The sequence below is a fragment of the Neomonachus schauinslandi genome, chromosome 3, assembly GCF_002201575.2.
Source record: "Neomonachus schauinslandi chromosome 3, ASM220157v2, whole genome shotgun sequence".
Classification (NCBI taxonomy): Eukaryota; Metazoa; Chordata; class Mammalia; order Carnivora; family Phocidae; genus Neomonachus; species Neomonachus schauinslandi.
This window is the reverse complement of record NC_058405.1, coordinates 143,120,594-143,192,682: the sequence shown is the minus strand read 5'-3', so window position 1 is coordinate 143,192,682 and position 72,089 is coordinate 143,120,594. Positions and strand designations below refer to the sequence as shown.

The 72,089-nt window shown below is 39.2% G+C and overlaps 1 protein-coding gene across 1 annotated transcript; it reads left to right on the top strand.

Moving 5' to 3' along the window:
• The first annotated feature begins 11,595 nt into the window (after positions 1 to 11,595).
• On the top strand, positions 11,596 to 44,066 carry FRZB (frizzled related protein). The gene is made up of 6 exons (XM_021703362.1): positions 11,596 to 12,469; positions 18,660 to 18,707; positions 34,358 to 34,423; positions 38,699 to 38,903; positions 39,292 to 39,355; positions 42,635 to 44,066. The coding sequence occupies exons 1-6, from the start codon at positions 11,992 to 11,994 to the stop codon at positions 42,749 to 42,751; spliced, it is 978 nt and encodes a 325-aa protein (XP_021559037.1). The 5' UTR covers positions 11,596 to 11,991; the 3' UTR covers positions 42,752 to 44,066.
• The last annotated feature ends 28,023 nt before the right edge of the window (positions 44,067 to 72,089 follow it).

Genomic DNA, 72,089 nt, shown 5'->3' with positions numbered 1-72,089 from the left:
ACACGTATTTTATGTATTTTGAGATCTCTATATGAAATGACACAAATCTTAATTATCTTTATTCAGGAAAGAAAAATTAACTTTTTACTTTGGTTAAAAACATGGAATGTGTGAATGCTTAAGGAACATTACATTTGTTAAAACTATAGAATAAGTTTATTTATATACAGAACCTAGACGTTTGTTTCCCTAGAGGTAGCAATAGCTAGATAGAAGCCATTGATTGGCTATCTATTTGGGTAATTTTTCATTTCTAAATGTGATTGAATTCTGTTCTATGTAAAGTAGTTTCTTGATTGCCTTTGGTTCCTTTGTTATAATCTTACTAGGAATTAAGTGCTACAGTTTTTATGGTTTTCTGTTTGGTTCTTCTTAAATACTTTAGGGAAAAAGCCTTTTGTTGACCACAGTCCTCAGAGAAAAACAAGTTCTAAAACAAAATGCATCAAAGTTGCTGCAAAGTTTCCCACCTAATCTTTTACTATAAATGATATTTGTAACACTAGGCAGCACACACTGACTTATTGATGTGGTGCTGGGTGACTGAGAGTTCCTTGTGGCTTGTGCAAACCTGGCAATTAGGGTCTTACAGATACTTTTGTGAACATTTTTTATATCTAGATGAAGAAATGCAATTTCTTGCAAAAACAAAACAAACAAACAAACAAAAAAACAACCAACCAAAAAAAACCCCCAAACATGTCCACGGATAATGTAGGAAAAGAAACAAAAATAAAAAGAATATATGGACTTTTAATTTGGTGAAATGAAACATTAAATGTCACCTGCAGGACAAATAATCATCTCAAGTGTACACCCTTAGGGTATTATTATATGCAAGATGACTAAATAAATATATACACCAACATGACAGCATGTCAGTGAAATGTAAGCAGTTTTTCAAAAGCTGTTTATATGCACTATCAAAAATGCCTAGTTAATCATTTTCTACCTGCTAGTTCTTTCTAAACCTCACCTCCCAGCCCTTCCGTCTTCCACATTAAGCAAGGGGCCTGTCTGAAGATGAGGAAAATTTGTGGCTTGGTTTGCAGGTGGGGTCATCTACACTCTTGGAAGGGAAAGATATTCTGTCTTTCAATAGTAACAATTTTTAAGGGAACCGTTTCAGGACTTCACCAACCTCTATCTTGAACATTCTTTAGATCTATTGTAACTCTTTCTTGCTGTAACATAATGTTGTAACTTAGTCTTTCCTCAGTTAAGATACAGGGCTGACCATTTACGGTTCCTGCCATTTTGTAGAGAAAAATTTTATCAGAATGCACATTTTATGATGGCCCTGACTTTGCTTTGTTTATTGTGCTCTTTATTCCACCTAAAACTATCTGGAACCTAACAAGCCAGCAGTAAGTGTTTAGTAAATGAATGGATGAATTTTTTTCTTCAGAACAACAATATTCTTTAAACTTTTTCCAGAGATTACATTCCATCCCTGCCCCCCAAAGAAGATGTTTCATATTTCCTCTGTATCTTGTCCAGTTTGGTGCTTTTGGACACAGATTTCTAGACTTTAATAGCTATGTTGTCATTGTGTTAATCACCATCTTCATCACTGTAATAAAAAAGATGAAAACATTTATATTGTTTATAAAATAGTGTAAGTGGATGCCAATGGACATTCCCCTCCAAGGCCCTCTTGAAGATCTATAAACTGTTTTCATTTAAAGGAGATTATATTATGCTTACAAATTAAAATCACTTTAGTTTCAAAATTGGTGAGAAAGAAAATCTGAGAAAAGAGGTACTATGTCTTACTCTTGCAAAATATTTAAAGAATTCAAAATGTTTTTGTTTGGCAGTTACTAGTGAAAAGTCAAAATCTGAACTTCCATCAAGACAGGAGATAGATTTATAGAAATTCTGTACTTAGAAAGTATCTGGATGGCCTTAACTGATCTTCACGTGTGTTGTTGTTTTCATAACTTTGCAGGTTTTTATTTTTGGCAGGCCAAGAGGAAGGATGGCTGATTTTTTTGTCCCCATTTCCCTTTTCACCTCAGATGGAATAATTGAATGGTGTTAACTCCGTATAACATCTTTGCCTAATTCTCACTGGGAAACTTTCCCATGTACCCTGCTGCTTTTCAGAGGACATGTAACTAGGGGAAAAAGATGGTTTCGCAGAAGACCTGTGTGCAAAGTCCTATCAAATCCTAAACCTCATTGGGTCAAGCAAGGAATTGGAGAGACTCTTACTTTTCTGTTCCTTTAATAATGTACATGATCAGACTGACAGCCAATATTGAGGATCAAAATAAGTATTACTTATTATGAATTATAATTATTAAATATATTCTAAATAGGCTTGGAATCTATTTCTTATAAAGGGTATAAGTAAAAACACATTTTTATCTAGATAGAAGGTATAGAAGAGATAGAAAGTATAATTCTCCCCTAGAAGTATTTTGGAGACTGTCATGTATCATAATGTTATAAGTAATGGGCTTAACCAGGTGTTTTTCCTTTGGGTTTGAAAAAATTACTTGCTACTGTGTTCAATTAATAATATTGTATTAATAACATATCAGTCATACATTCAGGGTAGGATCTGAAAATTATAATCTTCCTGTCTTGCCTTATTATTTCTGAGAGATTGCTCAAAGAAGACAAGTTTTACAGGACAAATTTCCTAAGATAAAAAAATCTTGGTATTAAGGTCTTTGCTACTTATCATCAGAATGAATCAGTGTATCAAGAGAATCAGTAGAATAGAATTGAGAATCCAGAAACACCCTTTACATTTATGTTCACTTGATTCTTGACAGAGATATCAAAACAATGAAATGGGGAAGGAATAATCTTTTCTACAAACAGTGCTGAGACAACTAGATAGGCACATGCAAAAGAATGGAGTTGGACCCCTTCCTCACACCATGAACAAAAAGAAGCTAAAAATGGATGATAGCCCTAAATGCAAGAGCTGAAACTATAACATTTTTAGAAGAAAGCAGAAGAGTAAATCTTTGTGATCTTGGGTTACTCAAAGCCTTCTTAGATATAACACTGAAAAGCACAAGAGACAAAAGAAAAGGTAGATAAATTGAACTTCATCAATATTAAAAACTTCTGTGCTTCAAAGAACACTATTAAGCACATGAAAAGACAAACCATAGAGTGAGGAAAGATATTTGTAAATGATATATCTGATAAGGGACTTGTGTCTAGACTATATAAAGAACCCCTACAACTCAAAACAAAACAAAACAAGAACAAATCATCAATGACAACCCAATTAAAAAATGCAAAGTGTCTGAATTGAGATTTCTCTGAAAATGATATATAAGTAGCAAATAGGACTTGAAAAGATGCTCAATATAACTAGTCGTTAAGAAAATACACATCCAAACCACAACGAGATGTCATTTCACACTCACTAGGGTGGCTATAATAAAAAAGACAGACATTTATAGTAAATGATTACGAGGATGTGGAGAAATTGGAACCCTTATACATTGCTGGTAGGAATGCAAAATGGTATGTTAATTGGAAAAGAGTCTGGCAGTCCCTCAAAAGGTTAAACATGAAGTTACTGTGTGATCCAGCAAGTTCACTCCTGAGGATATACCCAATAGAAATGAAAACATATGTCCACACACAAAAAATGTGCACACAAATGTTATAGCAGCATTATTCATTATAGCCCCAAAGTGGAAAAAAACAGGTGCCCATCAGCTGATGGGTATTTGTTTTTTTTCCACTTTTTGGCTACAACATAGGTTAACCTAAAAGCATTATAGGAGGTGAAAGAAGCCAGTCACAAAGAACCCATATTGTATTATTCCATTTATATGAATATGCACATATATTTTTAAAATAGGCAAATCTGTAGAGATAGAATGTAGATTAGTTTTTATCTAGGGCTGAAGGGATTAAGGGGGAAATGAGAAGTGACTGCTAATGGGTTTGGGTTTCTTTTTTGGGGTGATGAAAATGTTCTAAAATTGATAGTGATGATTGTTACATAACTCTGTGAATAAGCTAAGAACCACTGGATTGTATGCTTTAAAAGAGTGAACTTTATAAATTTTATGTAAATTATATCTCAATGCAGCTGTTATTAAAAAAAGATATCTGAGGAATGGCATGCAATTTAGTAGTTTGAGTATCTACATTATATTAAAGCATCCCAAACTGCTCCTTGTGGGCATTGTGCCTAGGGAGGAGTAACTTCTCATGCAGAGGACTGTCTGAATCGGAATCCTGATATGACATTTTGTTAAGTCATGGGATCTTGGGAAAATGATTCATTCTGTGGCGCAGCTTCCTCATTCATAAAATGGGAATAATAATGCTACTATGGTATAGAGTAGTTGTGATGCTTAAATGAGTGAGATGCTTTCATAGTGCCGGGCATGTAGTAAATCAGTCAATGCTGTGTAAGTATTTGTTATTAGGATAGAGTCTACAAAATTCAAAATTTCATCCTCTGGTGCTGACTGAATTCTAGCTCGTCCTGTTTCCAACTTAGGGAATAAATACATTAAAAAAGGAGCCCAACTTTGAGTAAGGAAAATAGATTTCCTGGGACAAATTTCAGACAGATAGCAAAACAAGATACAGAGGAAGAATAAAATAACATCTGCATTTGCCTCCTCAGGATCCAGTTCTTTATGATGGAAAAATGGAGAGAATGATTGAAAAAGTATCAGCCAGAGGTAGAGTTATTAGCTAGTGATGGGACGAATAAAGTAGCTGAGGGCCACCTTGAGGGTCAAGGGCATCAATTAGAAAGGATCGGGGGGAAAAATTGAATAGGATGATTAATATTCTTGGGGTAGCAAGAAGGTCAGCAGGCCAGGATCCCGACATGGGGTAATTTAGTTGATTGGTGAAATAAGGGTAATAAACCTAGTCCCAGGAACGGTTCTGTTAACACTAGGAGGATCCATGTTAAGATTTAGGCCTTAACATTGGCTAAATTATTTTTGAAATACCTCATTTTGACCCTAGAAATTTTCCAGTAGCCATTTCTGATATTCTGATGAACATTTACTCTTCAGGACCGAGGGAACAAAAATTGACTTAAAAAAAAATTCATTGGCTTTGGTAATTGATATATTTGCCAAGTTGGCAGATTCATGTTCTCCTTATTTATATCCATGGAAGAGAACAATTCATCTTCCAGGTTAAACATGAGATGGACGACTCACATTTAACAATTCACAGATGACTGAGGACTAGCTGGGTTATTGCTTCTTATTGATTGCTTTGCAGGATTTCTAATTTTTTTTTTAAGATTTTATTTATTTATTTGAGAGAGACAATGAGATAGAGCATGAGAGGGGATAGGGTCAGAGGGAGAAGCAGACTCCCCGCTGAGCAGGGAGCCCGATGCGGGACTCGATCCCAGGACTCCAGGATCATGACCTGAGCCGAAGGCAGTCGCTTAACCAACTGAGCCACCCAGGTGCCCGCAGGATTTCTAATATTGTGGGGATTATTTTAGGGCTTTTCTGACTTGGCCTTGATGGTCACAGTCAGTTGCTCAGTTGTTCAGCCATAAGCCTAAAGCCCACATTGGAATGACCTGTGTGCCTTTTGATGTCCCTTCACCAACAGAGGGGGAACTAGGGAGGAAATCAAAGACTTTTAAAGGTATAAGATGTAAGATGTAGCAAAACACGTAGGTCTATTCTAGAGTAAGATGGCAAAAGGGTATTCTAGAAATCATCTGTAATTAAATATTGTCAAAGGGAGATTAGAAAGAAATTCAGGATCACCTGAGTTTCAAGTGACGTTAGATGGGGGGTCACTACAGTCTGGGGTCCACTCGGATGTGTCCCATACCTCTCCTTCTGGAGTCCCAAATCCATTTGGGCTGTTTGGAAGGTTTGGATGACTTTATGCGATTGTGAAAACAATACCGTTATGTTTAATTATCATATGTATTTTATATAGGCATTGGTGCTTCCAAATGAAAGAAAAACACACACTTCCAACAAAGAAGGATGGTGTAAATAGAAAGACCATTGAATTGAGCACCCATTAACTGCCATTAGCTGACTCCATGATTTTGCAGAAGTGATTTTTATCTCGGAGTTTTTTTCAAAATTAGGTAGGGAAGACTGGGAGATTAGACGGGGAGGAACAGGTGGGTGGGCTAGACTGTTGAGGTTCATTCCATTACTAAGATACTCTGGTTACTCCTGGAACTTCTTTGAAGCTGGATCTATTGTTCTTTTATTGTAAGTGGGGGTGGAGTGGTGCTGTTTTCCTTTAGGAAAGTACGTGAGGGTCAGAGAGCCAGCTGATTTTATTGTCAAGTCTCACTGGGGCTCTGAGGTTTGCCTTTGAGTAACTAGTAGAGAAATCTAGTCCTCTTTTCCTCCCTAGCCACCCCCCTTCAGAGTGTCATTTAGCTGGTAGACTGCTTTATTGAAATTTTGTTTCTAAATTCCTCCTAAGAAAAGATCACCCAGAGATAAAATAATGGAATCTTTATAATATGCAAAGTTTACTAAGGGTAAATCAGGGCTTCATCATTAAGGGTAAATCAGGGCTTCATCTCTTGTTCAAAAGGGTGATTCTCAAAGTGTTGTCCCTGGACAGCAATACCAGATCACCTGGGAACATACGAGAAATGCAAAATCTCAGGCCCCACCCCAGACCTACTCTACCAGAAACTGGATGGGGCCCAGCAATCCACATTTCCCCAAGCCCTGCAGGGGATTTTGCTGCACGCCACAGTTTGAGAGCCCCTGCCCTGAGGCTGATGTAGCTCACCTGCCGGAAGCTTTTATTGGATTGTTTGCAGACCGGAAAGGTAATACCCTCCTAAAGTGGAACTTGAGGAATTATAAGGTCCACAGAACAGTTTGAATGAGGCCACGAAGCAATAAGATCTCCCCATTCGAAGAGCAAGGCTTCACATTCTGTTCCTGGGAAGGCAAAGCCAGTGTCTGACAACCAGTGTGGGCAGGGTTCAGGCCAAAACCTAGGTCCACAGAGAGCCCTGGTCCATCCTGTTCCCAGATCCTCTCTGCCTAGGAAGAAATGTGATTGTTGGAGTTGGGAAAGGAACATGGATTCAAGTCCCACCTCCGACAGGTCCTGTTCTAGTCGTGAGAACTTTGGGAAATTCCTCCATTCCTCTGAGCCTCGGTTTCTTTGTCTTTGCAACTAATACCTCCTGCAAAGCATCTAATGGCTTAGGTGGCTCACAGATAGTAGGTACTCAATAAACACTAGTTCGCTTGCTCCCTGGGTATGTAAGGCTGATCCCCAGTTGGTACATTCATTCAGACTGATCCATGTCCATGCTGTACTAGTTGACAATTATTTCACAGATCAGCCCTGACTGTAGAAATATAAGCACATTTTCTTAAGGGACAGATGTCGATCCTCTTTTAAACGCAAACCCGGGGTAAGTTTAAAGTGTGCTTAAACAGATGAAAAAGAATGTTGATACTTAAATTATTGTCAAAAACAAGACACTACAAATTCTTTTTTTTTTAAATTGGTCAAATTTAAATTTTGGAAAGACGGCTATTTCACAGTGAAAACCTCTAGGAAGATCTTTCTTTTTTTTTCTGTTTAGTATTTTATTTTTTATTTCATTTTATTTTTAAAAAAGATTATTTATTTATTTATTTGAGAGAGAGAGAGTCAGAGATAGCAAGAAAGAGGAGAGGGAGAACCAGGCTCCCCACTGAGCAGGGAGTCTGACTTGGGGCCATGACCTGAGCCTAAGGCAGATGCTTAACTGGCTGAGCCACCCAGGCATCCCTGGTATTTTATTTTTATCTTTTTAAATTTTTTTTTAAAAGATTTTATTTATTTATTTGACAGAGAGAGACACAGTGAGAGAGGGAACACAAGCAGGGGGGAGTGGGAGAGGGAGAAGCAGGCTCCCAGCTGAGCAGGGAGCCCGATGCAGGGCTCGATCCCAGGACCCTGAGATCATGACCTGAGCCGAAGGCAGACACTTAACGACTGAGCCACCCAGGTGCCCCATCTTTTTAAATTTTAATTCCAGTGTAGTTAACAGCCAATGTTATATAGTTTCAGGTGTACAATATAGTGATTCAGCAATTCTATATAGGAAGATCTTTTCTTGAAGTCACTACTGGAACCCTTGTTAGGAAATTAGATGAAATGCCAATGACCATAGTGCCATGATGCATTCTGAGAAGGCTTATTGGCCATGCATAGGTCTGGGGGCACTTCCTAAGCAGCTGAGAGCCCAGAATTGACTCACAGCCCCAAGTAGGTGCTGGGGGCAGGTGCTATGCTGCTCTCAGAGAGTCAGGGGCCACGCACACGAGGTTACTTTGAAGTGCCCTCACCCCCTGAAGAGGCATTGGATGTGCTTTGGAGCGGGGGAGGCTTTTAAGGTCTTGGAGTCTGGTCTTCATAGATGTTTTTCAGTACGGTCTTGGTTCATTAATAATTTGCATTTGCCACCTTGACAACTTTCTCAAATATAAAATCCACTGCAAAAATCTTTGATTTTCCTCCTTAGTTCTAAAAAGTGAGTTTTAAAAGATTCCTATTGCTGTGCCCATCAGAATATCATTTAAAAAGCTTCAATTCTCCAGCCACTTATGTGTTGCCTGCAAATTCTTTAAGGTTTCTTCGGCAGATCTGGGGAGATGTCTAAAGCAGTCCGCTGCTTTCACGCAGCCCAGTCCCGCTGTTACAGAAGGATTCTGTCAGCTCAACACTGGTTAAATAAAACCGTGCAAAAATAACATCAGAGAAACAAATTACCTATGACCTATTTCCTCTGAGGAACCAGGTTTCAACCTTCCCTTAATTTTCTCTAACTGTGGGGCTGTTGGAAGGCACTCATTCTTAGGGGTATGGCTCATCCGCTAGTGGAGACTGTTTGTCATATCTAATTGGTGTTTCCTTCAGGATCATATGGCCTATTGTTCAAACTTCGCTATCACTATTTGTTCAAATTGTATTTTATTTCTCTTTAGATGTTTATTATTTTTTACTTTTTTAGACATTTATATTTTAATATTTAAAATATTGCATTCTAAGTATGCCAGTTCACATTTCTCAAATGTCTGTTTAAAAGAAGATGAATTCTCTTCTTGAAAAAAATCACACGTGCCATTTAGGAAGGCAGAGCACACCCAGATGAAATAATAAAAGAAAAAAATTTTTTTTAAGATTTTATTTATTTATTTGAGAGAGAGAGACACAGTGAGAGAGGGAATACAAGCAGGGGGAGTGGGAGAGGGAGAAGCAGGCTTCCTGTGGAGCAGGGAGCCCGATGCTGGGCTAGATCCCAGGACCTTGGGATCATGACCTGAGCTGAAGGCAGACGTTTAACTACTGAGCCACCCAGGTGCCCCAAAGAAAAAATTGTAAAGCAGTAAACTGACAGGTGCTAAAGAATAATTTGCAAAAATGAGCAAAGTTCAAGGGCAACTAGTTAGAAAAATGAACAGACCCAGGCAGTGTACTCAAAAAGGCTTCTGGAAGGCAGTGAAATTTATTTTGGGTTTTGATAAAGACACATTTGGATTAGAGAAAACTTGTGAGGGGACATGTTAGACAAAGTGGATAATTAACTTCTGTGAAGGGTAAGGAAAGCAGCTTTTATTTCAGATAATTGTGGAACCATAAAAACAATTAGCTTGTTTTTTCTTACATTGTAAGATTTAGGATGAATAGGAGAACATATATAGCAAACAATCTATTATAGCTACTCTTCGTTTCTTCCAATTTATTGAAAATCCCAGCTACATTTTTAGTTGCAGATTAGCCCACAAATGCTCTAATATTGACTGTTTTCAATTTTGTTCCGCCAAATTGTACTTGCTATATCATTTTTCATCTAATGCATGTCTATAATTTTTGGCTTTGTTCTCTTACATGACATTAAATGATTGTAGACCAGGCAAAGTTTGTATACTAACTCAATGACTCCCTATCTACCAGCTGTTGTGTTCTTTTTTCCCCCTCCTAAGTGGAACAAACTTTCTTCTGCAAAAATTTACTTTAGTCACAAACTGGTGTTTATGGTCATTTTAGAGAGAAAATTCCATAAACCCAAGTGAGCACTGCTGTTTTGTTATGCCATCAGGTCAATGCTGGCGAATGGAAACCAGCATCTCCCAGTGCTCTGGAGTGGGGGCATCTCTTTTTCGGCTTCTTACTGACTGTGAGAAATGGCTGGATTAAAGCAGCAAAATATTTCAATGATGCAGAGCAAAGGTGACTTCCTGTTTTGTTTTAGGGTTTGTTTCCTTCTCTTCTCAATGAAGGCTGTGTTTTCTGACAGTCTGCAATCCTTTTGCTGGGTGAAAGGGCAGGGTGCAGGGCCTCTGTAGGTCATTCCATTTACAATATGCCCTGAGAAGGCAGAGGGGGAGAGGAAGGAAAAGGGGCGGCTCATTAGTGGAAAGAGCAGACCAGGAGGGGATCTGTTTTCTATTTTCTTCTCTAGATTGAGCTAATTTGGATGGGAAGGGTTTTATTGTTGTCATCATCATCATGATTATTATTACCTGTGTGGTGTAATTTTCCTGCGCGGTTCTCTCAAGTGTTAGGTGAAATTGTTGGTGACAAGAGATAAATAATTAGTGTCATGTTATTGTAGTGAGTAAAATCAGAATAAAAAATATCCAAATACTTCAAAGCAGGTAGTTTTTTACTCTTAACCTTAAGAAGCAAAATTCAAAAATTCTAATTCTGCAGGGCAAAGAAAAAAAAAATTTTAACCTGTTTCTTGCTTCTGGTAGCCTGCTTGTAATTATGTACAGCATTTCTTCTTTTCTTTTTTGGAAAGGCAGTCTTCTCCCCCCCGCCCCCACTTCGTTATTCATAACGCAGACTCGCGTAGACCTGACCTCTGGGTTGATAAGCCTCCACTGCTGCATGCAGGGGGCTGTGTTTTCTGTGACTTGGACATGTAAAGCGACATTGCTGCGGTCCATCCTCCTCAGGTCTGACTTTGTGCAGAGCTGGTGATCCGCAGAGGTAAAGCTGTAGTTTGCTTAAAGACCCACCTCCAGGGAGCGAGGGTGCTTGGGCGGGCTCCCAAGTGGGGAACTTGGGGTACTCCTCCGTGAGGGATTGTGGTTGGCTTCCAGCGAGGGGCTGGGGCCTCTTCTTTGGAGCCAGTGTGGGGATGGGGAAGGAATGCACGTCTGAAGTCAGCGCCCTGTGGGGTTGTAGCATCCGGGCTGCTTCTCCAGGCTGCCCTCCCCTCTGCCTCCAACCCGCAGACCTTCTCTCCCCCATACCCGCTCCCTTCCCGGGAAGAGGAGCCGGCGTTGGAGGGCTGGGACTGCACCCGGCGGGGGGCGCGGGCGGAGCTGCCTCTCTGGCCAGGAGGTGCGAAAGTGAAGAGCAGCAGGTCCGAGGCACAGACCTCGCGTCGGGGCTCCTGCGGCCGGCGGGTCCTTCCAGCCTGCGGCGGTCGCTGCAGCCGCGGCAGCTCACACCAAGAGCTGGATCTTTTTGCTCAGCCTACAAGACTTGAAAACTCTTAACTGCACCCTCCTCCCCCCTTAAGAGTCTTTTCCCTCTGGTTTCCCCTCCATCCCCCGCACCCCTCCCCCCGCCCCCTACCTCCCCCCTTGGAGAATTTCATGCTTCTGTTAGCACCTTTTCGTAATCCAGGGGACGTGACAGTCCAGAGCTCCAAGTGCCTCAGCTGAATTCTACTTTTGTTTTTATTTCTCCCTCGCTTCCTCTTGTTTTCCTCTAATCTGATTCATCTGCGAGGTCTGACGCTTCTGCCAGAGGGAGCAAGGAATAAAGAGATGCTGCTGCCCCAGAAGGCTTAGACGTCGGGAAAGAAGAGCCAGAGCGGCAGGGGCGGCGGCGGCAGGAGGTCGGCGGAGCTCGTGGGACCCCATTGGGGGAATTTGATCCAAGGAAACTGAGATCGTCGGGGGAGGAGAAGCTCCCAGATCATTGTGTCCACTTGCAGGAGGGGAAGAGGGGACCGCGGAGCGGGCCTCTCGGCGTGCTCGGCACTACTCCACCCTGCCCCGTCCTGCCGGGATCATGGTCTGCGGCAGTCCAGGAGGGATGCTGCTGCTGCGGGCTGGGCTGCTCGCCCTGGCTGCGCTTTGCCTGCCCTCGGTGCCCGGAGCTTGGGCTGCAGCCTGTGAGCCCGTCCGCATCCCCCTGTGCAAGTCCCTGCCCTGGAACATGACCAAGATGCCCAACCACCTGCACCACAGCACCCAGGCCAACGCCATCCTGGCCATCGAGCAGTTCGAAGGTCTGCTGGGCACCCACTGCAGCCCCGATCTGCTCTTCTTCCTCTGTGCCATGTACGCGCCCATCTGCACCATTGACTTCCAGCACGAGCCCATCAAGCCCTGCAAGTCTGTGTGCGAGCGGGCCCGGCAGGGCTGCGAGCCCATCCTCATCAAGTACCGCCACTCGTGGCCCGAGAGTCTGGCCTGCGAGGAGCTGCCTGTTTATGACCGTGGCGTGTGCATCTCTCCCGAGGCTATCGTCACCGCGGACGGAGCCGGTGAGTCCTGACCTGGCCCAGCCTCTCTGCTGACCTCCAGCCACCCCGCTTCTCGCTTCTGGGAGTTTTTGCTACTCGCCTTTTACTTTCTAATTCTGCCTTTTTTTTCTTGGGATCGCTTCTCTTAATCACCCCTCTGTCGGGCACCGCTTCTTTCTTCTGTCTTCCAGACTGATGCACTCCGTGCCAGTAGGTAATCTGTCTTTCTACAACATGCACTTCATTCCACTCCGGTTACACTTGTCAACACTGACCCTGCACTTTCCAAACTTTACATGTCCACGTAGCCTCATCTTGTATGAGTGATGCTCCCTTCTTACTGTCTTAATTTGTTTACAGTCACTGCACTTTCTTCCCGGATTCTCTTGCATCCTCAAGCATCCATTTTCCATAGCTTTGCTGTTTTAGCCGCTTGTCAAGATTGTGTGGTGAAAACATAAAACCGAAGCACCCTTTTCTTCGAATCATTAGAAATGCCTAGATAATTTCAGTAACCTTACTCCAACCCACAGATGTTAGTGGTATGTGTTTGCTGAAAGTCCAATTTGAGCAATTACCTTCACCTTAAATTTCCTCCTCCTTTCAATGAGATAAATTGTTCTTCCATTCCGGACTGAAACAGCTGTGAAACATTGCTATGCACTGCTAATTGGCTTCTGTGACTTGTTCCCAGCCACAGAGCTGGCGAAGTGAAATTGCCGGGCTCTTTTCACATTCCCACATGCCTTCAAGTCCTTTTGTAAGTGACATATGGATGAAAGGAGTTATATTTAAGGCGTGCTATCATCATTCACTCATGTAATGTTATTTTTAATCTCAGCCCTTATCCCATTGTTAGGCTCTGCAAGTATGTCTTTAATACCTTATTTCATGCCCTTTGTTCTGTGTGTGCATCAACCACACATTCATCTTAATTTTTCCTTACCGGAAAGCTGGATTGCAGTTCTACATTTAATGGAATCAATCACAAGTTGTTTTCTCACTAGTGTTTGGTCTAATTTTGACACTCATAACTCTGAAGACCTCAGCTAGACCTAGTTCATTATGGTTCATTTAATTCTCACTCAATGTCACTCTTACCAGTTACCCCTGAACTCAAATTTCACCCTCATAGAATTTAATATTTTATGGTTGGTCCTTTTTCATACCCCCCCCCCCCCACCGAGGAACTCTGTTATTAGATGTGATGACTTGATTGCCTCTTCTGTTCATTTCCTGGGCATCAGTTTTTTCCTTCTTCTGCCTCTCAACTTGCTCAGCCTATGCTCATGCCCTTAGTCCATTTCTAGGTAATAGTTCTTGGTTGTCAGAAAAATGACGTGGGAAAATTGCTTTCTGTGCACATTGACCTGCTTAACGGGAAGTGAGTGAAGAGGTAAAAAGTACAAATAGCTGCAAAACCAACACTGAACAGAAAGATTCCAGAAGCTTTTCCATCGTCCTCTCACTTAGCGAATCGGTCTTATATAGACCTATTGTCCTCTTGATTTTAATCAAGAGCTAAGAACTGGTTGTATGCTATAAGTAGAAAGGAATGTATTTCTTATTAATCTTTGGGCTAGAAGCGCACTCTTGAGCCTTTGTACTCACTAATGTCACAGGCTGCGCAGAATCTGGAAGAGCTTGGTCAGTTGCTGCCCTGGTTTGCCAGGCACTTAGAATCAGTTAAATGCTGGCGCTTCACTCAGGCCAAGGACTAGGAATGAGGTGGCTGTGGTTCACTCTGAAATGCTTTCCTCCCCTTAAAGGAAAAGACTTGCTCTGAAACCTCTCTTAGACATGGACCTCAAATGAGAGACGTTTGGCAAGGGTAACAGCTTTCAAAAACCATGGTCAATATGGATGGGAAGCAGTTTCCTTAAGTGTCCCTGAATTACCTATCATTGGGGACCAAATGCAGAACAATTGCCTCATTGAAGCACTCAAATAGGCCATGCATGGAAACAATTTGTCAGTATGTGGGACTTGGTTTCTGAGCTGCTTTAAAATGCCATAATATCTGCTTTGTTGACAGCATCCTTGCTAGAAAAATAGGGTTAGGTGGCAGTGGGAACCGTATTTTTGTGACAGTCTCCCTTTACCACAACCTTCAGTGTAAGTCCAAGACACCAGCGGCAGGAGGCAGCTACAGGGGAGGTGGGGATGGGGAACGGAGAGGTGGAGTCTACCCCCAAGGGTCTCCTGGCTTCCCAGGCCAGCTTGCTGAAAATTGCATTCCCTATCCTGGGTCAAACTGTCAGGCACCTGGAATTACTTAGTAACTACCATATGTGGCCAGTTTAATTTACGATGCAATATACTCTTTGGTTCAGTGGGATATGATAGTTCACGAAGCCCTTTTTTCCCCTTCCTTTAGGTATAAACAGAATTGCTTATGTTTTATGATTAGAAACCAGTCGAATACAAAAATGAGGTCTCCCTGAATAAAAGGGGCCACCCTTCACATTCCTTCAATGCCAAGAGGATTTTTAAATCCTACCATTCACAGGGGTCTGTTCCCTCCACAAACAAGTTTAGGCCCATTTACAAAGCAAAGTCTTATTGAAATGGAGTAGTGCTTCAAACTATGTTTTGCTTTCAAAATACTAAGGGCCAGCATACATTAAAAAAAAAAAAAAAAAACCTCCTATCCTGACCATTACCAACAAATTCCTATGACATTTGTTCTTTTTCCACATTGTCTGTTTACTATGGAGCTGTGGCTTCATGCACAACTGCTTCATCTGAGAATTCATTTTGGCCAGTTCAGACCTCGAGTCCAGGCTTCAGGATCGTGTGGCAAGTCAGGAGTGCAGGCCGGGAGCCCGGCAGACCAGGCGCTGAATCTGGACTCTGCCTCCTCTCGAGTGTTATTATGGGAAAATTCTGTAAACTCTCTGATTGAAAGTTTCTGATCTGTACCATGGAGACAGCCCGCCTCTACATCCCCCCGGGGCCTGGCGAAGATGAAATGAAGCAGCATCGTACCTGGGACGTAGTCCCTGGCAGATTGTGCGGCTGCTTTGCTCTTTCGCCACGATGATCGTCGTTTTAGCAAAGTGAGGGGTTCTTTTTTGAAGTGGTATGCTGGTCAACGCAGATACAGCTTAGAAGTTTGATCACTTCAGCTCTGGAAACCAAGCTCTACGCCAGGACCCAACTGGAAAAGCAGATCTTCCTTCTGAACACATAAGCTTAATATTGCATTTTCCACAAATGGACCTGGACCTCAGGCTCAAGAATAAATCCCTTTTGGGAGCACCAGGAAGAAGGAATGAGTCTGAGGGATGTTGGTCAATTACAAGTAGTTTATCTTGGAAATGTAACGATCAAGAATTTAAGAAAACTGTGGTATGATATTTACCAGCTATTTATTCAACACCCATGGTTCGCCATGCCAAGGGCTTTATAATCAGTCCTCAGTCACTGCTGCTTTCCATGGCGGTGTTAGCTCGTCAGCCCAGCGAACACACGTCTCCACATCTCTCTCGCCTGCCTGTGCTGCACCAGCTTTCAGGTGCAGGCACCGCTGTGCACTCATTTCTCCGTGCTCTGAGGAACAGGCAGCCTTTTCTTTAGCTCTGGTCTGCAAATATTTGAGGGGCCGAATACCAAGAAGGAAGAATTATTTAGTGTGATAGGAAGGCAAATGGAGTGGAAAGGAGAAATGGAAATTTTAGATTAAGGCCGGAGAGAACCTGGTTCTAAGGATCCCTCATTCCATAAAATATTGAAAGGCACTCTGGACGGGGTAGGGAAGAGGGTATCTCCATGAGTTCTGGTATTTCATTATAGCTAACCTAATTAGTGGTAATAGAATCTTGCGTAGTCCCCAAATCTTATTTTAATAACTCCTTTTCTCTTTCATTCCTACTACCAAACTTCCAAATCATTGTTGCTATAAATAGCAAAATCAACTCCGTTCTGTCTGGCCTTTGTCTTTCCACGAGGTGTATAGAAAGAAGAGCTACAGTTTTGAATAATTAAGAATTCTGTTTCTGCAGTTGCACAGTTTTAGAGGTTGGAATTCCAGTTTTGCCATTAATGTTAGACCTTGAGCAAGTCATTTGAGATTGACATTGGGAATAGAGAAGAACAAAAGAACTCTTCATATGAAGTGACTGACAAATGGCCAAGCAGAGTGTGAGTGTTTAGCAACCACAGCTAAACAACAATATGTCCTCTCAGGAGAGGGATCTTGGGCAGCAACAGAATGTACCAACATATTCTGTCTGCTGTTTTAAGTGTGTTATGCATATCGACTTATTATAATAACTCCGTGGTAGGTATTTTGAAGAAAAGGAAGCGGAGGCGTACAAGTGATTTGTGCAAGTTCATAAAGCTATTCAGAGAAAAGATTCAAGCCAGAAGCCATTCTCCACTACACTTCCTGTCTCATGAAGAAAGAGGTGATTCATAACTTTAGAAAGAATCGGCGTCTTTTGACTATCAGATTGCAGTTAAAGGATCAAATTTTGTCTATTGTATTTTGAAAGCCCACTTATATGTAGCTTAAGAGAATAGAAGACAGCCCTGGACAGGGATTCCAAGAGATTAGAGATAACTACCTCACTGCCCTTTTGAGATAAGAGTGCATTCCAGACTCTCACATCTAACCCAGAGCCCCTCAGTCTCATCATGCCACAAAGTGAACTCCTCATTTCCTTATCCTCATCTGCCTATACTTTTCTAGTATCTTTTATATGGTTATGAGGCCCCAGCATACCCATGCTCCAGGCCTGGGAGTCAGCTTTGATTTTTACCTTATTTTTTTTTAAAGATTTTATTTATTTATTTGAGAGAGAGAGAGAACATGAGCAGGGGGGAGGGGCGGAGGGAGAAGGAGAAGCAGACTCCCTGTTGAGCAGGGAGCCCAACGCGCAGCTCAATCCCAGGACCTGAGATCATGACCTGAGCCCAAATCAAGAGTTGGATGCTTAACAGACTGAGCCACCCAGGCACCCCCAGAGAGATAATTTTTGTATAGATCACTTGTGTGTTATGATTATTGGACTTGTTCAGGAATAAAACCATTGGCATGTTACTTTAACACTTGGATACATTTATCATGAATAAAGTCTTTGAATAGGGTAAAAGTCATTAAATTAATAGTATATGACTGAGTTGAACTAATGTTTTAGAATCAAGTATTTGTTGCCTATTTGTTTATTTGGTGGTTACTATCTTTCCTTGTATATAGCTTTTTAAATACCAGATGAATAAAAATGAATAAAAATGAAAGATAAAAAAAATCCCAGATGATCATTACTAAGCCCGTGAAAGTAATTCATTAATTGTAATTTTGAGTGCTATTGTCCTAAAATGGTATTTAGCCAGTCCTTTTTAATTTATTCATGATACATCCTATAAGGAAAAAGGACAGGGGAAGAATGTTATTTTCTGTTAGGATAAACAGATATTAAACTTATTTAACATAAAGTGTTAATACAAAATTAAAACTTATATAAAAGTTTGGAGGTGAAGTATCAATAAGAATAGATAGCGAGGTGCAGCAAGTCTCAGCATGCTGTTTTGCTGAGGCACTCTTATTCACTAGAGGCTATGTTCTTAAATAGAACACAGAAGAACTTTATATAAGTACTATTTACTGTGTTTCACTACCATTTTCTGGGATTATGGTAGAGTCATTGGCAATTTCCAGTTATTACCATGTCTATTTATCGCATTGGCTTGAGTGGTCCTTGCATGGTATGCTTGCTTTCTGCTGAAGAACTGTTTAGTTTACAGGTAACAAAGGGCATGAGAATGTGTTCTGACTGCTTTCCTGACGCACTAAGAATTTAAATATATGCTAGTCACGTGTGATACATCTATTTATTGAAGAGATGTGTTTGCTTCTTTTAGTTAAGACGCAAGTGTTAGGTGAATGCTTAATATGTACGTGGACTTTATTGTGTCAGAAATTTCATGAGATTCAAAAACTTACTAAATCCTGAAATTTTATGCGCAGTTGATGAGGATTCAAGAAAGTGTATCATCTCTCAATCACACAAAAGAAAAGATCTTGTTCTTATTTGACCTAAAAGTAATAGAGTGCCAAGCTCATGGCACTCATAATAAGAATCCACTTCCTTGAGACTTCTGGGTTCTTGCCCAAATTAAATTCACAACTGAATTGGATTTTTATATGGGAACTTTTGAAATAATAATGAATAAAGTATAATTCTTTCTTTATTCTATCACCTTTCAGATTTTCCTATGGATTCTAGTAATGGAAACTGTAGAGGGGCCAGCAGTGGTGAGTATATCACTATCTTCCTAATTTTCGTTTGTTTTCAAATTAGTCTTTGTAACCTAGATACTCAACTCTTATATGGGTACATTTGTGCCCTATGTTTTAAAAGTAAACTTTAAAAATTATATTTTAAAAATTAGCATATAATAAAATTGACCTTTTCTCTTGGTCTTTAAAAATTGTGTGGATTTCATGAGTTCTGTGGATTGTAATGCATGGGTAGACTTGTGTAACCCCTACCACGATAAAGATACAGAATAGTTGTTAACACCTCAGAAGAAACTTCCTCATGCTATCTCTCCATAATTACAAGCTTCTCTCACCCTTAACCACTGGTCATCACTGATGTATTCCCCACTCCAGCTTTGTCTTTTTGAGATGATCTTATAAATGGAATGGTAGAGTATGTAACCTTTGGAGATTGGCTTGTTTCACTTACCATAATGTCTTTGAGCTTTGTCCAAGTTGTTGCTGCATGTAGCAGTATCGATTCGTTTTAATTGCCAAATATTTTATGACTTGAGTCTATTACCATTTGTTTAGCCATTCATGTCTTGAAGGATTATTGGGCTGTTTCTAGTTTTTGTCAGTCATGGGTAGATCTACTATAAATATTTGTGTAAAGGTTTTTGTATAAACATAATTCTTCATTTCTCTAGGGTAGATATCTAGGAATGGAGTTACTGGGGTTATATGGTAAGGGTATGTTTAACTTTGTAAAAAGCTGCCAAACTGTTTCCAAAATGGCTGTTCAGTTTTACACTAGCAATGTGTTAGAGTTCCAGTTGTTGTGCATCCTTTCTGGCATGTGGTATTTTCAGGTTTTTATTTTTTTAATCCTAGCTATTTTAATAGGTTTGGAGTGATAGCTTACGTCTATGAAAGTAGTGCTGTATTCTGGATATAAAGAACCATGTTTTGGTTCCATTGATTTTTCTCTATCGTTTCTCTGTTTTCAATTTTATTGATTTCTGCTCAGTATTGCTTTCCTCTGCTTGCGTAGGATTTATTTTGCTGTCTTTTTCCCCCCCCCTTAAGCTGGAAGCTTAGATTATGATTTGAGACTTTTCTTCCTTTCTAGTATAGTAATTTAATGCTATAAGTATCCATCTAAGGATGGCTTTGTTTGCTTCTCACAGAGTTTGATAGGTTTTATTTTAATTTTTCTTCTGTTTAAAATATTTTATAATTTCCCTTGAGACTACCTCTTTGACTCATGAATTACTTGTGCTGTTATATTTGCTGCTATTTGGGGATTTTTCTCTTGCTTTATGTTGTTATATTTCATTCTAATTCCCTTATGATTAGAGAACATACTTTGTATAATCTTGATTCTTTTAAATTTGTTAAGGTTTATTCTGTGACCCAGGATATGATTTATCTTGGTGAAAGTTTTATTTGAACTTGGGGAAAAATATGTATATTCTGCAGTTGTTGGGTAGAATGTTCTTTATTTATTTACTTGAGAGAGAGAGAGACGGAGATAGAGAGAGCACAGGCAGGGAGGAGAGGGAGAAGCAGGCTCCCCGCTGAGCAAGGAGCCCAATGCGGGGCTTGATCCCAGAACCCTGGGATCATGACCTGAGCCAAAGGCAGACACTTAAATGACTGAGCCACCCAGGTGTCCCGGGTGGAATGTTCTTTAAATGTCAATTAGATTAGTTAATACTGTTGTTTAGTACTTTTATATTCTTGCCCATTATCTGTGTGCTACATCTATTGATCACTTTGAGATTAATATTTAAGTCTCCAAATATTGTAGACTTTTCTATTTCTCTTTTCAGGGCTATCAGTTTTCTTTCATGTATTCTGAAACTCTGTTATTTGGTGCATTCACAGTATTTTTATGTCTAATTGGGGAATTGACCATCATGTAATGTCCCTCTTTATCTCGTAATTTTCTCTGCTCTAAAGTCTATTTTCAGGGGCGCCTGGGTGGCTCAGTTGTTAAGCGTCTGCCTTCAGCTCAGGTCATGATCCCAGGGTCCTGAGATCGAGCCCCGCATCGGGCTCCCTGCTCGGCAGGAAGCCTGCTTCTCCCTCTTCCCGCTCCCCCTACTTGTGTTCACTCTCTCCCTATGTCTCTCTATGTCAAATAAATAAAATCTTAAAAAAAAAAAAAAAGTCTGTTTTCTTTGATATTAATATATAGCTTCTTCAATTTTCTTTTGATTGGTATTTGCAAGGTAATCTTTATCCTTTTATTTTTAACATATATTATTATGTTTTAAATAAATTTCTTGTAGACCTGGTATAATTGGGTCATTTTTTTGTTGGTATTGTTTTTTTGTCCATTTTACCAATCTTTGTCTTTTGATTGGTGTGTTGAGACCATTTACATCTAACGTGATTATTGATATGTTTGTATTTAGATCTACCATTTTATTATTTGTTTTCTGTTTGTTCCTTATCTTTTTCATTCCTGTTTTCCATTTCCTAATTTATTTTAGATTATGTGAATGTCTCTCGCTCTCTCATACACACACACGTATATATCTGTGTTATATATATATTTTTTTCACATGATACATGTATCATGAGAATATATATACCTATATTTTTTCTTTCAGACATAAAAATGTTTCTTTTAAAGATTTATTTATTTTGGGGGGGAGGGGGAGAGGGAGAGTGAGAGACAGAATCTCAAGCAGACTCTGTGCTGAGTGTGGAGCCTGATAGGGGGTTTGATCTCATGACCCTGAGATCATGACCTGACCTGAAACCAAGAGTCAGATGCTTAACTGATTGAGTCACCCAGGCACCCTGACATTAAAAATGTTTTAAACAACTCAATAGGAGAATAGCCTACTATGATTACACAGATATTTTTAATTTCTATCATTTTTCCCAATTTCTAGTATTCCTTCTACTTGAAGAGCATCCTTCAACAATTCTTTTAGAGCAGTTCTGGTGGCAACAAATTCTTTTAGTTTTCCTTTATCTGAAAATGTCTACCTTTCACCTTTATTCTTAAAGGACATTTTCATTGGATAAAGAATTTTGGGTTGGCAGTTCATTCAGGCTTAAAAAAGTTATTCCACTTACTTCTGTCCTCAGTGTTTCTCATGGGACATTGGTAGTTATTCAAATCATTGTTCCCCTATATAATTCATCAGTTTTCTCTAGTTGATTTCAAGAATTTTTTTTGGTGTTTAGTTTTTAGGAGTTGGATTATGCTATGTCTGGAATTTGATTTCTTTGGGCTTACCCTGTTTAAGGTTAAGTGAGTTTCTTGAGTCTATAAGTTTTTGCATTTGTCAAATTTAGGAGGCTTTCAGCAACCATTTCTTCAAATATTTATTTTTACAGCACATTCTCTTCTACTTCCAAGTCTATGATGATGTGAATGTCAGAGCTTTTGTTATTGTCCCACAGGTCTCAGAGGCTCTGTTCATTCCCCTCCCGATCTCTTCTGTTTCTTCAGATTAGATAATTTCTTTTGGTCTGTCTTCAAGTTCATTGACTCTTTCCTTGATCATGTCTGTTCTGCTATTGAGCCCATCCAGTGAATTTTTAAATTTCAGTTATTACAATTTTCCATGTTCAAAATTTCCACTTGGTTCTCCATTGTATCTTCTATTTCTTTCTTGAGACTTTCTATCTTTCCATTCATTTCAAGGGTGTTCACTATTACTTTTTGGGGAATTTTTATAAAAGCTGCCTTGAAATTATTATTGGATAACTTTAACATTTGTGTCATCTGATTTTTTTTTTCCTGTACATATTGAGATTTTTCTGGTTCTTCATCTGTGGAGTAATTTATTGCATCCTGGTCATTTTGATTATTATGTTCTAAGAATTTGGGTCTTATTTAAAGTTCTATGAAAAATGTTGATATTTTTATTTTAGCAGGAGTCAATCTTGCTGGGTTAAAGTAGCAAATTCTGACTTGTCTTCTGTGGGTTGTGCTTTCAGTATCCGTTTCATTGTCAGTCTTTGCAATGCCTTTCAGACCCATTCCACGTGCATCCTACCCAGTGGCCAGTGTGAGATCAGGGCAATATCTGTCCCATAATTTAGTTTTCAAAGTCTATGGTATACTGCTTAGTGTCAGATTCATATATACCACAGGTGAACCGACCAGTTCATAAACAATTTTATGGAATTTTTTCTAAGTTCCTCCCTCTCTGTGGTCGTCTCAGTACTTTTCAGTTTGTTGGGGGCTCCCCAGCTTTGGGCTTTTGGCCAGAAAGCTGGAGCTTTATTTATCCCACTCTCTGATGTACTTCCTGTGACTGACTCTGCATCGAGGCCAGATGGTGGGAGGACAAAGCAATGGGACTTTACCCCAATCTCTTGACACTACATGTTCAATCAGAAAAAAGCGTTCTCTAACATCAGCAGTTTAGGCTTCTGAGGGCCTCCCTTGGTGCAGCTATTGTCAGTACTGCCCCAGGATTTCTTGAGGGATACAAGAGAATGGAGTGTTAGAAGACCCTTTCCGACTTCTTGAGTCAGAACTAGAGGGCTTCTCCTGAAGAATTCTGTCTGCATAATGCCCACTTACAGGCTCTGGGCTGTGTTGAAACTAGGCTGGAGGGTACCAGAGGGGAAAAATTGATGATCCACTACCAGTTTGATAGTATTGGTCGTCTTTCCCAATCTTCCTGCTACTATTTACTTTTTGGAGTCCTTAAGTAGTTGCTTCATACATTCTGTAACTGTGTTCAGTGGGAGAGACAGGGTGGAGTCTAGTTACTCCATCTTACTGTAAAATAAGCTTTCAAATGAAGTATGATGTATGTGAAAAAAAACCCCACAAATCATAAGCATGCAGCTCAGTGACTTGTCACAAAGTAAACACTCTTGTGTAACCATTGCACAGATTAGGATATATACATTACCAGCGCTTCAGAAGCCTCCTTGTGCCTCTTCCAAATTGCTCCTTCCACCCTTCTTTCCAAAGGTAACTACTAGCAGAAATTCCAATAGCATATATTAATTTTGCCTAATTTTGATCTTTTATGAATATATAGTGTGTGTGTGTGTGTGTGTGGCTTCCTCTGCTCCTTATTATGCTGTGTATAGTAGTACTTCTGAATTTTCATTGCTGTGTAGTATTTTATCATATGAATATACCACACATTATTCTAATGTTCTTGGATATTTGGGTTGTTTCTAGTTTTTATTTCTATGATTAATGCTGTATTTGCTCTTACAAGAACATTATAACTACAATTAGTTACTGTATACCTTTTCTATTTCACTTTCCTCTAGGAATTTGCACTGATTTGGGTCTGTGTGTCCTGCCTTGTAAGGTGTCTTTTCTTTATTTTTAAAAGATTTTTTATTTTTTTATTTGAGAGAGAGAGCGAGAGGTGTCATTCCCCTCCACAGCCTTGAGATTAGTGGGAAGTTCTTTTATATTTGCTTTCATTTCTGATTTAGCCTCCACAGTCGACACATTCTTTCCTTTTTTTTTTTTTTTTTAAAGATTTATTTATTTGACAGAGAGAGAGAGAGCGAGAGCAGGAACACAAGCAGCGGGAGTGGGAGAGGGAGAAGCAGGCCTCCCGCGGAGCAGGGAGCCCGATGCGGGGCTCGATCCCAGGACCCCGGGATCATGACCTGAGCCGAAGGCAGATGCCTAACGACTGAGCCACCCAGGCGCCCCCGACACATTCTTTCCTTTTGGACTGGACAAGCTTCCCTGAGCACATCCTTTCCTTCTTTATAGCTCCTTGAGTTCTCAACACCCACCATTCAAAGTAGAAACAACAGGTTGCACTTCACCGCCCCCCCCCCCCGAAAAAAACCCAGCTTTAGTTGTCTTTCAATGTGTTGAATCCCTGTCATAATAAAAATATTTAATGAAAAAAAAGCAGGAGGAATTAGGTTTTCTTTCTTGGCTGTGGAGGATGCTGGTGGTGGGAAGGCTTAAGGGAAGATCTAAGAATGGGAAACGGGACTTCCCAGTAGAAAGTAGCCAATCTGGTTTTATTTGTGATAATCAGTCAACATTCAACTTTGAATTTCAACTTTCTTCCTGACTTTGTTAAATACTATTAACTCTATACTTCTCTCCAAATTCAAGGGAAAATGGAAACTTAAAGGGAAAATACCATTCCTTTTCTATTGAGAATCCTGTAACTTTAAACTATTAATGTCAGAACAAAACAAACTATTAATACCAAAAGAATTACTTTAGTTGTTAATTTACCTGCTCATCCTCTATAAGAATTATTCCACTGAAACGACCTGAGATCATGACCTGAGCCAAAATCAAGAGTCGGATGCTTAACCGACTGAGCCACCCAGGTGCCTCTGCCTTGTAAGGTGACTTATATGTGGAAGTGGAATATTTATTTTATTGAGTTGTAAATAAGTTCAAGATATGAATTTTCATTAGACTGCAGCAGTTTTCACTGTTGATTTCCACTGAATCTTGTCAGAGTGACAAGGGCTTGGCCAGAGGCAATGTCTGCCAAAGGTGCCCAACAAACATTTATCTTGTGAAAAAACGTAAGTGAATGAAAATGACTTATTTAGAATTATTTCATTACCTTCTTGATGCAATTGAGAATGTTTTGGCAGTGTCATAAAATCAGCTGGAAATTACCGGTGTCTAGCCTTGGTTCTATTTTAATGATCACTCCTACTTTATATTTGATCAAAACAAACCACAAGGCTCATTTGTATAGTATAATTGGTAAGTCAACATTTTTGGCCAAGTGCAGGCATGTGCTATCAAATTGTCCAGAAGTTATGGTTAGAATAATATAGCACTTCAATGTGTCAACAAAAGAAGATGGCATAAACAATACTATAAATAATATACGAAAACAGTTCAATGTGTAAAACTACCTGGAATGAATGTCATTTCCTGGGTTTAGTGTTTACTGTTCCTCTTTTACAAATGTTTCCCTGTTTCCTGGTATAATGGGAACGATGAAAACCAACCAACAAACAGGCAAAACCAAGATCATTCTGCTTGCAAAAAAATGCACTGACGTAGTCACATGTTCTGTAAAAAAAATATAAATTATTCACACTCAAAATTTTATGCTTTGGAAAAATGGAGCAGCTGAGGTTGATAAAACAGGGAATGAGGAAGGTACAAAAACACTGTAACCCACATAACCTCACTTTCAAAAGTGTCAAGCTATTTCTGCCTGGAATTTGGAAAAGAAACTCCAGTTAATTTATCCTTTGTCTGGAAGTTTAACAATTCTTTTCCTTTTTCTCTCTTTTCTCTGTTCTCTTATAGAAGCATAACCAAATTACTTTTCTGATTTGTTTCTAAATACAAAATCAGGCTGTATTGACCTCTGAGTTTCCATCGGATGTATTTTCGAATCACGGAAACATTAGCAGTATCCCCAGTGTAAGTTGGGTGCTCTACAAAGTTTTCGCTAACATCTTCCTGCCCCTATCTCAAAGGTGCTTCAGAGAAACTCTTCTGGGGGGCTGAGGGGCAGCTGCTGAGTAACTGGATTCCTGATTGCTGCACCTGCCAGGTCTGCCCCAGCTACCCCTCTTCTGGGGATGGCCTAGGCCTGGCTTGGGTAGTATAGATTCATTCTCTCCCTCTCTCCTTCTCCAAACTTCTTTCCTCCCCTTTGACTTTCTCCTAATTTAGAGAAGGAATTTGTTTTTTTTCCTTTGGTGCAAATGTTTATTGACAATAGCAGCTGAATTAACTTGGGGGCAACTTCTGCCCTTTGCTGGAAAAAAATTAGGGTAGATAGAAAGTAGTATATTTACAATTTTACAATAGCCTATAAGTATATGCGTCCTTTATTACTTTGCAATATTTGACACTTTTGACTCATTTTTATTCATAAGCATTCTTCTCCTCGAGCTGTTACCCAAATCTGCTGGTGCTTCTCCTACCCTCCCCCAGCAGTGGGCATTCCCTGAGGCTCTGTGCTTGGTCTCTGCCCCTATCTCTCTGCAGTGGTTTCTTCCCACTGGAGTGCAGCCAGCTCCATGGGCTTAGTTATCACTCTTGTGACTCCAGGTCTTATCACTGCCACGGGGAGAGCACCACATTTCTCCTTCAGTAAACACTTCTACCCGGGCCACCTAGTTGTACTTCAAATACAACCTAGTTAATAATTAAAGTTATCTTTGTGTCACAGATTTTTTCCTTGCAACTTTCTTTTTTAGTATGTGGCACCGTTGTTTTCTCAGGTCCTCAGTATCGAAACTTCATAGTCCGCTAATTGGTCCATCCACCCCACTGTTCCTTAGAAATGTCATGGCCGCCTCCTCTTGCCAGGCATACTGTATACCCGGGACATGGGGTGAGGGAGTGAGCAGTGACCGCACCTCCCTTTTCTGCCCTGTTTTCTATGTGCTTGAGAGGGCTAGATAGATCCTGATGTTCCTTTTTTTTTTAAGATTTTATTTATTCAAGAGAGAGTGAGTGTGCCAGAGAGCCCAGGTGGGGGAGGGGCAGGGAGAGGTGCCAGGGAGAAGCAGGCTCCCCACTGAGCAGGGAGCCCAGACGCAGGCCTCCATCCCAAGACCGGCTGAGCCACCCAGGCACCCTGATATATGATGTTCTAAAAGACTGTGAAACCCACTTTATGTTTTTGTTAATTGAGCTCTTTAGAGTATATCACTGAACATAATACTTCAGCTCTCACAGGAGAAAATGAGCAAATCTCATTGATTATATTTTGTATATCCTGAATGACCCTTGGATCCAGAAATGTTGTGAAGGACAGTTTATTTAAAAATTTCCAAAGACCTAAATCCTAAAGGAATAAACTAAATTTCCTTTTCTTATTAATACAGTGTTAGCCCTCTCAATCTTAAACAGTTCCCTTTTACAAAGTACAAATTACCATGAATAGAGACCTTTATTACAATATTTGAGGTTTGTTTTTTAAGCTAAACTGAGCAAATGTTATTTTTGCTTTTTAAAGCCTTATTACCTATGTTCACCAATCAACTGCATTGCATTTTCCACATACTGCTCTTATCCAAAATAAAATCTAATAGATTCTTTGTCTTATGTTTATGATTGGGAAATGAATATTATTTTAAACATATAATGAACAGCTGCTAAGTCATGGCACAGTTCAGTTTATGGAAAAATGAAAGGAATGTCTCATGAATTTTTATGTTAATGGTACTTTATCGATATATAATTCACTCACAGTAAAATGCATAATTAAGTGTATGCCCCACTGAATTTTGGCAAATGTATACATCTATGTAGCTATCACCCTGATCAAAATAAAGACATTTCCATCACCCCTAAGAATTCCCTTGGGCCCAATCACCCACCCCACTGTGAGGCAAGCACAGATGTTATTTTTATCACCATAGATTAATGTCTGTTTTTCAGATTCATGTAAATGGAATCATATAGTACAATATTCTTTTGTGACTGGCTACTTTTGTTTTTGTGTAACGTTTTTGAGATTTATCCACTTCTGTGTATCATTTCATTCTTTTTTGTGGAATAGTAAACCCTTGTGGGAGCATAATACCAATGTGATTTCTCAATTCTATTTTTTTATATAGTTCCCCCCCAAACTAAATGTAATACATATAAAAGTTTCTATCTCTAGGAAAAAATTGAGTAAATTTTTATCTTTAAACTTAAACTTTTAAAGTTTTTTTTTTTTAAAGATTATTTATTTATTTATTTGACAGAGAGAGACACAGCTAGAGAGGGACCACAAGCAGGAGGAGTGGGAGAGGGAGAAGCAGGCTTCCCACTGAGCAGGGAGCCCGACACGGGGCTCGATCCCAGAACCCTGAGATCATGACCTGAGCCGAAGGCAGATGCTCAATGACTGAGCCACCCGGGCACGCCTTTAAACTTAAACTTTTAAGTATAAACTTTAAACTTTAATTTTTAAATCAACTTGCAGGTGATTTTGGTTAGAAAATCATCTCTTCTGTTTCATTGTCTGCTCTTGAATTTGCATAAAATATCTTCAGATCTTTTTGTTTATATATTACTACTACTGCTAAGAGCTAACATTCAGTGGATGATTTACTAAGTAATAGGCTTTGTGCCCAATTCTTTAAGTGAATTATTCTTTAAATTCTTAACAATAACCCTATGAGGTAGACAGTATTAGTTTAGAAATAGGTTTTGCCAAAGGTAACTTGCCCAAGGTCACACAACTGGGAAGGAATGGAGCTGGGATTCAAACCCATGTGCCCTTAATCATTTTGTCATATTCTCTTGCATTCTAATACTTATTAGAATGGTTACATATGTGATCATTTTGGCTTGCTAAGTTTGATCCTTCCAATTTTGAATATGTACATGACAATTCAAATGGACTCCTTACATCAGGACAGAAATTAGCTTGGTCTACCTGAATCAAAATAGCAGAATCTGGTACTGTTGAAAAGCCTGATTGCTTAATTTTGGTGGGCACCACAGTTCTGTAGGTGGCAAGGAACCTTGGACAAATAGTCCTTCTCTTATTCATTAGGTGGTCTTTATATATAATGGATTAAAAATCCCAGTGAATCTTGATTAAATCTGACATTTATGAGGCAGGTATACCAGGTACTGTGATAAGTATTTTATGTGTATTCCCTCATTTATTTCTCCCAGTAATTCTGTAAAAGATAAGTCCGAAATTACCTAAGGGCGTACTTATTGACACCTCTTATAGGTGAGAGCTGGATCTCAGTAAAGAAGTCATAGTTAAGAATATAGAGATTCAAATTGTAAAAATTTATTTTTTATGCCTGTTTTAAAATTTGTGGTTTGCTCCTGTTTCTTAAAATGGAGGGAAGAGGGCAAGTGGGCTTGTAGGGTCAAATGCCAAGATCTAAAACATATAATACATTTGGTACAAACTAAAATTACTTAAACTCTAATCTGATTAGAATGAGTCAATCTTGAAAGAATTACAGTAGAAATTGTAAAACAAATAGAATTATATTTTCTTTAATCCCCACGTACTTTTTGACAATAGATCCTGCACACAGATATAAGATGTCTTCTAGAAAACGCAGAAAAATACTAATTCATAGATAGTAGTATTCCAAAGTCATGGTGCCTGAAAAGCTATAGGGGTTTTAGAATCCAGCAGAGGAAGTCAGTTATAGTCTTATGGCTCTAGATGGGGCCCAGCAGTAGTGAATCTCAAGCAAAGGTCAAGAATAGAAAATTGTATCACCCTTAAGCATGAACTTGAACAGATTGCATTAAGTAGTGAAGGTCCACTGAGAATCAAATTTCATAGTTTTATCAGGTACTTATAATTCTTTAGATCTTATGAAACCATATGACTCTAAAAATACTATTATCACTGTTTTCAATAAATGAGCCCATTTTTATGAACAAAAATTCAAATAAAGGAGGATGTGATTACTTTCCTCTCTGAACTATCTTTATAAGAAGCCTTGTTGTTGAGACAGTGCATGGTGGGTGTGGGGAACAGGGGGTATCTCCTCTGAGTTGCAAACCAGGTTCTGTGGAGCTCAGGCATGTTAATTTTGCAAACTAATGTTTGCATGAGGGTGATAAACTCATGTTTGTATGAGGATGATAAACGGTCTTTAGTTTCATTAGCAGAGAAGTAGGAAATCATTGATTCTAGAAGAGTGCCTGAGAGAACCAAGTAAAAACGTGAGGGAGAGCTGCCAGAGGTGGTTTCATGATGGAGGCCCATGAATGCTTGTGGGATATAGGACGCCATGCTGTTCTGCAATTCAAGATGTTATATTCGATCCTAGATGTTGAGGCGAATGAATTATTAATATAAAACCTTCCCCACATTTGAAGAATTTTTTTGTCACTTATTTTTGTTGCAGCCAGCTCCTTTAACTTGTTCATGTATTTTTTTTCCTGAGATGAAAACACCAAGGCAGTTCCTTTACAACCTTTTCTTCTCAACCAAATCAATATCTAATGGTTTTTGGAATGCAACCAAATCAATATCTAATGGTTTTTGTGCAAAGCTCAGTAAATAATAGATTTTATTTTGCCACTGTAGAAACCAAAATTTAAGAACCTTGTGCAGTTGGGAAGCTGGGAGAGGGACACTACTAGCAACATTATTAGCAAATTAAAGTAGAAATGATGATAATATTACTGGCTCCATAAAAAGTCTGAGAAATCAACTATTTATAGTAAAAGAAGAAAAAAAAGGAGGCTGTTACTCTGATTTAGGGTGGCAGGTAAAAAAAACATAATGAATAATGCATGTACTATATCCCTCCATGATTCTTTGCAATTTCTCAGTTCCTGGGCTTTCAGGGATATATATGTAGATGTGAGTAAAAGTACTTTAGAGGAAGAAGAATTGATCTAAGATATATTTTTCATGAATACACTCTCATATGAATATGTTTGGTTTGAGTTAGCATAAATAAGTGAAAGGAAGTCCTTCCATATTTGAGACTTATAGATACAAATTTCCACTTCTCCTTTTATTCTGTTATTTTATTGAGTTATTAGTTCAACTAGGCAGATGTTTGTTTGTAGCAAGAGCTACAAACTGAAGCATGACAAGGGCCTCATTTATGGCATGGCCTTGCCAACTCTGAGGCTAGCAGAGATAAGTGCACTCTAGATGAATCAAATCTAGTCCCAAGAATAAACTGCTTTGCTCCTTAGCTATTAGGAAATGGTCTAGCTATGTATATGTAGTTGTGTATATATAGGTATGTAAATACCTACTTGAAATCTTCCTAAATCACTTTATGACTTAATTTTTGAAAAATCTCTGCTTGGGAAGGTTATGGGATCTATTTGTTTATGCTTCAAGCAAAGTTGTATGGTAACAACATCCTATTAGACTCAATTCAGTGATGGTTGGTATAGTTTTGCCGAGAATTATTATTAGAGTATGAGCAAATTTCTAAAGAATTACAAATATGTAGATAATTTATGTACATGCATTATGTTTGAGAAATATCTATTTTTAAATGCTAGAAAAGCACAAATCCCTATGTGTATATCAGTGAGGATAATTTGTAAATCAGACCATAGCAGTTATTTCTTCAGAAACGGTCTCATCTCGAGAGTATCTCTCCTTGGGGCGCCTGGGTGGCTAAGTCGTTAAGCGTCTGCCTTCGGCTTAGGTCATGGTCCCAGGGTCTGGGATCGAGCCCCACATCAGGCTCCCTGCTTGGCGGGAAGCCTGATTCTCCCACTCCCTCTGCTTGTGTTCCCTCTTTCTCTGTGTCTCTCTCTGTCAAATAAATAAATAAAATCTTTTAAAAAAAAAAATCTCTCTCCTTAAAAAGGAACCCTTGTGGACTGTTCATGGGAAAGTAAATTGGCGTAACCACTGTGGAAAATAGTATGGAGGCTCCTCAAAAAATTAAAAATAGAGGGGAGCCTGACTGGCTCGGTCAATATAACATGCAACTCCTAATCTCAAGGTAGTGAGTTCAAGCCCCACATTGGGTGTAGAGCTTACTTAAAAAAAAAATTAAAAATAGAAACCCCATATGATCCAGTAATTCCATTACTGGGTATTTACCCAAAGAAAACAAATACACTAATTCAAAAAGATATATGCACCCCTTTGTTTATTGCAGCATTATTCATAACAGCCAAATAAGGAGGCAACCTAAGTGTCCATTGATAGAGGAATGGATAAAGATGTGTGTACAGACACACACACACACACTCACACACACACACACACACACACACACACACACACACTGGAATATTACTGGGTCAAAAGAAGAATGCAATCTTGCCATTTGTGACAACATGAATGGACCTAGAGGGTATTATGCTAAGTGAAATAAGTCAAACTGAGAAAGACAAATACCATACGATTTCACTTATATGTGGAATCTAAAAAACAAAACAAAAATGAACAAACAAAGCAGAAATGGATCCATAAATACAGATAACAAACTGGTTATTGCCAGAGGGGATGGGGTGGGCAGGATGGGCAAAAGGAATGAAGGGGAGTAGGAGGTATAGGCTTCCAGTTATGGGATGAGTAAGTCACAGGGATACAAGGCACAACATAGGGAATATGGTCAACATATCCCAACATAATACAGGGATAAAAGGCATAACATAGGGAATATGGTATTCTAATAGTGATGTATGGTGACAGATGGTAGCCACAATTTTGGTGAGCATGGCATAATGTGTAGACTTGTTGAATTACTGTGTTGTACTCCTGCAATTAATGTAACATTCTGTGTCAACTATATTTCAGCAAAAAAATATCTCCTTAAAAAAATTTGTAACATTTCAGTACAAAATAAAGCAACTATACAATAGAACTAGATAACTTTCCTTTTTTGACAAATAGGAATATAAATGTTTTGCGAATAAGAAAGTTATTATTGGAGTGGACTTCTTTAGAATAGCAACCAACACTGAAATTACCCATAATGTATTGATTTGAGATCTTTATTCCACGGAAATTGTGTGTTAAAAATTATCTGCAGAACAAGGGAAGTGCTGTGTGTAGTGTGAGAAAATCCTCACCTCTCTCATGGATGAGAATGATGTTGCCACTACTGCTTTGTAGAGTAGCACCGATCCCCAGTAATGGTGATTTCTGGAACTTAAATGCTGCTAGGAAGGGTGCTTGCTACTCTTCTTGGGACTGCTACTTTAAAGCATGTTATCCATAAGTTCAACTGGAAGTAAAATTTATTTTGATTAGAAAACATCAGCTGGTCATCAAAAGCTTCTGCCTTTTATTGGTCTATGCTAACATAAAACATTTCTTAAAATACTTCTATTGGCTTTCTTTGATTCATGTGTTCTTTTTTCCTTTTTCTGTGTCAAAGCATAAACAGATGCCGTTTATCCTTAATGAAGCTTTCTCAGGGACACTAGGTTAAAGAAATCTTTACATGAACTAAAATGCCTCCTGAGATAATTGTGTATTATTTTCTATTTTTATATTGGCTTTAATGACTAACAACTTACAGTTATGATGCATATATGACCTATATTTGTTAGCTAAGTAATCTATGAGCAGTACAGTAATCCACTTTCCAAGATGTTAAGTGATTTATCCTATATATGAAACATTTTGAGACAATTCAAATTTTAATTACATATACCTGTCTTATATGTAAAAATGTATTCTTGTCACTACTCACCAGATTTGAAAAGCATGGAACTTCTCATTTCAAATTATGTATTAGTAATTTCTTCCAATAAACTTAAAAATACCATTGAGTTAAATAACGGTTATTCGGCCTCTAGGTGGGATTTGTGGCTGCTCTTAAGAACTTCATTAAGTTCACTGGGTTGTAATCATACCTGCTTACCTCATTGAGTTGCTTCTTTTAGATCAGGAACTAGGATTTGGAAAAGTGTCATGTGATCTGTAAGGCATATATGAATGCAGGTGGTACCCCACAGAGGTAAATCAGTTACCTGAGCATCAGCAGGAAATTGCCTTTCAGTAGGCATTGATTCTACTTCCATGGGCACTAAACATGCCTCTTTCAGGATTCGGGGTTGATGCCCTCTTCATGCGTGGTGGTGAACAGGGTTTCCTCAGGATTCGGGTGGTTTGTTGAAGACTAGGAGCTTATGAGCATATTGACATTAAATAAGAGGCTGGGTAAATAGAATAAACATGAATGTATCCCAGGAGAAAGAGATCAGACACAATTATGAAGAGCCACCTCACCACCAAATTTGGATCGAATCTTATCAACAAATGTGAATGAATAAAAGAAAGCTCATGTTGAATTTTTGCTTATAGCTAAAATGTTGTATTTTTCAGAACGCTGCAAATGTAAGCCTATTAGAGCTACACAGAAGACCTATTTCCGAAACAATTACAACTATGGTAAGGATAACTTCATGGTTGACCTATAAACTGCTGTGCTAAGAAAGGGGTGTGTGTGTGTGTGTGTGTGTGTGTATGTGCGCGCACGCGCCCACGCACATGTGAATTCGTAGAGCAGTTTAAAAATAAGGCTTAAAACCAAACAAGGACAACTTTTAAGCACAAGTGCCCTGTTCCTCCTGAACAATTAAAATGTCTCATGGGCAAAATTCTTTTTTTCTTTTTTCTCATGGGCAGAACTCTTAACAAATGCTTGGTTTTGCAGCATCTCGGGCAGCACTCCTGCTGTCTTAGCACTGTGTAATTAAGTACCCAGAACTGCGTTTCAAACGAGATGGCAGGGACTCTTCCTTCCCTGACGTGCTAAAGAGGGTTTGAGCTTGAGTGTTTGGAGCTGCATGGGTTTTCAGTCGTGCTTCAAAGTCCCCTTCACTGGGGTAAACGGAGGAGTGCTTTGATGCATCAGGCAGGGATGGGTAATAGAGTACAGCTTGGTTTCTCCAATCAGTCCATCTCATGGAACACAATGGCAGAGTTGGAAGATAACACTGACATAAGTTGTTAGTAATTCAATTAAGGAAATGTTTTTTGTCTAGCTTGACCAAGAAAAGTGACATTCTGTTAAAGTATTAATTGAAGAACCACCACTCCAAATGTAGCTGGCAGACTTAACTGCAGGAGGAAAAGCCTCCTGTCTGTACCAGGTACTGTGCTGGGTGGTTTGCTCACCTGCCCCAGGAGATGCATTGTTGTGCTATTTTTATCAGCGGTTATTGAACCCAGATTGTCCTTTCTTAAATTATTTAAAATGTATTTTTGGGTACTGGCATGCTTGAGAGTCACAGGTATCAATTATTATTATATTTGGAAGGCTCAGTTAGAATTTTCGAGCCGATAAAATAAGGGACAAATCAACATCTGTTGTAATCCATAGGCATTTTATTGTGATTTTTTTTTTCCTAACATCTATGAGATTAATAAAGGTTGTGTGACTATCTCTGAAGAAGATTGTTGATGCTGAGTCAATGAATAAAAACATGACAAATAGATTTTTAAAGGAAACTTTATTATTAAAATGAGAATTTTATTATTGAATTTTTGTGCCATATTTTAGAGGACAGAGGACATATAGCACAGATTTATTTTTATTTCTATACTGTTGGGAATTGGAAGGAGAGAAATTGGTAAGACTCTGTAAGAGTAATCTTTGATATCTATGAAAATACTGTGTATTAGAAAGAATAAAGTAGAAAATTCTCAGTGTAAATAAATCTTTTTGAAATAAATATACTAGTTTCCCAAGTTTTTCTTCAATGGAATCAATTTTTATTTTTTTGCTTAAAACTCATCTTAAGAGGAATCTAATTTCTCTTAGCCAGTGGTAGATGCACTTTCCAAGGTTGAAAGGTCATGTTTTTCTGAGAAGTCAAATGCCTGGCTGCTCATCTGAGAACCCATTCCTCTAAAAACTGATGTGAAAAATCACAGGGAAATGGAGGTCTTGATTTTGAGGAGATTAGGTTTCTCAAGAGTGAAAAATGTTATGTGAACTTTTAAGTATAGGTATACTAAAAACAAAATCATAATAAAAATTGTTATTTCAAGGAATTTGGTTGACTTCATATTTATTTTACTTCTCTTATAATCAATTTTTACTTTATCTCACTTTTTTAGTGCTGTGACGGTTGGTGCTGCTATTTTGGTTAAGAGTTAAAATACAAGTGGTTACAAGTCCGAGTGAATATTATAACATAAAATAGAATACAGGTCACAATTAGTGGGAAGGAGATCATTTCTTCCTCATAGCCAAACAATAACCAGGTTGCCCATAGTTGAAGGATTTTCATGTATCTGTAGTCTACTTAGAGCTTCTTTGGGGAGAAAGCAGGCACTCAAATAATTAAATAGAAGGAAGAACTCTGAAAGGAAAATGCAATTTAAATTCTAAAATATGTTGATTTTTATCACTAGTCTCTGCCTGTGTCTCATGAGAAAACAAAGTGGGAGTGGGGGTGAGAGTAAATGATAATTCAGACAACCTCTGCTTCATTCAGATTAATTCAGTAAAAGCTCTTGAGCTTTAACAAAATTACTTGAATAATAAAGTAAGTCTTGTAGAGAGATATTTATTTTGGAGTGGGTACATGTGCTAAAATTTCTAATGAAAGTAGTAGACACACTGGATAAATAAATCATTAATTTGAGAACATTTGCACAGTTTGCTAATCTCTAAGAGTTGATGGATGCTCTGAGGCACATTTACATAAACCAGGACACAAAAAAATGTCTGCTAGCCGGGCTTGTCAATTTATCATCTGAATCTCCCAAACGACATTTCAAAAAGGCAATCTTATTTTTTGTTAAAATACAGACTTGAGAGAACACGAAGAAGGGATTCCTTTGCTCACAAGTTGCACCAAGCAGGGACAGCTGGGTAGTTCTCTTTCATTCATGGTAGTCCTCACACTTTCCTTGGAAATTGAAATACCCGTGGAGCAAAAATGAGGTTTTGTCCTAAAGTTTTTAGAACAAGCAACTTAATTTCTATCATCCATATGTCCTACTGGTGGAATTTTTTTTTTTTTTTTAAGATTTTATTTATTTGACACAGAGGGAGAGATAGAGAGCACGAGCAGGGGGAGCGGCAGGCAGGCAGGCAGAGGGAGAGGGAGAAGCAGGCTCTCCGCTGAGCAAGAAGCCCGATGCAGGGCTCAATCCCAGGACCCTGGGATCATGACCTGAGCCGAAGGCAGCTGCTTAACCGACTGAGCCACCCAGGCGCCCCAACCTACTGGTGGAATGTTAACGTTTCTCGTTTCTATATGAAGTTGGCGCATTGATAGGAGGAATGGTTTATTAGCTGGCTTTATGTTTTCATGGATTACTTTTTTCTATTCCTTTGTAGTCCAAAAAACCCTAAAATCCATGGAAGGAACTCAGACCAAAGTGGTTTGCAGATATGTGCCTAAGAGGCTTTGAAAAAGTGGATTCATTTGGATACGTTGTGTCTTCCTCTCTAACATCCCTGGATATTGGACTAGGGAGCTGGGCCAAAAGCCACTGGCTTCTTGCTAATTGACATTTTTACTTCTTTGCAGGCTTTTTCAAACCCCTCCTTAAAAGAAAGAAAGGAAAAAAAAAAAAAAGACAAGCTCATTTATCAGAAGGAGGAATCTAAAACATTTGGCTCTTCCAGAGGACAGAATATACAGATTAGAAGCAGAACTGTACTTTGTAGATTCTGAGTCAAATACTTTGACTTTGCAGCTGAATTGGTTACTTTAAGGCAGTTCATCTTCATACTGAGAAGTGAAGCTGGCTTTTGTGAGCTACATTGCATGCCAGTATTTCCATTGAGAGAGGTACATCATGCAACAAACATAGTAGACCATGTTTCATAGCACATGAGCGGAGGGAATGTTGGAGGGTCTGACTTCAAAGCACATGGAGGAAACAAGGTCTCATGGTAGCAGTTTTTTTTTTTTTTAAGATTTTATTTATTTATTTGACAGAGAGAGACACAGCGAGAGAGAGAGCACAAGCAGGGGGAGTGGGAGAGGGAGAAGCAGGCTTCCCACTGAGCAGGGAGCCCGATGTGGGGCTCTAACCCAGGACCCTGGGACCACGACCTGAGCCGAAGGCAGACACTTAATGACTGAGCTGGAGCCACCCAGGTGCCCCAGCAGTTCTTATTCAAGAAGAAAATGTAGTATACCTATAGGAGAGTATAAAAGATAATTTGTACTGAAATGAAGGAAGAAAGGAGCTGTTGTCTGAACAGTCCCTAAGATGAGCAAGGTGGAAAGATCGCAGAAGCAGCTGGGGAACTGTAGAAGAGACTTTAAAACACTGAAGAGGCCCCGACTCTTTAGAAAATCCATTAATACATCTGATAGGAAGAAACAAAGCATATTAAATACCAGGTCTTTACATAGAGTGAAATTAATAACTGAAACCACATATGTACACATTCAAAATAAAATTTTGGAGGAAAATCACATCAGATTCACTCAGCCTTTGATTAAGTGGATTTCTCACATGCACACATGTGTACATACACATACACAAATATGTATGTATACACGAATTGGAAGGGGATCAGGCTGAAGAGTAAAGGGGCAGGTGTGTTGTGTAGTGTGTCATTCACTACCATCTAAGGCAAAAGTATCTGGTTGACTTTTATGAATTGACTAGAAAGGAGCCTACTTGTCTTTTTTGAATGGGGCATCTATTGTGTTTCATATTACCACATCAACTTTATTTTCTTTTATCCAGTCATTCGGGCTAAAGTTAAAGAAGTAAAGACCAAGTGCCATGATGTGACTGTAGTAGTTGAGGTGAAGGAGATTTTAAAGTCTTCTCTGGTAAACATTCCACGGGACACCATTAACCTTTATACCAGCTCTGGCTGCCTGTGTCCTCCACTTAATGTTAACGAGGAGTATATCATCATGGGCTATGAAGATGAGGAACGTTCCAGGTAATTCACTCCCTAAGGATTCAGAATAATTGCTGTGTCTATCCTTTCTTTATTGCATTTCTCTAGACCTCTCACTCTGGGTTTCTTACCTGGGGCTCTGTCTACCTTCTATGGGCTTATAGCTAGGTTTTTTTGGGTCCCTCAATATCGTGTATTGGATAGAAAAGTGTCTGTGTGCAATTTGTGGGCATGCATTTTTCTGGGGAGAGGGATCATAACATCATTTCTTCTTAAATGAGTCCATGACTCCCCAGTTATTAAGAATTACTGTTCTAAAACTTGGCTGTGCTAGTCTAGAGTAAATAGTAAATCTTTCTTGACGATTCCTTGTGTTTTTCAGTAATGTATTTTAATTTTTCAAAAATGGTTGCTTCTTTAAAAAATACAGATTACTGTTGGTGGAAGGTTCTATTGCTGAGAAATGGAAGGACCGACTTGGTAAAAAAGTTAAGGTAAGCCTGTATTTTATGTTCAAAGTGATACATAAAAATAAAAGTAGGAAACCAGCCATTTGTCATTTAAACAAAGAGTTGCCCTTAAGAGCATGAGAAATACTGAAACCTGAGATGTGTCTGTCTGACTGTCTGTCTGTGTCTCAAATTCTAAGGACGGAGATTGTTTTTAATGTCAATTTAATTTAAGGAGTGAATTCTCTGTAAGTGCATCAGAGATTTCGCCAGAGTTGCCTCACTTCGCACAATGAGAAATCTGGCTGTGGTTAGTCCAGTCCTGGTTGGGTGGCTCCACATTATCATTAGGGCTCCAGGATCCTCCTAGCTTCCTGTTCTGCCATTTAAAGGGTACTGCTTCAGTGCAGTTCCGTGTTCACCTGGAGGTCACAAGATGGCTGCCTACCTCCAGCATCACACCTATATTTCAGGGAGAAAGAAAGGGAGGTAAAAAGGGCTTTCCAAGGGGCTCCTGGGTGGCTTAGATGGTTAAGCGTCTGCCTTCGGCTCAGGTCATGATCCCAGGGTCCTGGGATCGATCCCCAGGGAGCCCACTTCTCCCTCTCCCCCTGCCTACTGCTTCCCCTGTTTGTGCGTGCTCTCTGTCAAAAATAAATAAAAATCTTTAAAAAGAAAAGGGCTTTCCAAGTGCCCCATCTGGCAATTTACATGTAGGTTTTAGTCTCCCATCCATCCCTAGCTGTAAGAGAAGCTGACAAATATAGTTTTTTAGCTGGACATGTTGCTTCCTTGAACTAATTGTAGTTCTGTGAGTCAAAGAAGAAGGGGAGAATAAATGATGGGCAGAAAACTACCAATGTTGTCCCAATTCAGAGACACCAATTCCTCTGTACAAAGTGAAGCCACATTCATCTGTATGTAAGAGATCTGACCGAATCAGGTCCTTTAGAGCAGTAATGGAGCTTTATTTTTAAGCCAATGATTCTTAGATTCTGGAAATGTTGCATTTTCAAAAAGCACAGTAAATGACCTTATTATAGAAAGTTAGAAGGTTTCATTTCTTCTTACTATACTAAACAAATCTGTTTCAAAGAAAGGAATGTATGCATGGAATTGAAAAAGGTGTGTGTGTGTAGTGGGCAGGGAGGGAGAAAGAAAGAGTGGGAATTGTACCAAACATAATACATCCCCTTCCTTCTGTGAGTTTGAAGGCTTGGGAAACATTTACAGGGTAAGTTAAATACCCCTGGGCAGTTTATCTTCTACATCTGGCACTTGACAGAGCAGACACATTTGAGTTGAAGTGACCTACAAAAATGTAAAGGGCATTATTTTGCAGGGAGAAACTACCCTTTGGTAAGTTCTTTTTTCCCCCAGTATATTTGTCAAAAGTGAGATGTATTTCAAGTTCAGACTTGTGGGAATTCTCCATTTGTATCTCTTTTCAATTACTTTGGTGTTTATTAAAGAGTGTCTCTTCTTCAGGAAATTGGAATCTCTTACTGTCCTTTTAATTTGGTTTTCTGCTTGCTAATGCAGAACAGGAATTTGTCCTAAATTCCTGTACCAGTTGGAAGAGCTTTCAACATCCCTGCTGCAAAGCATGTAACGAGGCTTGCTGCTTCTCTTTTGGTACCAAAACAATGACCATCATGTAAAGACCCAGGACACACGGCTTGTTTATCCTATTTCTTAGGCAAACATATTTTCCATTGCTTTCTACAGGAGACTCACAGAGTTACTGTGAAATCTTTTATATTCTCAGTCTGGATTTAAACATGCTAAAGGGAAGAATTAAACCAATAACGTGAACAATTTTTAATTCATATGCAGATACTCATGGCTAAAGATCTTGGATAGAAAATCTCTTTAGGCTAGAATTATTGAGGTTCTTACTTTAGTTTTCCAGTCAATTTGAGGATGTAAAAAAGAGTTTTATGGAGGATACCAATTTTGTTTTGTTTTGTTTTTCAAATAAGAATTGCCCTTTTCAGCTGATTTTTTTTCTTTTTGCTCAGTGAATAGAATAAGAATTAAATAAAGACCTTCTTATGCTTTTGCCATACAAATGGTTGCTTACCTAAGTCTCTTGATACAGCAGGTTGTTCAAATCAAAATATTTGGTCTGCCTTGGGCAGCTGAGAATCAGACTATTTTTTAATAGGAAAAACAGTAAGATTGTGGAGTAAAGTATGCTAAAATGAAGAATTATTTGCAGTAATAGAAAAATGATAATTTATTATGTACTAAGCCCTTTATGTATTTTTATTTATCTTCAGAACAGTCTTGTAAGTATGTTCTATTATTAATTCCAATGTGTTAATGATGAAAATGAGGTTTAATAAGTTCAAGAAACTTTGCACAGTAACTGATGGAATTAGAATTTGAACTTGGGCCATCTGACCTTAGTTCCTTGCTGCTCGAAGTGTGGTCTCCGGACCAGCAACACTGGCATCACAGGGGAGCTTACTAAGTATGAAAATCTTGGGCCCCATCCCAGACCTACTGAATGAGAATCTGCAATTTTAACAGTATCTCCAGGTTATTTCTATCTTTATTGAAATTTGAGAAGTACTGCTGTAGTCCTTATTCACTACCTATAATACCTGAAATAGAACTTCCTTTTAATTTATTATTTTACATGTAGACACTCTTGGCATTGTTAATATGAAATATTAGTGAACTTGATTGTGGTTATTAGAAACATTGGTAATGTCTGCTTTGTCCAACTTTGAGTGCAGAACCTTGTCTGTTGTGATTGTTGCACTTGGTAGAGATTACTTGGAAATATATTTTTAAGAGATCCCATTTGCCCCCCAAATTTCCATTTTTTTCACTGCTTAAATCACATATGTTTTAAAAGGCTGTGTTCTGATGTGTCGTCAGAGAAGAAGACGAAAAATAGCCCTTTGAATTCTGTGTGTAAAACTTCCATTTGTTGATCACCAGGGGCGTGCCAGACTGTGTATGTTACCTCCAGAAATACCCGCAGATTTGGATAGATATTTGTGTCACCATTAGACATGGAAATTTTAAGTTTAAGGTTTGTTATGAAAACATGACAGACATATTCTAGGTGGCCACTGTTGTGCTTTTTATGATCAGAGAATTATGTCCATATAAACATCATCTGATGACAAAATTTTATACTTTTTTTATGATCAGAGAATTATGTCCATATAGCATCACAGGATAAAATGTTAGACTTTTGGAAAATGCTTTTGAGATCTGACTTTGCGGTCTCACTAAGTTGTTAGAATAATAGAAATGATGACCCTGGCAATATGCGCATGCGACCATTTTCTGTTTTAAATTTCACAGCGCTGGGATATGAAGCTCCGTCATCTTGGACTGAATAAAAGTGATTCTAGCCATAGCGATTCCACTCAGAGTCAGAAGTCTGGCCGGAACTCCAGCCCCCGGCAAGCACGCAACTAAATCCTGAAATGCAGAAAGAACATCAGTGGACTTCCTATTAAGACTTGCGTTGCTGGACCAGCAAAGGAAAATTGCACTATTGCACGCCATATTCTATTTTTTTACCACAAAAATCATGTGGTAACTGATATTACTTCTATTTTCTCTCTTGTTTTCTGTTTTTCTCTTCCCTCCCCCCACCTCCTTTTTTTGTGGTCTGAGTGCAGATCCTTAAATATATGCATTCTGTTTCACTAATCCTGGGAAAACTGTTCTTTGCAATAATAATAAATTAAACATGTTGATACCAGGGCCTCTTTGCTGGAGTAAATGTTAATTTGCTGTTCTGCACCCAGATTGGAAATGCAATATTGGATGCAAAGAGAGTTTTCTGGTATCCACAGAAAGCTAGATATGCCGTAAAACATAGTCTGCTCATCTAATTACCATTGCCTCATTTTCACATGCCTTTTGGGCATTCTCTTCATGCTTAAAAGTTCTGAATGTTTATAAAGGTAAAATGGCAGTTTGAAATCAAATGCCACACAGGCAAAGCAATCAAGCACCAGGAAGCATTTATGAGGAAACGACACACAAGATTAATTATTTGCAAGATTGGCAGGAAGCAAAATAAATAGTGGTAGGAGCTGGGGAAAGAACATTTCGCCTGATTGAGAAGCACCACTGAAACCAGTGGCTGTTGGGGTGTAAACAGTAGCATTTTTCTTTGGGCAATACATTTGATTTGTTTATGAATATATTAATCAGCATTAGGGAAGTAAATTATAACTAGACATCTGCTGTTATCAGTGTGGCTCTGTTAAATTTGCTTCCCTTTAAATAAACCCATTGGTGTAAGTCTTTTTTTCCCCATCTTTTAAAATAAATCTTGACTTGCTGCATTGACCAGGGAAAGAAAGTATGTATGCATGTGCACCGGGGTGTTATTTTTAAAAGATACATAGCTCTATAAATTGCTATAGTTTGCAGGATGGTAAAATGTGTGAGGGTGTGCGTGTGTGTGTGTGTGTGTGCACTCACACCCAAGCTGTACTGAATTACAGGCCTGTACTTTATCATTTGGATTTATGCTGTTTAATGCTCAGTAAAATATGCCTAATAAAAGGAATTCTGGTTGTCAGGAGAGAGGTTTTTCTGACTTTTGAACCAAATGCACAATCTCACTAGCCAAGCTGCAGTATCCCCAGGGACCTTGGGGAAAAACGGATACTTTTCCTTCCTTCTTTCCTCCAGAGGGGTTCTTCCCTTCAATTTACATATTTGATATGAGCAGAATCAAATTTCTAAGCTATGGTATGCTGAAAATAAAACATTTATGAAGGAAAATGGTGCTGTGCTTCCTTCTACAAGGGCAATCGTGCCAGAATGAAATTCATTCTGGAACAAACATTTCCCCAGTAGTAAATAATTCCTCTAAATTCTCCCTTCTGAAGGTAAAAGAACATCCTGACTTTCCAGCTGATGCCCAAGCCCTTACAGTTTCTGGAATTCCAGAAGAGTTCCCACCTTTGCCTCCGTGAAGACTGCATGCTCTTTTGAGCTGCCCGATGGTTGTTATTGGATAATTTGGCCACATGCCCTTTGGGCTTTATTCTCAAATGGCTAGAGCAGGTGCATCTCTTTCTAGATGCTGCTGTCATAGCCTTAAAAAGGTGAGTTTGGGTGTCACAGGGTAGTTGTGAAGTGGTACAAGGGAAGAACTGCACCTTGGGATCTCTCATCATGATGTTGATGCCTCAACTTGAGCTTCAAGGATTGAAGACTGGAAAGTTGTGCTTCTTCATTGTCCTGTTTCTCTCATGCGTTTTTCATGTTCACTATGGGCAGAAGGGCAAGAATGGACTGTAGGAGATTGAAAAGAATCGGTTTCTCAAATCCACAAAATGTCATCATCTCTTCCAAAGCATAGTAAAGAAGACATTTTTTGAGAGAGCGAGAGAGTGAGAATGGGGGAGGGGCAAAGGGAGCGGGAGAGAGAGAATCTTAAGCAGGCTCCAGGCCCAGTGCGGACCTGGACACGGGGATCGATCTCACGCCCCTGAGATCACGACCTGAGCCAAAATCAAGAGTCGGTCGCTTAACCAACTGAGCCTCCCGGGTGCCCCACCCCCAATAGTAAGAGGAGTCTTATGAAATATTTTGATGTACAATGAAAGACCCAGATGGGTCCAGCCCATGCACTATTTTTTCAGGGCTGGGAGGTAGCGGTGGTCAGGTGGTAGCATTTAGTTTCTGTGTAGAGATGTGACACAGTTTATGCTCAGAACATATACAGTTGTAAACAAAAGAGCGCTCCATTTTTGGATTCAGCTGTGATCTTTGCCACCTTCCCTTTAGTGGTCTCTACAGGCAAGGCTTAATTTTGCTTATCTGTGGGGTTCTGTCAGTTAAAATTTCCAATGGCACAATGTCCATGAATAAAATGCTTTTGGTATTTCAGTTTGATAGTTGCAATATCTTCATTAATAAATTATGTGCAGGCCTCTTTTGGGAGATAACATGATTTTCATCATGATGGTCGTGTTTCTAATCAGACTGCAAAATCACTTCTACTCTGCAGTTGCCATAATACAAATGCATCTTATTAGTGCCTCTGTCCAGGCTTTTCTGACAGGTAGTAACTTTCAAAGCCACTAAAAATTTAATATATATGCACCCTTGTTGGGTAACCTTGAGACATACAGAGTTAATTTAAAATTTCTTTGAAAAATTTTGTTCACCTTCAGGATTTTAATTTCCCCAGCCAAGTAACACCACCAAAATATTAGGTGTGTGCTGAATAGACTAGCACAAATTAAAATAACAGCAAATTTGGATTTTCTTCACAGATATGTGAGTATTTACTGTGTCACACATAGAGTGTAATCTGATTCGGTTCCATATGTTGCACTGAGCATTTGGGGCTGGGGTGGGACAAATCCGTGGCTTTCCACATCTGTTCTGTATTAAGAAGGCAAATACAAAAATTACAGTCACTGTGAGTAAATACCACTACTTATTGCCTTCTGTAAGAAATTACTTGCTATTATTTTTTCAACAAGTAAAATGACAAGTATTTCAAGATTGGTGTTTATTCAGACTGTAAGCTTTAATATTTAAAAAATATAAGCATTCAAGAAGATGGTAAAAATGAGATAGAGCAGAGATTTCTAATACTGTTCCGGAAATCCAACTGATAGAATTTTTGAACATGGTTCCCAGCTGTATTAATAAGAAAAAATGGTATAGTCAGACCTTTCTTTAGTTATCTCTTCGGGTGATAATATCTAACGGTGGCTAGAGCTTTATAGAAAACACCTGTATTGTATTACCTCATGTAATCCTTGAAAGTCTGTGAAGTAAGGATTATTTCCATTTTACAAATGCAGAAATCAAGGCCTTAGAACTCAGAGTTTTGTAAGTAGCAGAGCTGGGCCTCAGACTCTCTTATTTTTATTTCCCAAGTTATATGTTTTCCACTATTGCAAATGCTGATAAAAAGATCAGTGCATCCTGACATTGTAAAAAAGCATAAGGTCAGGCATGGAGTAGGCTACTAATGTTTTTTCTTAAACTGAGGTCTCCCGACTGCATGCCAGAAATCATATATAATATAGTTCCAATTCTGATCCCAAGTACTGTCGTTTTTGCTTTTCAGTTTTCCTTGCCTACAAAATTAAAGTTTCAATGGAATGATTCTTATAGAGGATGAGCAGGTAAATGAACAATTAAAGTGATTCTTTTGGTATTAATAGTTTGGCTTGTTTTGGCATTAATAGTTTAGAGATACGTGATTCTCAGTAGAAAAAAAAATGGTATTTTCCCTCTAAGTTTCTGTTTTCCCTTGAATTTGGAGAGAAGTGTGGAGTTAATGGTATTTAACAAGGTCGGGAAGAAAGTTGAAATTCAAAGTTGATTGTTGACTGGTTACCACAAATAAAACCAGATTGGCTACTTCCCACTGGAAAGTCTTGTTTCTCATTCTCAGATCTTCCTACCACCAGCGTCTTCCACAGCCAAGAAAGAAAACCTAATTCTTCCTGCTTTTCTTTCATTAAACATTTTTATTATGACAGGGATTCAACAGTTGAAAGACAACTAAAGCTGGGTTTTTTTTTGGGGGGGTGGATAAAGTGCAACCGTTATTTGTTGTTTCTACTTTGAATGGCGGGTGTTGAGAACACGAGGAGCTATAAAGAAGGAAAAGACGTGCTCAGGGAAGCTTGTCCAGTCCAAAAGGAAAGGATATGTGGACTGTGGAGGCTAAATCATAAATGAAAGCAAATGTAGAAAAGAACTTCCCACTAATCTCAAGGCTGTGGAGGGGAATGACAGCTCTTGGTAGCATAGCGGTGCTGGGGCTGCCCTTCCAAACAGCACCCCTCCGCACACACTTAACATCATGAAATGGGATTGAATGGGCTTGTAGTGTTGGGTCTTAGGAAAATTGGGGGTATCAGCAAGGGTAGGTTGGGGTGACACATGAAGCTTAGGATAGCTCTGAGATGGTAAATAGTCTGTGAAGCAGAGAACAAAGTATTTCTTGTCTATACTGGATGGCAAATAAAGCTAATAACGTTGATGTGGTTCAGTCTAATTTTATTCCTACATTATTTTGGTGACTCTGGTGTGTGGGGGGGGAATCAGGGCTTCTCTGAGATAGGATCCCTATATAGTATTAAGAAGAGAATTTGAGGTAAATACTTATGACTTAACTGGACAAAAGAATAGATGGATATAAACAAAATCTCTACTGCAGAACTCTTTCCCTGTGACTTATAATTCAAGTATATATCAAAGCTTTAAAAAGAAGCATGGAGCTCAGAAATATTATACCCACAGAGATTGCATTGTCCTGTCTGTGCACATTTATCTCTTTCCTCTTGTTAATTCTCCCCTATTCTGCTTCTCGTATTGCTCTGCTCATTAAATTAAATACAGGCCTGTAGGAAGTATATGCAGAATTGCTAGAAAATCAAGCACGAAATAAACAGAAGAGATTGACATTCTTTAAGCCCATTGATCAATATCCATGAAGCTCATCTGAATTTCTTTCAAGTGACTAGTTCAGGCAGTCTTGTCTTTAGCTTCTCTTATATACCCAATACCAATGGTCTGAAACTAGAGGTGCCAGCACTCCTTCCTTAGAAACATTCGATCATTCAAAATGGCCCCCTTATCACACCTTGAAAAGAGCTTTGAAGTTAGGGCACCTGGATCCAAATTCTTGCTTTGCAACTTACTGGCTATTTAGCCTGCTCTCCAAGTTCTAAGATCAGGTGAGTGGAGCTGGGCAGAGCCTGTTGACCAGTGCCTGGAGCATGGTAAGTGTTTAATAAATATCAGAATTATTCCACATTTTACTCTTGAATTCTCTCTGTAAGGTCCACAGTTCTCAAACAGGGCTCTACTGAGTGCTTAACCAGCTGAGAAGAAAAAGTGGCTTCCAAGAGATCTTACACCCTGCCCTGCTCTCGCTCCACCACCTTTAAGATGCCAAACTCAAAAAATTCCCTTCATTCATTTGCAAATTGAAGAATGAAATCCTCTTTCTTTTCTTCTTCTTCCTAAGCAGATGTGCTTAGACAGTAGCATGGTCAGGAGACAAGATGAACACTCATTCAATTAAGAAAGATACGATTCTGGAAAAACCACATAATACTCAATTCTACAAATACTTCTATAACTGATAAATATTTGTTTTCTTCCAAATAGGATTTATTTTAGAAATAAAAAAAACCAAGATGCTTCTCTAATCACTTTTAAATACAGAGGATGGTAAACTAATGGGAAGCTTAACATCTTTATGTTGGTTATCTCTATGGAGATGCCAACTTCCAGATTGATTCACTTAATCTTCCAGCTTTGGAAGTTGGTTTTTATGCTTTGCTGTTATTCATTGTAAATAATAGATTATTTCACATAGAGGAACAAAACAAGTAAACCAATGTTTTTCTTAATGTTATTGGTAAAATCTTGGTCCCCAAGAACGGTTATTGTTCATTGTTTAGGTGAGCAAGAAGACATCTCTTGCAAAGATATGTGTTCTCAATGTGAGCTGAATTTTGTCAGAGGAGCTTCTTGGTGTTTTTCATTTCCTAGAAAGTTCCAGAAGTACTAAAATTATATCGAGACGAAGTGTTTATGTTTCAAAAGAGCAGGTTCTGCATTCCAGACTACACACTGAGGGTTCTCAAAACAGAGGTGGCTTTAACTGAAATTTGGGAAATAAGGATAACTCCTAAGGACTTGGACCAGTACATATTGGAAAAATAGAAGAGAACCTATCAGCCAGCTGAAAAAGGAAACAACCTGATTCCGGGGATTGGCACGCCTTTCTGTACAGGGTTGCATAGTAAATACTTAAGGCTTTGTGGGCCATAGAGCCTCTGCTGCAAGCTCTGCCCTTGAGGCTTACCAGCAGGCGTTGACAATACATACATGAATGAACATGGCGGTGTTCCAATAAAACTTTATTTACAAAAACAGGAGGTAGGCTGGATTTGGTCTTTGGGCTGTAGTTTGCCTACTTTGTGGGTCATCTAATCAAATGTTCACTAACTAGTTTGAATGATTTTATTATTTTTTAGACTTAATGAAATAGTTTTAGTGGCATAGAGAATTAACTACTGAGAAAGGTTAGGCTTGTGCTTAAATAGGACTTTGCCTAGCATTTTGCCATTAGAGCATGAATCTATCGGGTAGAACATTGTTCTCTTCAGGAATAAAATGCAATATAAATAAAATGATATATTGGGAAATATATCAAATATATCAGTTAAGTAACTAGGGCTGAAAGAGGCCTTAGAAGTTGCAGGAGAATACGTGGTACCTGGCCTAGGGAATAAGGGAGTGAAAGAAGCCAGGAAAGGGAGATGTAAGTCGCCCCCTTTAAGCAATTATTCACAGGACTCATTTGACCACCCAGTAATATTTTGTTGTTTTCCTGCAAAGGCGCATTCTTTAGGATGATCCAGCAGGGAAAATCCACACATAATACAAGATGGTAGAACCTACAAAAGAAATAAGAACAAAAGTAATTCTTTTAAAAGTCCCTCAAACTGCTGGTCTCATTTCTCTCTCACCTCCCCTCCCATTCATTCTAGTTTGGTGTATTGAAATGTGTTCCTACTGCTAATTATCCCCTCTTTTTAAAGCTGGCATGCCTATAGTAATGAAAAACTATAAATATGGTTTGTAGTTGTCATTTTAAAAAATGTTATTTACTCTTTGCTGTTTCCTTAACGTTTCCATTTAAGTTGCTAAAAATAAAAAAAGAAAGAAAGGAAAGGAAAGGAAAAAGAAAAAGGAAAAAAAAAGATACTAGGAAGTGTTGCCCATGCATTAAAAACTCTGTTGTGTGTTTAACCCATTCACCATAAGCTTGATTTACAACTGCTTTCCCTGCCTGATGAATCCCACATGCCCCATAATTTAAACATCTTAATGTGCCTCTCACTGGAGTCTCTTTTTATTTGAATGTAAATTGATTCTGAAACTGCTCCCAGTCAGAAGTTTGTGTTTGAAATACTGTAGCTTAGAGTCGAATATGTTCAATCTGCAAGGTATAGGAATGAATTTCAATTGCCGGCATAATTAACCTACCTTGGGTTAATTTAACCATAAAATATACACTCCAGCTGACTGTTGAACCTGCCATAAATAAATAAATGACAGAGATCCTGAGCCATTCAACAAATGGACTGCTGTTTGTTCGTATAAATACAAAAGAAACTTGAGTTCCTTTCTGGATTTGTGCAGTTTCTTCTTTTTTTTTTTTGAGGACTTTTGGGGATTTTCAGTAGAAGGCAGACATGATTCTTGTAGCATTCTAGACCTGAGAGCAAGCCCACTAATTCTTATCTAGTCCAGGTAAAACCCAAATATAATCTATGTAAGACAGTGGCTTATCTATCATCTATCTCATTCAAAAAGAGTATTCTGGAAGGCATTTAATGATCTCCTTTTGTAGATAATTCTGGAATTTAATAATAATTCCTGCTATTGGCAAGTTCCACCACAGGTTTTAGCACAAGAAAATGTCAAATTACATGAAATATTTAGTGACAATTATAAATGTTATACTTTTTTAAAAGTACTTGTTCAATACCTTACATTTACATAGCCAGATCTGTAAGTATTTTGGACTTAGACTGGATATTCTCTTAATAAGTCTTGGTAACATTTCAAGTCCTACTGTTCTCCTTCAAGCTCAGGAAGGAATGTGTTCGCTTCAAATATGCCTGGGTTCAGCTGTTAGCCGTCTTTGGAGACAAACCACAGACCCTTGACCTGATCCCCTTCTCAGAGCCATAGCCTGGAGAGTGGGAAAACGTCTTGTGTGATGAGGCCAACAACTAAACAACAACAACAACAACAACAACAAAACACGGATAAATGAGGCAGTGGGCGCACAAATGTATCCAAAGATAGGCTTGAGCCTAGAAAATGTCTGGAGTTCCACCGAGAAGGCTAATACCCTGGCCCTAGTCTAGTGTCAAACAGTCAGAAGCCGTGTTGAAGCAGAGATCTGCCTCCAAAACACAGAGGACGGTGATTTTGACCCAGGGAACCAACCTCTTGGACAACTGCTTTTTTTTTTGTCTCAGGAAATTAATTAGGTTGTGGTCTTAAAAATTCCTGAGGCTTGGAGCAGATAGAAGGGACATAACAATTGTTTTCTCTGCACCAGGAATTGTGCTATACTGTAAATTTCTTCTTTCCTTAGAAAGGGAAGGAAAACAAGCCTGCTTTAATAACATGCAAACGTAAGTTGTAAAATAGTTCTTTGCATTGCTCTGGCGTTGTTTATCTCAAGGACACTTGGACACTCCTCATTCAAGGGCAAGTTTTTACTGAGTGCTACTGTGCGTTCTTGCATGGTGCCTGCCCTGCTGTAACTTACAGTGTGATGCGGGAAGCAGACAAGGCAAGTGACATACTGTGAGAAGTGCTAAGAAGGATAAATATGATGCAATGATATTGGGGGTGGAGGTAGAGAGGGAGCTGGCAGGGAGCAGGTGACTACCTGCTGAACAAGGGGAGTCATCGAAGTAGAATCTCTGTGAAGCTGATGAGACTAAGCTTTGGTGTCCTTCACTTGTTCCGGCCTCTTCCAAGTTCCTGAGGCATCCCATGATCATGTGTTTTGTGATGTTTGCAAATTTAAGATTTTAAAAAATTATTTTTCCATAAAAAAGATTCCCCCAAATTGTGTAAATTTTAGGGCTCAAAAAGTCTGAGTTCTGGCTTGGTGGTTGGGGAAGATTTCTCTGTGGAAGAAATATTTTAATTGATTCCAACAGGATAAGAAGGACCCTGCCATGATTGATGTGGGGATAGTGGTCCAGGTAGGTTGCAGGACCATTTGAAAATTCTGAAGCTGGAAATTGTCTTGCCAGCTGGAGGACCTGTGGAAGGAGGAGAATGGGGAATGGAGAGAGGTGGGAGATAAGGTTGGAGATGTTAGCAGGGGCAAACATGGAGGGCCATGGTGGCCATATTATGTAGTTTGGTTTATGTCAATGTGATATGTAAAACCACTAGCATGTTTGAAGCAGGAAAATAACATTATCAGATTTATGTTTTTTAAAAAGATGATTCAGGGGCACCTGAGTGGCTAAGTCGGTTAAGCTCCAACTCTTGGTTTCAGCTCAGGTCATGATCTCAGGGTTGTGAGATCGAGCCCTGTGTGGGGCTCTGTGCGTAGCACAGAGTCTGCTTGAGATTCTTTCTCCTCCTCTCCCCCTGCCCCTGCTATCCTTCTGCTCCTTCCCCCGCTCGCACACATGCTCTCGCTCTGTCTAAAATAAATAAATAAACAAATAAATTCTTTTTTGTTTTAAGATTTTATTTATTTATTTGAGACAGAGAGAATGAGAGACAGAGAGCATGAGCGGGAGGAGGGTCAGAGGGAGAAGCAGACTCCCTGCCGAGCGGGGAGCCCGATGCGGGACTCGATCCCGGGACTCCAGGATCACGACCTGAGCCGAAGGCAGTCTCTTATCCAACTGAGCCACCCAGGCGCCCCAACAAACAAATAAAATCTTCAAAGATGACTCAGATTTTATAAGAACGTTTGATATGAGGTTGGAGACATGCTTAGAGAAAGGAGGCTGTTGCAATATTCCAGGTGAAAGATATGGTGGTTTGGATTAGGGTAGTTATGGAGGGAAGTAGACAGGCTTAAGAGGCACATCAGATTTTGGACTCATAGGACTACCTGATGGGTTGGACGTACAGAGCTGGAAAGAGACAAGAGTGAAAGGTGACAATCCACGAGCGGATTCTGACTTGAGCCACTGGGTGGATGGTAGTGTTACTTACTAGGACGAGGAGGGCCTAGGAAGAGGGAAAAATTGGGTGGATGGGTCGTGGGGAAATAAGAGTTCTGATTTGGTTGCATTAAGTTTGAGATACTTATTACTCAACAGGAAGATACTGAATAGGTGGTAAGATACATAGTCTGGAACTTAGAAGAAAGCTATAGGTACAAATTTAGGCGTCACCAACATATATATGATAAATAGCATATTTCCAAACTATGTAAGGTTCCTATTTCTGCTTTTTTTTTTAGCGGTTTTTCATTCCATAATTTAATTAAATGAGGCAGGACAGAAATGCTCAGTTGAAGAGTTACTTTATGTGGAACCACAGGATTCTTATAAAAAGATGTTGGAGTCTGGAGTACAGCTAGAAGGTTGCAATAATCACAAAAAGTTGTATTAGGAATATTTCGAAAGGCATTTATTATTATTATAATGGGTATGGATTTGTAAGTGTAAATATGTCAATGTTGACATCTCTTTGAAGGTGATATACAAGCAGGATTATGGAGTTAGACGTGATTTGGCATTATTTAATCCCACTCGAGTGTGCAGGAATGAATTGGGTATGTGAAATATGTACACCGTCTTAATAAATCAGACTTTAACTTTGTTATCAGAGTAAGTTTACATTTCTTAGTGGCCTGTGAGAAACAATTATGTGACTACCAGTGAATCATTCCAATCAATGAACAGACCAGGCTTTTAAAGCATACGTGAAATGTGGCCAACATTGTGTTTGCCTGTGGATTAGGACCTTGACTTTAGGAGGTTTCAGTTAGGCGATGTTTTCCCAGAGTTAAATACACATTTTTGCAAATAAGCAAGGAATAGGAATATTGGCTAATCTGGCTGAAAAGTTCCAAATGTCAACTATAATTAAACACAACGTGAGGGTTTAGGATCCTGACAAAACCATATTTGTACATGGTGTCAGTAACATTAGAGACAATTTCAAAGAGCTGTGAGACAGAGATACTGTACTAGAAGGGCAAAGTAATTAGTTAGGCTGGTCTTTAAAAATTCTTACCTTTTCCTTATGGAATATAGATTAGTATACATAATCAGTACTTGCAAATGCAATGAAAGTTGTGTTATTCTTAAATAATTTCATTCTTTCATTTGTTCAGCTTTCAAAAAATACACAGGTATTGAGGTAACTTTGGAATTCAGGAAGGAGATTATTAGGCTACAAAGTAAGATTTGTAGGGATGACCTCTGTTAACTATGAAATGTGAAGAATGCCAGAGTCAACTCAACATTCGACTCCATAAGAAATTTTCCACGAGCGGATTCTGTATGAATGAGTTTCTTATTACAGACCCCTTTCTTGAGATTCTTCTCTGTTTTTGATGAGAGTTGGGGACCTAGAAGTTTTTGTATCATATCTTTGTGGGGTTTCTGTCCTCTACTACCCTCATACATTTAATTCCTGAAATACTTATTTTGAAGCTTAGCAGTATTTGAATGAAAATCTAGTCTAGAAAAAATAAAGATAGGCGTGAGGAAGGTAGCAGAAAGGAATAAGCACAAGAGACAAGCCGACATGAGTGCTTTCCAGGAGAAAATCATACTTTTTCGGTTGCTTGACATTAGAGTGTTAAACCCTAAAGAAGGACACATTAATGATAAGATAAAAACATTTTAGAGAAAAGTAGGCTAAGAGGCAAAGACTGTGCTAGGATTATAATGGAACAATTGAAGAGACCTTGCTGATGCTGGAAAGAAGAGCAATGCGGTTGCAAATTCTGCTCCTTGTAAACTTTTTGGTAGGTAAAGGAAACAGGGCAGGTCGAACAGTCACCCTAAGCTGTTTGCTTGTGAAATCTGCCTCCAACGCAAACTTTCTGGAGTCACCAGCTAATAGCGATGTCCAAAGTCAAACCTAAATCGTTAAGAAGTGTTAACACGTGGGAGGTGCACGGTGCCGAGCGTGACCTCCACAAAGTGCCCCCTCCCTCCTTCCGGCCGGGACACGCCAAGGGGCTGCTCAACAGACCCATCCATGCCGCTGTGGCGCATCTCCCGGCCCAGCTCCTGGAGATGTCCCGGTGACCTCTGAGCTCGAGCAGGCGACTCGGGGAACTGGTGCCGTTAAATGGCTCCAGGGAAGGACTGTGCCAGTGGGACGCGGAGCTTCTGCGCGGGCACTGCCCCTGGATCCTTCTTACAGAGCCAGAGTCCCCCCCCCCGCCGAGGAGCTCCTCACACTCTGCCTTCCGAGCCCCATCAGCTTACCTGTGCGTCGCTGTTCACACGGGCCGGACTATCTCTTACCAGTTACATTTGAACGACCATGGGCCGCTAAAGGAGGCGGTGGTGCTGAGGCCACCCAAATACCAGTGTTGACTGCATCACCGCTAAAATCCCCTTATTCCATACTTAACTTTGTTTGCCTGCCTTTGGTTAAAAAAAGATCACGTTTGAAGGAGAAGAAAACCTTGAATGAATATGAGGTCTTTATTTCATTGTTGCCAAGCATGGCTTTTGTTAAAGCTTGAAGACTTGAGAAAATGGATAACTTTTCATCAGCTACTAATGGAAAAAAAATAGCTTACACATGTGACTTTCCCGACAATTAACTTAAATTTGGGAAAACTGGCTAGACTTTTCCCCATCGTGTTCTGCAGTAAGTCCACGAGACAACTGCGTCGCAGCTAAGTTTGCCCTTGTTTTGTATGCTGAGAAAATGAGCTGCGTGTGCAGTTTGGGTGACCCTGCCTTCGACAGCCCGGAGCTCCTTTGGCATGCTAGTTGAATTGTCGACAATAAACACAGGAAAGGAGGCCCTTTAAGCTACCATTTACACAAAAACTTCACTTCAAGGCTGCCCGCTGTTTCCTCCAACTATGCATGAAAAGCAATTAAGCAAAGTCTTGTATAACTGTAGTCGGCTAAATGAAGGCTAAGCGGTACGCTGGAACTAACAAAAGACACACAAAATGCTTACAAATCTTCTCAGAACCAAACTGTGTGCAGCGGTCCTTGTAAGAATGTGTGGCCCAATTAATGGCAAAACACTTAACTAAAAGTTAAATTGCCCCGTTGCCTTTTGCCCTATAAATTGGTGTCTAGCCTTAAGCACGAGAACCCTAGCTGCATGCTTATTTTACCAAGGCAGAAACACAATGAACCAAGATATGAACCAGTCTAATAACTTTACCAGTCCTGGGCCAACGATTAATGCTAAGAATTTTCACTGAATGAATACATACCTCTTTGTTATTTCTAATTGTGGCGGTGCAAAGGTTACTAAGTTCCCACATGGGATGGTACAAAAGACACTGTACCAACACAGCAACTCTATTCCACGCCGTGGAAGGAAGGGACTGCAGGCCTGGAAGCAGAGTTAAAAAAATAAAATAGAATAAAGGTGGCATGTGCAGGCAAGTGGTTGTGACACTAAGTTACCAGTTTTTAAATCTGTGTGAAGTTATTCTCTTGTTACTAATAGCTTATGATTTTGACATATAGTGTACCACTAAAAATGACTCATAAATTTTTTAAGCTCCCAATGACATCTCAGCTTGAAGTATTATTAAAATCATCCCTGGGATAAAATACCTATAAGATTCTTTTAGCCCTAAAGCCAGTCTCTGGTGGTAATAGTGTGTGTAAAAGTGTGTGACGTCCACTTTAATCCAGGAGAGGCCCCCCCCAAAAATGGGCCCATAGAATCTGGAGGCATATTTAAAGCCATTGGTCAACATTTTATTAAAAGTAAGATTTTGAAAATAAAGTAAAAGCTCGAAGGCTGCTAATATAAGATAGTTCACCTTACAACATTGTTCCACATGAAAACAGACATTGTAAGCCTACATTTTAAAATGGAAAGTAAAAATTAATGGTGGAAATATATACAAACTTTAAAAATCCTGATTTATCAAAGTTTTAAAATTAACATTAGAGCAGGCACGAGTTTGTGGGAAGTATATATGAATGTGTATGTGTGTGTGTCCATATATGTATATGGCTATTGGAAGTGAAAATATTTTCATCAGCTGATTCCAATTGGCCCTTAATTATGTTTTTAAGTTAGGGTATGACATACTGTAGTAATTTAATTGTTAAGGATTATTTTTGTTATTTCAAGTGTGGACAGTAAGTGCCTTTACTGTAGACAGCAACATCCTTTGTTCTGTCAAGTAAAAAGCAGCTGTAATAAGACTGGGTTCTTTGCTTCTGTCTCTATTTTTAGTAAATCAAGGATATGTCCTAGAAAATATTTCCTCTGATCATTTTTCCCCCTTTTCCTGACAGTGCCCAATGGAAACTAATCATCTTTAGAAAATTAAAGTCTAAATCATACAACATGTTGATTCAAAATCTGTGGATTATGAGGCTAGCATGGATTTGACATTTCTAATAACCAAACTATTGCAACTAAGAGTGCAGAATGGATAAACATGATACTAATAATGCTGCATCACACTCACACTCACTCATGGAACTTTACCTAAGTTCACTTAGGTAAAATAGAGTGACTCTCAGGAAGAGGTTGTAAACCTAAGAGGTAGGAAAAGTTTTTCTTTCTCTTTTGGCTCTTCGCATTTTTCTTTCATTCTTGTTTATAAGAATCTTGTGGCAAGAATTACTGGTATTCAAAACATCTACTCTGACATGACTGTCCTTGCTTATCGATTTGAAGCAGTGCAAAACCTGAGGGGATCAAATGAGTTTCCAATTTCCATAGGCATTTAGAAATGCCTGTGATATATCCCACATGATCAGGATTGTTTTGCATTCTTGGAACAAAGCTCGTTGGGTTCCTGGGTTCTCCTTGAGCCTCAGTGAAGGCTTTGCAATTCCTGTGTGTACTTTTGAAAATATTCGGATACCAAAGGAAAAGTTAGCAAAGAAGAGAAAGTTAGTCGTCACAAGATGTTGCCCCTAAATGTTTGCAGTCAATTAAAGCCACGTTCAAGGTTAGGCTGGCGTTCCTCCAGCTGTGGTGTTCCCTGTAAAATAAAATATTGCCAGGTGTGGTCAATTATTTGATTTCCCTCTGAAACTCGAGAAACATGTAATCACTGTTAATATGGTAAAAATTGATCAAGTGTGACAGCCATATAGCTCACTGATTGCAATAGCCTTGTAGGTACCAACTCTGAGAGCGGTACCCACTGATTAGTTTCTAGATCTCTAGAGCTGAAGCAAGAGTTGGATTAACCTTTAGATTTCAAATTTAGCTTTAGTCACATGATGGAGAATTGGTTAAAAGACCTATGGTTTATCTACCTGAGAGAACAGAATCAACTATTAAATGTTTTTTCGTGTTTAATGTAAGAAATGTTTATGATAATCTGAATGAATAAAGCAGGACTCAAAGTTGTATATATAATGATTCCAGTTGCATAAAAAAAATCTGGGGTTAAAAAAGTCTAGAACATCAAAACAGCTTTTTTTCTGGTTTCCCTTTCTACTGGGAAAAACATTTTGATTCAAAAAGTACAATTGGCAGTCTGCATATCATTTGGGGGAAATGCAGAGGCAAAAATAAAGGAAAAAATAAAGCACTAAAAGCACCAAAATTGTAAAGAACCCAAACAAACAAAAAAACCCCAAAAACAAAAAAGTGAAAAATAGAGGAATCTGAGGGCCCAGACATACAGTTTCACCACTTGTGCCGGGAAGTTAAGTCCCATACTTCGTGTGCTTTGGGGATAAATTCTTGGAGATCTTAATATGCTGATTATCTTTGGAGGAGGTAATAATGATGAGGCCATATAATTCTGTATAATTATACATAGAGGCTGTATAAGAGGGTGAGTTCAGGAGCTAGTCGTAAATTCAGCATCAAGTTTGTCAGATTGCAGGCTTCTCACCTACAGTGGGGGGGGCCAGTAGGGTTACCTACCCCGAAGGACTACTAGTCAACCAAGTAAGATGATGCACAGAGAACATTTAACGTGCTGCCTGGTCACTAGTAAAAGTTCAGTAAGTGTTACCTATTTTTATGAGTTTCAAAATGTCCTCATTTGTATTTTTCAACTTATAAACTATAATCTGTAGGTTTTTTTCTTAGATTTTATTTATTTATGAGAGAGAGAACACGAGCAGGGGGGAGGGGTAGAGGGAGAAACAGGCTCCCCACTGAGCAGGAGCCCGATGTGGGGCTCGATCCCAGGACCTCAGGATCACAACCTGAGTCGAAGGCAGATGCTTAACTGACTAAGCCAGCCAGACGCCCTGCAGGTTTTTTGGGGTTTTTTTGGGGGGGGGAGGTGGGGACACAATATGTAATCAGCATTAAAAAATATTTTCATGGGCACAAAATACTTTTAAATCTCTCTGATGAATGGGACACCTGGGTGGCTCAGTCGGTTAAGCGCTGACTCTTGATTTCAGCTCAGGTCATCATCTCAGGGTCGTGGGATCAAGCCCCACGTTGGGCTCCATGCTCAGCACGGAGTCTGCTGGTTTCTCTCCCTCTGCTCCTCCCCGTTCGCGAGCTCTCTCTCTAAAATAAATAAATAAAATCTTAAAAAATCTCTCTAATGGAGATTCAAGGGTATTGTCTTTTGCTGCCTCTCTGGGTCTAAGCAATCCTGTCCTTTGTTAACTTGACTAGTTTACACACATCTTTCAGGATTCGCTCCAGCATTGCCTTCTCTGTGTTCTACTTTTGGCCCTTAAATTCTACCAAAATTTATAAATTCACTTTTTGTATTCAACAATCATGTAATTTTGGAGCAGAAAAAGTCCGGTTTTAACTTTGGCTCAATATAGCCGACTAATCAGCAGACGAGTGAGACAATGGCCAAGACTAGAGCCGAAGTTCATGTTTCATCTTCTGGGGGTCACAGTGTCATCTAACTTGAGTAAAGGCTCTTAAAAGCCCATCCCTTTTATTTTATGGTATTATGTTTTATTTACTGAGGTGGAATTGACATGCAATATCAGAGGAGTTTCAGGTGTTCTGCATAAAGATACACTGAGAAGTGATCATTACAAGAAGTCTAGTGACCATCTGTCACCTTATGAAGTTAATTCAGTGTTGTTGACTATATTTTCCAGGCTCTACATGACCTGTTTATTCTATAATTAGAAGTGTGTATTCCTTAATCCCTTTCACTTGTACTCCCCCATCCCCTGTGGGAACCACCAATCTGCTGCTGTATCTCTGAGTCTGAAGCCCATCATATTTTAAATTCCAATTTTGACTATTTTGTAGCTCCTTAGAGTTATGATTTTATTAGTAATAATGACTCAAAATGGGAGTAGGGAGCACAAAGTGTTTGAGTTTCCTGTGTGCATTGGTCCATTTAAAGAAACCAAATGAAACATCTCCCTCACAGTTCACAGGCCCTTTGGTCATGCCTCAGAAGAGTGGCTAGGGCAAACTGGCCAGCTGTGGTAGCTTTTACCTGTCTAAGGAAGGTCACCACCTTGGTGCTACCTCAACCAAGAGGGCTCCTCACAAAGGTTATATCTCTGGGTCAAGTCAAGGACTGGAACCGACCACCACCATGGCCTAGAAACTTTCTCTCCCTTTGATGACTGGGCTAGGTGCAGTGACCATGCTCTGCATCTGGTCTTTCTACTGTCACAGGGTGTGTTTTATTTCCTACCCCTGGGCCTTTGGTCAAGTCCTCCCGGGTCCTCTGACAGGTGTCAGTCACCAGCAAACTCAGGAGGGTTTGGAATCACTGTGTGCAAATTTGTCTACTTCTTGCCCGACTGCTTTGAGGCTCTGCACATCAATAGTTTGTGGGGGTAGGTTCAAGGTGAGCACTCTAGGACATGTCTAAAAACACTGAGAACTTAGTGTACTCTTAAAGGCATATAATAGTATGCGTCTGACATGGACCAGTGTTCAAATTGCCTCTATGGTGTTTCCTTCCACTTTTGTTTTCCCTGAGTTTTGCAGATAACTTCAAAGACGAGATTCAAGATTTTATGGAATTCTCAGCAGGTAGTTTTCGCAATGAGTATCCATTCCCAGCACTGTTAAGAATATCACGAACAAAGGAACAGATGTGTTTTCACTACTTCTGACTACATGCTTTATGATTACCTAAGTTAAAAGTTAAAAGAAAAACCCCCAAATCAAATCAGCTGATGGTAATGGAGGCAGAGTAAGTCAGAAAAGGCATGAATGTTGCAGTACCCTGGCAAAACAGTAAAATTGCCTAGAAACTCTGGGCCCCATCAGAGCCCAACTGAAACTGATTTCTAGGGGTAGGTCCCAGGAGTCTCTACATCGTAAATGTTCCCCAGGTGATTCTGATATAAAGGAGGGTTCAGTGAGAACCACATGGCAGGGCTTACTATTATTTGTGATAGAGATTTGTGTGATTGTGTTATTTTATCTAAACATAAACTTTACTGGTGAACCCCCAAAGCAGTGTCTCATTTCCATTGGGAACATTGCAACTGGTATTTTTTCCATTGTCTATTTTGGTCCTTATGAAAAGAAAGTGGAAAATGACCTGATGAGGTGGCATAATGCTTAAATCCACACCCGCTCTCTAACTTTTCTCCCCACAGGGTTCAGTCTACAAAATCTCCAACACTTGCTGCTATTAATAAAAACTGAATAAAATGATGCCTTTGTCTGAAGACATTAGCAGAATTGCAGTCATGTTCCAAAGTACTGGGGGCTGAGAGGAGGGTGTGAGGAGGCCAGTTGCCCAGGGCGCAAACCTAAAGGGCTGCTCTATTTGTTAAGGGGAAAGGCACCCAGCCAGCCAGCCATGAACCACAAGGGCTCCGTCGCCAACCTAGGTGTCCATGCTGCTTGAACAGCTCTGCTTGCTTTAAGCAGTTCTACCACATGTGCTCAGGGATTCTAAAGACCATTTATATATTTTATTGAGACAAGTTTTAAAAAGCTGGACAAGCAGTATTGCTCTCTGCTCATGTTAACAACTGTTTTAGAGTTAAGGTTATAAAGATTAAACATTCTGGACTTAAACCAGGAAACTAGCACCCTATCCTCCCTCCCCACAACACCCCAACTCCCAAACTCTCCACAATAGAAAAACTATTGTCCTATTTAGTTCTTATCTGATGATACTGAATGTTGTAGTACCCTGGCAAAACAGTAAAATTGCCTAGAAACTCTGGGCCCCATCAGGGCCCAGCTGAAACTGATTTCTACGGGTAGGTCCCAGGAGTCTCTGTGTCCTAAATGTTCCCCAGGTGATTCTGATATAAGGGAGGGTTCCGTAAGCAGTGCTTACTATTACACCCTCAAAGTTTAGCTCACATCAGAAACACCTGAAGAGCTCATGAAACCCAGCTCACTGAGCCCTCCTCCTGGAGTTTCTAAGTCTGGGGTAAGCCCTGAGAATTTCCCTTCTATAATGTTTTAATGCTCATCGACGCTGCTCCAGGGATCACACTTTGAGAACCGCTGCACTGGTATGAATCCTGACTCATTCTGCATATCCTAAGGTATTTTCACCCCTAGAAAACATCCAGAAGTGCTATTGTTGTTCATGATGGAGTTTTGGAGAAGGAGATCGAGTCAGTGCCACAGAGCAAGGGTGGAGGAAAAGGACTTTAAGAAAAATGGTGAGAATGTTATAAAAATTGAACAGAGGGAGGTTTGAATTTGAAAAGTACTTCCTGGGCAGAGGAGTTTTATCAGAGAAGTTTGAGGGGAGGGAAGTTTGAGGGGAAGCTATAATGGATGTGAAAGGATTTAAAGGAGGGGTGCCTGGGTAGCTCAGTCTGTTAAGTGTCTGACTCGATTTCGGCTCGGGTCATGATCTTAGGGTGGTGAGATTGAGCCCCGCCTCAGGCTCCATGCTCAGTGGGGAGTCTGCTTGAGATTCTCTCTCTCGCTCTACCCTTGCTGCCTCCACTCTCTCTCAAAATAAATAAGTAAATCTTTAAAAAAAAAAAAAAAGGATTTAAAGGAAATTCTTAAAAAGTATGTTGGGGTCTTCCTTTATCTCTGGATGTGCCTAGAAATGCAAGCACAGGAGGGTTTGTGGTTGTGCCGCCTATCACTGGGGCCACCCTCTTTGGGGTTACCCATGGGTCATGTGTTTATAAGCATTGCATTCCCCACACTTTTCCTTTTTCATTCCCACCTCTAGAAAACAACAGCAAGCTAACATCAACAACTCCCTAAGAAACAAAAATTAGAAGGAATAGGGTTTCAAAGACTCAAAAGACTGAATTCTTGGGGCTTGAGCAAAAAGAAATTTGCTTGAGTCTAGGAGAGACTGTGTTCCGGGCCGGGATGGGGGTGAAAGGAAACATGGAAAAATTTATCCAGTGGTTCTCATCACCCTTTGGTCACAAGATATCCCGGGCTGTGACAGCCCACTGCACTTCAGGTGTGTGTGTGTGTTTGGGGGTAGGGTGGGAATGAAGAGGTGCCCAGGAGGGCCCCACAGAGGCAGGCACCTCAGGTGGAGGTGAGTGTCCCAAGCACAGGTGGGCTTCCCCTGGGTAGTTGTCAGAGTTGATACAGGGCTGGGACAAGATACATCAGGGCTGAGAGGTTCTGGGCAGTGGGGCGTGCAGAAGAGGCATGTGATTTGGTCAATGGAGAGGGAGCATGGATGCTGGTAGAGTGGCCCACGGTACCCACCACAAAACTTAATTGCTCATGACAGGAATCTACACATGAAATAAAAACCAGCCACACAATCCCAATAAACCATTTGTTTCAAAGTTCTATCTAGATTTACTAACTCTGCAAATTCAACAGACCAAGGTAGGCTTCGCCTTTGTTTATAGTGCCCATTTTCACTACAGGAAGGATTAACGAGCAATATAAAATGACCCAAAAGCAAAATTGGAACATGGGCTCTGGTTATCAATTAACAGGTCCACTGATTTCTGAATTAGTGAAAGTGGGTGCTGTTGGGATGGGAAAGAAGTGGAATTTGAAATTTACTTTAGAAGAATCAGATGGAATTCATTATACCTTGGTATCACAGTTAATTTTTTAGCCACAAATAATAGCAAATACTTTTGGCACCCCACGGTTAGTAGGAAACCAACCGGTTTAGCAGTCAGAAAACCTGAGATCTAGTCCGAATTTTGTTGATTTTTCTAGTCTTCTTACAGAATGATGTTCTTTAAGGGCAGTCCTGACAAAGTATCCTATGAAACAGATGTGAAGAATCTGATGTTATGTCCTAGTTAGGCACCTAGTTTTTCAAGCATGAGCTAAATTTGTCCTCCTTGCCTGTCTTCAACTCAGATTCAAATTAGAGAAAACTCAGATTTGTTGTTTCCTTGGGTTAGGGGGTGAGCCAAAATAAGGTTTAAGAGAGCACAAAGAAATCAGTAGAGCCTTGTCCTCTAGGTAGGAATGTACAGGACAAATGTTATGACAGTTCAATTTTGGTAAACAAGAAATTTGGCTACGTTAACACAACACCACAGTAGAGTTTAGTAACTTCAGTTTCTTTGTCTTTTCTGGAGGTGGAGGGGAGTTTATATCCCTCAAAGGACATTGACTAAAATAGATGAGACTTAGACTGGAATCTTTTTTTTATAACAAACAGCAGACTTTCTTTGTTTCTTCTGTCGCCCTCTATTGGTTCTGATACTGGAAAAGCAAAACAAAAAAACTTCTTGAGATTCAGCCATTTATTTTATGTGAAAATTAAATATATTTGTTCCTTATTCTTGGTCCTATTTCTACCTTACCTTCAAAGGTAACGTGTCTTATAGCTACAGTAGAAAGTTTTTTCTAAAAAATTAAAATTCTAATGGAACAAGTACAAACTCTAACTGGGTAATTAAGGATTTAATCAAGAATTTAAAATCTGATATTAATATTAGCTATTTCATATAATTGCATTATTAAACCAATAAGAAAATGAGAATTTATTATTAATTAAAAATCATCCTTTACAGGTCATTTGTGGCTTATCAGTGACATTCTGCAGTCCTACTGAAACTTAATTTTCATTGGATTATTAATATAAAATTTATCCTTCCACTAGTTCCTGGTCCCACCTCCCATCTTCTCACAGAGCTTTCTCATTCTATTTTGCTTTCTCTTTCCTGTGTCTTAAAAATTTCCCTATGGGTTATTTTATTATTATTATTATTAATTTTTTTTAGGGAGAGGTAGAGTGAGACTGTGAGGGGTGGGGGAGGGGCGGGGGGAGAGAGAGAGAGAGAGAGAGAGCGAGAATCCCAAGCAGGCTCCACACTGAGCCCTGAGCTTGATCTCGATCTCATGATCCTGAAATCATGACCTGAGCCAAAATCAAGAGTCTGACATGTGACTGAGCCACCCAGGTGCCCCCCCATGGGTTATTTTTGCCTCCACACATAAATATACTCAAGATGTTCCCATCCTGAAAACGATTAGATCCTGTCTATCCACTGCTGTATCTTTCCTTGTCTTGCTTTCTCTGTTCTTTTTTCCCTTCCTGTCTCCATTTCTCTCTTCTCCATAGCTCCCCTTCCTGTCCTCCTCCTCCTTCCTTCTCCTCCCACAACCTCTCCCTTTCATTCACTCATTGGCTAAGTACTATTGAGGGTGGGGGTGCCAACGATGTGTCTAACACTGTGGTGAGTTCTGGAAAACAGGAATGTACTGGAAAGACTGGGATGTGCCCTCAGGGGTACTAATATTTGGCAAAGAAGACAAACATGTGATAAACAAGTAATGGAGTAGCCTCGCCTTCACTTCTTACCTCAAATCTATTGCAGCTGGGCTTGATGCTCCAGCCCAGGCTGTCAATGACCTCTCAGTTCCAAAAGCAATGAACCCTTTTTGTTCTACTTAAACCTTTAATTTCTTATCAGAGCTTATCACATTATTCTTCTGGAAACTTCTTTCTCATTTGCTTTGTGTCCCCATTCTTCACTGGCTTTCTTATTCTTTGTCCCCTAGGCCTTTATGGTAACTTTTCCTATGCTCATTAATGAAATGGCTGACATTTCATAGTGCTCTATGATTAGTCCTTTAATAATTTTTCTTCTCTGATTTCCTGAGGCAAACCTATTGTCATGCATTCTGTTGCAACCGATGCACTGGGAACTACATAGTCAATCATCTGTCTTTCCCAAGGTTGAGTTCCATCTATTTAACTGCTTGGTAGCATCCTATCTCAAACGCAACAGGTTCTAAGTTGAACTCATTGTCTTTAAAACTGTGCTTCCTGTCTTATTTTAGTGAATCCCCATACAATCACCTAAACTAGGTGGTAGTAAAGAGCAGCAAGATTTTCAAGAACTGGCTTTTTTTTTTTTTTTTTAAGATTTTGTTTTTTGACAGATAGCGAGAGCAGGAACACGAGCAGGGGTAGTGGGAGAGGGAGAAGCAGGCTCCCCACTGAGCAGGGAGCCTGATGTGGGGCTCAATCCCAGGACTCTGGGACCATGACCCGAGCTGAAGGCAGACACTTAACGACTGAGCCACCCAGGCACCCCAAGAACTGGCTTTTATATGTAAGATTCAGACTGAGATTTAAATGACAAGGAGGAGTCAATTACATAACTACCTGGGAAACAACGTATTCTAGGCAGCGGAAGCAAAGGCCCAGAGGTAGAGAATGATTCTGAGGAGTTCACAGGACAGAAAAAAGACCAGTGTGACTGGAGGGTAGTGTGAAAAAGGAAGGCTAGTATCAGATGAGCTTGGGAAATTGGCAGAGATTACATCAAGGTTGTAGGTCACCGAAAAGGTTTAATTTTATTCTACATAAAATAGGATGCAATTGAGGGATTCTTCAGCCAGAGAATCACATTTGATTATACTTTATAAAGATAACTTCTACCACTCAATAAATAACAAATTGTGAGAAAGTAAGAGTACAAACATGGTGTTCAGCTAGGAGGCTCTTCAGGAACACAGGCAAGAGATGCTGAATGTTGGAAGGAGTAGTACCAGGGGAGCTGGAAGGAGGGGAAGGCAGGATATATTTTGGAAGTAGCATCAGTAAGACTTGCTGACAAATTAGGTAATCGAAGGTGAGGTGAAGAAAGGCATCAAAGATTACTCCTAGGTTTTTGGTATGAGCAGCTGTGGAGCCATTTTACCAAGATGCAAAGAACATGGGAGGAAGTGGAATTTTGAAGAGGGGGAAGCAGAAAGTTTTGTTTTGATTATGTAAAGTATGAAATACCTTTAAGATCTCCAAAAGGAAATGTCAAGTAGGCAGTTGGATGAGTGAATCTGGAGCCTGGCGCAGAGATGTCAGAGCTGAGACTTAAATGTGGGAGCCATTGATAAATAGATGGTATTTGAAGTCATGGGAATGAATATGATCATCCAACAAGTGAATGTAGGCAGAGCAGAGGACAGGAGGGCTGAGGATGGAGTCCTGGATTACACTAATATTTAGAGGTCAGGTAGGACAGAAGCAGGCGGACTAATCACAGTGAGGAAGCAGAGACCAGGAGAATGTAGTGTCCCTGAAGCCCAGAGAAGAGTTGGCTTTACTGGAGAGTCATCAGTGCTACTGAGAGGTTAAGCAAATGGAGGGCGGAAAAGGAATCCTAGGATAGTTTGTCAATGACCTTGACAAGAGCAGTTTTGGATTAAAAGTAGTCCTGTCTTTGAAAGTGAGTGCTTCAAATTTTCCTGATATACTTTACTTGTATTATTCTTTAAGTTTACAAATGGCTGTATTAACACTGCTATAGTCCTTTATAATAGTTAATAACAGTCACTGTTAATGAAAGCTTCTTAAAATAGTGTGTGCAAAAGCATAGGTATCTAGAAAATGGTATGACCTTTTAGAAGCTGGGATTAGTTGAATATGGCTGGAGTTTATAGTATGTGGGGGAGAGAGAGTGAAAGTGAAGTTGGGACAGGTAGGACAGATTAAAAACAATAATGTTTTATAGTTTTGTAGTTTTTTGGAGTTTTGTCATTTTCCTCATATAGATCTTAACATATTTTGTTAGATTTATACCCAAGTATTTCATCTTTGCGGGTGTTAATATAAATGATACTGTGCTTTATTTCAAAGTCCACTTGTTCATTGCTGGTATATAGAAAAGTGATTGACTTTTGAACAGTAACCTTGTATTCTGCAACCTTGTTATAATTTCTTCTATGAATTTTCTATAAGGAGGTTTGATTTGTTGATTCTTTAGGATTTTTCTACACAAATGGTCATGTCATCTGCAAATGATTCTTTAGGATTTTTCTACACAGATGGTCATGTCATCTGCAAATGAAGGCAGTTTTATTTCTCCCTTCCCAATCTGTATGCCTTAATTTCATTTTCTCATTGCATTACCAAGACTTCCATTACAATGTTGAAAAGCAGTGGTGAGAGGGGAAATCTTTGCCTTGCTCCTGATCTTAGTAGAAAAGCTTACAGTTTCTCACCATTAAGTATAATGTTATCCATAAGTTTTTTGTTTAATTTTTAAAGATGAAGTTGAGGAGGTTTCCCTCTATTCCTAGCTTACCAAGGGTTTTTATCATGGATGGGTGATAGTTTGTTTAAAATGTTTTTTTCTGGGGCGCTGGGTGGCTCAGTCAGTTAAGCCTCCTACTCTTGATTTTGGCTCAGTTCATGACCTCAGGGTCCTGAGATTGAACCCTGTGTCTGGCTCTGCTCTGAACGGAATCTGTTTGAGATTCTCTCTCTCCCTCTTCCTCTGCCCCCAAACCCCTACCCCGGTGTGCACATGTACGCTCTCTCTCTCAAATAAATAAAAAATCTTAAAAAAAAATTTTTTTTTCTGCACCTGTAGATAAGATCCTGTGATTTTTCTTTTTTCACCTATTGATGCGATGGATCACATTTACTTCTTTAACTTTTAATGTTCACCCTTAACGTGATTTTTGAATGTTGAACCTACCTGGGATAAATCACACTTAGTTATGGTGTATAATTCTTTCTTATATGTTGTTGGATTTCATTTATTAATATTTTGTTGAGGATTTTTACATCTACATTCATGAGAAATACTGGTGTGTAATTTTCTTATAATGTCTTTGGTTTTATGGTATTATGGTAATGCTGTCCTCATAGAATGGGTTAGAAAGCATTTTCTCTGCTTCTATCTTCTGAAAGAGATTGTAGAGAATCGGCATAATTTTTCCTTATGCGTTTAGCAGAATTCACCAGTGAACCTATCTGGGCCTGGTGCTTTCTGTTTTGTAAGGTTTTCAATTATTTCTTGAATAGATACAGGCAAAGTCCGCTTGTTTATTTCCTCTTGTGTGAGTTTTGGTGGATTGTGTCTTTCAAGGAATGGTCCACTTCTAGGCTAACAAATTTGGGGGCATAGAGTTGTTGATAGCATTCTTTTATTATCCTTTTAATCTCCATAGGATCTATAGTGATGTCCCTTCTTTTATTTCTGGTATTAATTTGTGTTTTCTTTTTATCTTAGCCAGGCCTAGAAGTTTATCAACTTTGTTAGTTTTTTAAAAAATGGCTTTTGGGTTTTTAAATTTTCTTTAGTTCCTGTGTTCAATGATTTCTGCTTGAATTATTTCTTCTGCTTACTTTGGAATTTTCTCTTTTTGTAGTTTTCTAAGGCAGAGAAGCTTAAATGATTGATTTTTAAATCTTCTTTTCTAATGTATACATTCGATGCTATAAAGTTCCAAGTATGGCTTTTGCTGCATCACACACATCTTATTAAGTTGGGTTTGCATTTTCATTTAGTTCAAAATATTTAAAAATTTCTCTTGAAATTCCTTCTTCCACCCATGTGTTGTTTAGAAGTGTGTTGTTTAATTTTCATATATTTCAGGACTTTTCAGTTATCTTTGTTACTGATTTCTAGTTTAATTCCACTGTGGTATGAGAGCAGACATTGTGTGATTTCTATTGTTTTAAATTTAAGGTATGTATTATGGCCTACAATATGTTCTATCTTGGTGAATGTTCCATGTCAACTTGAAGAATGTGTATTCTGCTATTTGATGAAATAGTCTGTGTTTATTATCTTCAGTTGATTGATGTTGCATTCAGCTATTTTTTATTTTTCTCCCTGCTGGTTCTGTCCATTTCCAATAGGGAGGTATTAAAGTCTCCAACTATAATAATAAACTCACCTTGCCGTTCTATCAGTTTTTGCCACATGTATTTTGATGCTTTGTTGTTAGGCACATATGTGTGAAAAATTATTACATTTTCTTAGAGAACTGACCTCTTTGTCATTATGTAATGCCCTCTTTATCCCTGGTAACTTTCCTTGCTCTGAAGTCTGCTCTGTCTGAAATTAATATAGCTACTCCTGCTTTCTTTTGGTGTTAGCATGGTATATTTTTCCTCATCCCTTTACTTTTAATCTATATAGAACTTTATCTTCAAAGTGCATTTCTTGTGTGCTTGGCTGGCTGTCAGTAGAGCATGTGACTCTTGATCTCAGGGTTGTAAGTTTGAGCCCCATGTTGGGTGAAGAGATTACTTAAAAATAAAATCTTTGAAGTGGGTTTCTTGTAAGTCAAATCACTATGCTGTACATATTAAATTTCTACAGTGAAATATAGCAATTATATTCCAATAAAACAAAGAAAAAAACCCCAAAGATAACAAGTGTTGAGGATAAGGAGAAAAGGGAACCCTTGTACAGTGTTGGTCAGAATGTAAATTCTGGGGTGCCTTGGTAGCTCAGTGGGTTAAGCAGTTGACTCTTGAATTTGGCTGAGGACATGATCTTGGGGTTATGGGGTCAAGCCCTGAGTTAGGCTCCACACACAGCATGGAGTCTGCTTGTCCCTCTCCCTCTGCTCCTCCTCCCCCCAACCCCCATCATGCACTTGCTCTGAGATAAATAAATAAAATAAATAGAATGTAAATTGGTACAGCCACTGTGGGAAAAACTGTGTGGAGGTTTCTACAAAAATTAAAAATAAAACTACCTTATGACCCAGCAGTCCCATATATGGATATATATCCAAAGGAACAAAAATCACTATCTCAAAGAGGGGGGTAAATAATAAAGTGAATTTCTTGTAGACAACCTATAGGATATTTAATTATTGCTATAACTTTGTCTTTAACAAATTTAAGCGTTATTTGGTATTAAAGCATGTAGTAGGTGCTTAATAAGTATTTGAGTTAATGAATGGTATTTGTCATTGACATTTTTGAATGTCATTTTTAATGAGTGTCATTAATGAATGAGAATTATTAATGACAAATGTCATTTAAAAATACTGGTTTTTTTGTTGCTAACTAAAAAAATTAGTATTGTGGTTTATGTTAATAAAAAGGAATCCTTACATGAAATACATGTCAAAATATAGTTGATTCATTATTTGTGGATTCATATTTATGAATTTGCCTACTCACTAAAATGTATTTGGAACCCTAACATCAATACTCATGATGGTTCCATGGTCATTCCAGACATGTGCAGAGCAGCATAAAATTTGAGTGGCCTGATGCACACATTTACAGCTTTGGTTGAGCAATGTGGCTCTCTGCCTTCTACTCTTAGTTCTCATACCATAAAGAAGTATTCTTATGGTCTACTTAGTGCCATGTTTTTCACATTGGGTGCTTTGTTATTTTGCTATTTTAAAATGGCCTCCAAACATAGTGTTAAGGTGCTGCCTAGTGTTTCTAAGTACAAGGAGGCTGTTATGTACCTTATAGAGAAAACACTCATAAAGTAAGGCTATATATTCACCAGTTGTCAAAAATGTGACCAGAGTCTTACAGGAACCTAATTCTATATTCCCCTAGAAACAGTGGTTCAGTATTTGCTAATACAATGTTTGTGATGAATTTGTAGAAAAAAGAAAAAACTACACAGAAAAGTGAGAATTGACTGTATTAACTGAGGAAGTGATGAAGTGACTAGGGGTTGCTTAAAATAATTCAAGAAGTGCAGGAAATTGTGTTGGGGCATAGATGAAACACACAGGCAATGGGCACATGAGGGCTCATTAGACTATTTTCTCTCTTTTGGTATATGTTTGGCATTTTCAATGATAAAAGGTTATCTTTAGGGGCGCCTGGGTGGCTCAGTCGTTAAGCGTCTGCCTTCGGCTCAGGTCATGATCCCAGGGTCCTGGGATCGAGCCCCATATTGGGCTCCCTGCTCCGGGGAAGCCTGCTTCTCCCTCTCCCACTCCCCCTGCTTGTGTTCCCTCTCTCACTGTGTCTCTCTCTGTCAAATAAATA

Coding starts and splice junctions, on each gene's coding strand:
- FRZB (XM_021703362.1), top strand. CDS start 11,992: ATGGTCTGCGGCAGTCCAGGAGGGATGCTGCTGCTGCGGGCTGGGCTG. Junction 12,470..18,659: donor CGTCACCGCGGACGGAGCCG/GTGAGTCCTGAC, acceptor ATCACCTTTCAG/ATTTTCCTATGGATTCTAGT. Junction 34,424..38,698: donor CCGAAACAATTACAACTATG/GTAAGGATAACT, acceptor TCTTTTATCCAG/TCATTCGGGCTAAAGTTAAA.